A 72089-nucleotide genomic window follows, 5' to 3' on the forward strand; every position below is an offset into this window, starting at 1 on the left:
AATTTTGTTGTGGCATAAGCTTTTGTGAGTTGCAATTCATGAAAGCTTATGGCATAATAAAATTAAGTCTCTAAGGTGCCACAGGATTCTGTTGATTTTGCTGAAACAGACTAACCTGCCTCTGAAACCTGTCATCATGCATGGTAGAAAAATTAAACGTAGGGTGCTAAAAACCCCTATATTTGGCTTACATAAATTGGGTTATAATTGAAATGCATTTATAAGGACACTATATCTTAAAATCATATGGCTCTGCAAAGCTTTTCAATAAAACACATACCATTTCCATTATGTACCCCAACTAACAGTTATACCATCATGTTAAAAACTTGCATTCAATGTTTCTGTTCCTTCTACCTGTTTACAGGAAGGACTGTCCAGGACAGAATAGAAGAACTTTAATTCTAGCTGCTGAGAATCTGATTGAAATGCTCCCACTTCTCCAAAGACACTCCACAAACGTGTAGGAAGATAAATCCCAGTCCTACCATTCAAAAAGAGACACAGGGGGAAGCTTGGTCAAAGAGATAACAATAGGCAAGCAAACTTCAGAGAGATCACTAGCAAATGTTTTCTAAATTCCACATTGTTGGTTTTCTTGTAGAGGTGAGAAGGGGGAAGTAGGAGGAAGTTATTTTTTCATTATATAAATTCTCACCTACTCTTCTGTCTAGCCATAACTTGTCCCCATTCTCGCACCCTAATTCTTGGAGTAGTACGTTTCTTCACAAGTATCCCATTCATTCCAATTGAGCTACTTGTGCAGTAATGTAACTGCTTTTGGTGAGCAATGTTGCCAGATTAATACCTAGCCCTCATGTAATGAATTTCATCAGTAGGTCTCAAAGCACTTTACAAAGGAGGTCAGTATCATTATCCCCAGTTTTATAGCTGGAGAAATTGAGCCACTGGGAGGTGACATGATTTATCTGAGGTTACTCAGCAGCCCAATGGTTGAGCAGGGAACAGGATCCAGGTCTCCTGAGTCCTAGTTTTAGTTCTCTAGTCACTAGGCATAATTGTTACTGTTTAATATTTATGGGCAGATCCTCAAATGACAAATCAAGGTAATACACTGGAGTGAACAGAGCTACTCCAATTTTACATCACCAGGTGACAGGGGTGACAACTCGTTCACTGAGAGATTCTTTCTCTGGTAACTTACTTTTATTCCAAGTCCATCAAGTATGCTTTCAATATAAGTAGCTTATTCCTTACATAATACCTGTTCATGTATCATGCCACAGTTATGAATCGTGACAAGCAATGAGCTTTCTGTGTGCTACTCTTTGTACTTGCTTTAGAGACAAACATCCTGCAAGACAATGATTCAGTGTGTACCAGATTTGCCAGATCTGAGGTGACAGATGTTTGCAAAGGACTGTGAAGGTGTCTCAGCCATTCTAACATAAGCCCCACCCTTCCATCTGCTAAAGTATCTTTGTACTCTGTGGGTTCAAGGTTGTCCTAGCCATAAGTGGAATAAGCAGCTGCACAGGGCACCATGTTTACTTGAGGCACCACATGCCGCCTCTGTCTGGGACAGGAGGGGCAGCAACATAAGAGCTGGGTGGGTGCTATGTGTGTGCTTGCTTGCTGGGATCTCTGGGAAGGTGCGGGGTGAGAGGGGACTCCCTGTATGCAATGAGTTGCTCCCAGTCCCATCAGCCACCTCGTGAGGTGTGTTTGAGGTGAGGGCGATAGACCAAGGCCAAGGCCAAGCCCACTTCTTAGGCAGCCACACAGCCAGTTACCTTAATTGCCTTTGTATTCTTTTCAGCAGCCCCCAGCCCCATTTCCTAGCCATCTCTCTGCTGCAGGCTATGCCCAGGCCCCGCTCACCAGGCGGCATGGGAGGCAGCCGTGCAGCTGGTGGCTTGGGAGAAGCAGTGCTTTCGCCTTCAAAGTGCAGTTTCTCTCCAGCTGGAAGCATAGCCACCTCCTGCTCCTCCAGCCCATGCGTGTGTTGCCAGCCCCTCCTGTCTGCTGCCCTGAAGTTGCAGCTGAGGCTCCCTCCCTGTCCTGCTCCAGGGTTGCCAACTGTCCTGGACCTGATGGACCAGACGTCATGGCAGGACTCTGCTTGGGAGAGCTGACAACCCCTGCAAAGCTTGTTCCCCCACAGACGCCATCTCCCCTGTCCCCCATGTATCAGACACTTCCCTGGCTGTGGGTGAGTGCCGGCGCTGGGCTACATAGGGGAACCAGCACTGGCAGGGATGGCTCTGTGTGGTTTGTCATGTAATGTGATGATTTACTCAGAAAAATGTACACTTCTTCCCACAAATGGCTCATCCTCATTAAAGTGACTTAAACAAGCTGTAAAATATCAATGCTCAAGGTGAGGTTACTAATAAGTTAATAAGTCTCTACTAGTAGATTAATCAGGCTTTACCCTTGCCCTGGGCTTCTGTGTTTAGTCATGTGATATAAGATCAAGAGTGACCTGCCCTTCGCACCATGGACTTGCTTTTTGTGCTACTGCTGCTCACTTTGCTTCTACAGTTTTTGATGTATTACCCAGGAGCGGGTTGGAAACCCTTGTCTGCACTGACTAGTACTTTACTCCACAAGTAGTCCCTGGACTTCAGTGCGATCACTTAAGATGTAATTATGTGGGGCAGTGTGAGTAAAGAGGTCACAGCCATTTGAAATTTTTTAAAAAACAAAAAGTTATAATTATAAATTTGTCAGAGCCAGAATCTTAGATCTTAATTTTCCCAAATCTCAGGATGCCCAGGACTTTCCCCTACATCCTGTGATCCAAACCGTACAGTTGATTCTAGAGGGGAAGCAAAACTGAAAGGGCTTCATTTACTGATTTTAGTGTTAAAATCTATGGGAACAACTCACAAAGTTCCAGCATAGTAAAATCCAAACTCTGAAACCCATGCCAAATTAGCCTTCTACCATATCACAAACCTTAGACTAAAACTAGTCTGAGCCAAACAAACCTGAATCCAAAAGACGTGACATTTACAAATTACAAATCAATGGTTTTGCCCGTTATTGTTTCTCTATTTTCTCAGTTATAAATATGAACTGAAAGATGCTTTACTTGCAAAAGCCATATTGAAATGGAGATCAGAACTTGTAACAAAACAAAACTGAAGAAAACGATTTCATGAGATCTTGGGCAATTTCAGTGTGTAATTTTCAAGGTCCCATCATTTTTATAGACAGGCTTGTGGAATCCAGTTGTGCCTCAATATTTGGAGATTTAGCAGTTAATTGAGAAAGAAAGGCCAAAGATTTCTAATTCTGGTTTGAATTAGACAGGTTCTCTACCAGCTCTTCTGATCTCCAAATCCCCCACCTCATGAGGCTATCCTAACCAGAGCAGATGACCAAGCCAAGGTAATAGCAGCAGCTGCAGTAGGGAGAGCTTCTGTTAAATCTTTCCTCTGTGCAGGAGTAAGTGGCAGCCTAGATGACAGTAGTATTCCAGTATTGCCATGCTGTTCTCACTTACTGAGTGCACTAGTGAACTAATCTGAAATAACTAAAATCTATTTAATAACTCCCAAAATAATAAAATCAAAACAGTGTGTCCACAGTACAGGAAAGCCTCAAAATTAGTCTGAAGTAGGCTCTGTTATTTCAGAATCGCTACCTCAACTTAGAGCCCCAGGACACACTGGGGAGTAATTACTTCGAATTACTCTGGGGAGTAATTATTTCAAAATAGCAGCAGCAGTGTGTCCACACTAACACTATTTCAAAATAACTATTTAACCTAAGGAAATTGGAGTACAGAAATAATGAGTCCATTTTGAAATAATGGGTGTGGTAGTATGGACACTCCGCTTATTATTTCAAAATAACTCCCTAGTGTAGACCAGGGCTGAGTGACCATGGATGTACCTAGGGTATTGGCCTGGTATACAGTGACTCCTTTTTTTGGTGCAGATGTTTTTTTTGCTCAACAACTTTGGTGGTGTCCCCCCATCCTTCCCCCTCCCCCCCCCCCCACCATGTTCGGTATTTTTTGTGAAACTATCTGGCAACCCTAGATGTGCCCTGAATTATGTGAAGTTTTAGCTTCTTTGTAGCGGACATATACCTATTGTTTCTTTGCTCCTCTGATCCTGAATATCTGATTTCAAGGCACTGAAGCATGGCCTGTTGCTTTTCTGGTCTGTTATGGAGCCAACAAATAGCATATTCCTTTTCTTTTTAAAATGACGGAAAATAAGTGCTCAACCTGTGGAAAATGCACTCATTCTGGTGATAAATACTCTTTGACACTCTAATACTTTGGCTATTTCTTCTCTTCTGTCAAATCTAAGAAATACTATTAGTGATTCACGTCATTCACTCATAACTACTGAAATGCAGGTGCAGGATAAATGGTATAAGTGTTTAAGTGTACTGTACAGATCATATGCTCTTACTGTCTTTTATTTTCACTGCTTGAAAGATTTCTCCCCTCAACCCCAGATGGCTTTTTCATTACTCTTTTTTAATCTTTGTTCAGCTGATACAATGGCATTCAGGGCTGCTATATACAGTTTTCAAAGACTGTGCCTAATGTTTATGAACCTACAAATAAACTTTTGTTTGTGGCATTTAGACTCTTAGCAATTCCTATTTCAGACCTGTATAAAACATACTTGTTTTGATTTGAATATATTTCAGGTTAATTCAAAATGACAAACCCCTTCAAATGTGCTTGGATCCCCATTTCACAGGGGTACAAAATCTTTAACTATCACTATTTATTTTATTATTTGCATTACCATATCACTTGGGAGCCCTGGTCATGGACCAAAACACAATTGTGCTAGGAGTTCTTCAAACAGAACTAAAAAACAGCATCTGGTCCAAAGAGCTTACAATCTGACAATCTGAGACAAGAGTCAACAGATAGATACAGGGTGAGTACAAGGAAACATTGACAATATTTTGTCGAACTAGACCAGCCAGACAGAGAGATTGAAGTAGTAAAACACACAAGCAGACTGAACAACATGAAGTGAACAAACATGTTAATACCTCAGTTATTTATTTAATGGTGGATTTATTTAGGAGGAGTCCTTAGCTATGGAAAAAAAAGGGAAAGGAAGGAGGGGCAGGTGAAGTAAAGCTGAGGTGAAGAGACTGAAGAAAGGGATGGATTGGTGCAAATAGTTACTCATTTTCCAGTTTTGACAGAAATGTCTTGAGGTTTTTACTTTAGCTGCTCCTGACACCACCTCCTGGAGTTTTTGGCTTGCTGCCCTCTGCAGTTTTTCCTCCAGGCTATATGGCAAGGGAAGCACCACTGTGGTCCAAATGGTTCAGGAGGGTGTGGGAATCTCTTTTCTGCATATTTCTGGGTACAGGAATGCTAGTGGGGGAAAGGGAAGAATGACCCTAGCTAGGCCCCATTTTACTTCTTCCTCCCAGTACTGCAGCTATCTTCTAGCAGAGGGGTACAGATACTATCCCCCTCTATCTCCTGGAAGCAGCCAGCATTCTGCCCCTTCTAGTTTATTTGGAGACCACAGAGCCATCCTCCCCTATGTCTATTACAAGGTTCTTCTAGGATGCCGGAGGCTTGTGGGTGAGAAGATGGGGAACGGTAGAGTGTCCTGACTGCTTCCTTGACACCTTCTATTTTTTTCCTTCAGTGGTTCCTTGCCCCATCCTGCCTTAGTAGATGCAGTAAAAGTCCTGCTCTTAATACCACCTCTTCTCCACCAAGGGGTTCCAGAAGGCTCAATGCATCCCTTAGCCCCAAAATAAGGAAAGGATGAAAGTAACAGACCCTTCCATGCCCACAGAACCTTGATGACAAACCAGATGGCATTTCTGTTCACCACTCAGAGTTACACAGTTTTACCTAAATAGCTCTCCATACCTATTTAGGTCTTCATAGCAATGGCCCTCACGTTCTTAATAGACTCTCCTCTCCCCTGGGCAAGAAGAGCCTCAGGCAAAGCACCCCCTTTCTGCCATGTCAGGGCAGTCAGCCTTCTCCTCAGAAGCAGGTCAGCCTGGTAGTCTGCCCCTGTGGGGAGGGGTGGCAGCCCAGCTTCTCCTCATAAAGCACCTTACTCTTCACCTATTTTCTTGCTCTAACTTGGGTGTAGCTGCACTGTGTGCTCTAGCTCTCACCCCCTACACCTAACAGGGAGGCTTTGAGAAGGTCTCCAGCAGGCCTAAAGTGGAGTCACATGACCCTAATTGATCCAAGGTAGCCCTGTCTCAGCTGATCAACAGCTACTTATCAATTGCTCCTAATTGGGCCACTCCTCCTTGATAAGGGAATTGGCTCCCCCCCCCCCCCCCCCTACATTTCTCCTACTCTGTTGTAGCTCTCTGACCTGACTTTGTCACACTATTCAAAGAACTTATATGGGCCCTATTACATAGTATCTGAACACCTCAGAATCTCCAATATATCATCCTCATATGAGGCAAGTAAGTGCTATATCCTCTTTTTATAATTTGGGAACTGAAGTACACACTATCTGACTTGTTCAAGGTCACACTGGAAGTCTGTGGCAAAGAAATAACTTGACCCTTGGTCTCAGAAGGTGCCTTAATTAACCACTGGACCATATTTCCCTTAGAGGATTGAGCATGAAAATAGGAGTAACCTCAAAATTCTCAACTCGCCTCTGCCACTTATTTTCTGTATGGCCTCAGATGAGAAAATACTTTGTGGTTAAATTTCCCCATGTGTAAAACCACCATCACATCTGGATAAGGGGTATTTGAGAAGAATATATTCTTAATTTGCTAACAGACGTTTACATTGACCATCTTGACTGAACACTTCGTAAAAAGTCCCTAGAATAGCAAATGAAAAATCATAGTATATAAGGACAAAGCAATATACTAAATGGGAGTCAGAGTATAGAGGTTGACAAGATGGCCAGTGCCAATTGGTTTGTAGAAGGTGTTCTGACACCATGAAAATTGGATAGTGGTTCAGCCTAAAATATATTCCCTTCTGTGACTAGGACCAAAGCCTGTTCATATTATTTAGGCAAGTAGTGATATAGTGCAGATGAATCAAAAGGAGTAACTTCCTAAATATGGTGTTACTATTGTATATAACTAGAAAATGTCAGCTTTCCAATCTGTCAGTCTCTCAGTATCCAGGCACCAGTGTACACTCAGGGTATGTCTACAATACAAAGTTAATTCGAACTAACAGCCGTTAGTTGGAATTAACTTTTATAGGCGCTACACATACAAACCGCTACACAGCCCTTAATTCGAACTACTTAATTCGAACTAGCAGAGTGCTTAATTTGAACTGGGTAAACCTCATTCTACGAGGGCTAAGGCCTAGTTCAAATTAAGGGCTGTGTAGCCACTTAATTTGAACTAGTTGGAGGCTAGTCCTTCCCAGCTTGCCCTGGTGGCCACTCTGGGCACCACCAGGGAAACTCTTTTGCCCCCCTCCCGGCCCCAGAGCCCTTAAAGGGGCACGGGCTGGCTACGGTGCCCGTGCCAGGTGCAAGCCTGCCAGCACCCAGCCAGCAGACCCTGCACCTGGCACGGCGTGAGCCAGCCACCTGCTGCCACCCAGCCCTCCGCCTCTTCCCAGGACCAGGCTGACGGCTCCCAGGAGCTTGCCCGGGGCTGCAAGAGGTGGGCGCCCGCCTGGTCTAGTGCGGAAATCGTGGACTTCATCCTGGTTTGGGGAGGAGGCCTCCAACGGCCACAATCTCCGCACTAGACACAGGAAAGTGGCCGTCTAGGGCAGAATAGCTGCCAGTCTGGCCACCAAAGGCCAGATGCGAACCCAGGAGCAGGTTTGCATGAAAATCAAGTTGGTCCAGTGAGACCCCCAACCCTGAGCCCTGAGCTTAGAACATAAGAACATAAGAACGGCCGTACTGGGTCAGACCAAAGGTCCATCCAGCCCAGTAGCCTGTTTGCATACAGCGGCCAACACCAGCTACCCCAGAGGGGATGGACCGAAGACAATGACCAAGCCATTTGTCTCATGCCATCAATCTCCAGCCTTCCACAAACAGAGGCCAGGGACACCATTCTACCCCCTGGCTAATAGCACTCCATGGACCCAACCTCCATGAGTTTATCTAACTTCTCTTTAAACTCTGTTCTAGTTCTAGCCTTCACAGCCTCCTGTAGCAAGGAGTTCCACAGGTTGACTATTTGCTTTGTGAAGAAGAACTTTCTGTTATTAGTTTGAAGCCAGCTACCCACTCATTTCATTTGGTGTCCTCTAGTCCTTCTATTATGGGAACTAATGAAGAACTTTTCTTTATGCACTCTCTCCACACCACTCATGATTTTATAGACCTCTATCATATCCCCCCTCGGTCTCCTCTTTTCTAACCTGAAAAGTCCCAGTCTCTTTAGCCTCTCTTCATATGGGACCTGTTCTAAACCCCTCATCATTTTAGTTGCCCTTTTCTGAACCCTTTCCAAGGCCAAAATATCTTTTTTGAGGTGAGGAGACCATGTCTGTACACTGTACTGAAGATATGGCGTACCATAGTTTTATACTTCCCCTCCTCCTTCTTCCCCTGGCTTCCCCCTTCTTGCTCCCTCCTCCCAGGTTTCCCACTCCCCTCTCCCACCTCCTTTTCCCAGTCTCCCCAGAGGTTCATCCTTCCCCTCCCCCAGTTTTGTTAAATAAAGAGAGTTTCTATTTTTGAACATACGTGTCCTTTATTTTGTACATCAGGAAGGGGGGCTAGGGAAGGGTAAGTGGAAGGAGGTGAGCGAGGAATGGGGCACGAGCCCCCAATGGGAGGACTGGAGTGGCTCTGTGGGCTCCTCGGGGTGGAAGCTCTCCTGCAGGGCCTCCTGGATCCTGACAGCCCCCCGACTACCTCCCCCGGATGGCAACCTGTGGCAAGTGCAGCCGGGCTGATGGCCGAGTGCTGTGATGTGCCGAGTGTGGGCACTCAGGGCACTCCAAGACAGGACTTCTTTGCTGTCCCTCATCGAGGTAGACAAGAAAGCAAGGAACCCTGAGGACTCTCTGTCCGGGTTGGGGGTCGGGTCCCTTTAAGCACAGCTCTCAGCTATCCTGAGGCAGCAGCTCCACTCTCTTAAGTCCTAACCTGATGCCCTGGCGGCACTGCTTCCAGCCAGCCTTAACTTCGTTTCAGGGCCCACTCAATATGGACATGCTAGTTTGAATTAGCAAAATGCTAATTCAAATTAGTTTTTAGGTCTAGATGCACTAGTTCAAATTAGCTTAGTTCGAATGAACTAATTCGAATTAAGTTAGTTCGAATTAGTGCTGTAGTGTAGACATACCCTCAGTGTTTACAAGGTCTGTTTTACAAATAACAGTCCAGGGTCTTTGTTTTAGGCAATGCACCTTGCTGAAACAATAAACTCATTTGGAGATTTAATAAAACATTATTTTATATATTATAAGAGTCATTTTTAATACTCTGCTCTTCTTTGGGAGTAAGCAGGGCAGCAGACAGCATATTGTAATATGGAGCAGTCACATACATTGAAGATCTACAAATGCAAAATAGTCAGACATTTCATTATGCTATTAACAGAAGCACAGATTAGTATACGTGTTTAAAAGAACCTTTTACATTAGGTTTATGAAGCCTAATCTGGCTCTCAGTATTGAGGCATAGAGTTCACTGAACCAACTAAAGGGCTGCAGAACTGGATCAGTTGCCCTTGGAAATAGAAAATATCTAATCATTTGGGACTGGGTGCACAAAAGGAATTAGGTATCTAAGTCCTTGTTTTAGGCACCTAAGTCCCAGTTTTGACTCTGCTGCAATGTACCAGACTCCTATAGAACTCTGTAGATTCCTAAACTCATTGGCTACGTCTAGACTGGCATGATTTTCCACAAATGCTTTTAACGGAAAAGTTTGCGTTAAAAGCATTTGCGGAAAAGAGCGTCTAGATTGGCACGAATGCTTTTCTGCAAAAGCACTTTTTGCGGAAAAGCATCCGTGCCAATCTAGACGCGCTTTTGCACAAAAAAACACCGATCGCCATTTTCATGATTGGGGCTTTTTTGCGCAAATCAAATCTGAGCTGTCTGCACTGGACCTTTTGCGCAAAAGCTTTTGCACAAAAGGACTTTTGCCCAAACGGGAGCAGCATAGTATTTCCGCAAGAAGCACTGATTTCTTACATGAGATCGTCAGTGTTCTTGCGGAAATTCAAGCGTCCAGTATAGACAGCTGGCAAGTTTTTCCACAAAAGCAGCTGCTTTTGTGGAAAAACTTGCCAGTTTAAACACAGCCACTCAGTATCCATGGCTTTGCTGTAAAAATTCCAGACACAGCAGACGTGTAGGGTGCATCTATACTGCACCCTTAGCTCAAAATAAGCTACGTAATCTGAGCTACACAACTTGCGTAGCTTATTTTGAGTTAATTTCAAAATAGCTTATTTCAAAATTTGGCACTTTCTACACAGCACTTATTTTGAAATAAATAGCTATTCCTAAATGTCCCTTATTCCTCATGGAATGAGGTTTACTGGGATGTCAGAATAGCGAGCCCATTATATTTTGAAATAATGGGCATGCTCAAAACACATGAATACATAGATGTACCGTAATTTAGCGAATATACCCCACGTTTTTTTCTATTTGAGGGAAAAAAATCTTGTATACCTCACACATGAATATAACCTGCGGGGTATACAAGACATTTCTGTGCTAGGATATATTTACTGGGAGTATATTTATGGTGCGTGGGGGGGGGGGGAGAGATAAGCCACTCACCGCCCCAGGTTCCAGTGCAGCCTCCAGCCTCCGGGCGGGGGAGCAGGAACCACCAGCCTCTGGATGAGGGAGTGCTCACCGCCCAGTTGCTGCACAGCTGTAGGAAGGGGCAGAGGGATAAGTGCTCCCCCGTCCCTTCCTGAGGCTGCGCAGGAACCAGGGGGTGAGCGCTCCCCCGCCTGGAGGTTGGAGGCTGGTGGCTGCGCAGCCACAGGAAGAGGCGATGGAGAGCTCACCACCTGGTGAGTAAAAAAAATTCTGTATACCCCACGGGGGTGTGTGCGAGGTTTGTAAAAATGAATATAACCCGCGGGTTATATTCGCTACATTACGGTAGTCTGAGGGTATGTCTACACTACCCCCCTAGTTCGAACTGGGGGGGTAATGTAGTCATACGGAGTTGCAAATGAAGCCCGGGATTTGAATTTCCCGGGCTTCATTTGCATAAAGCCGGCCGGCGCCATTTTTAAATGCCGGCTAGTTCGGACTGTGTGCCGCACGGCTACACGCGGCACGAACTAGCTAGTTCAGATTAGGCTTCCTAATCCGAACTAGCTGTACACCTCGTTCCAAAAGCCTGTAGTCTAGACACACTCTGGCTGTGTCTACACTGGCACCTTTTTCTGGAACTGCTTAAAACGGAATACTATTCTGTTTTCAGTTTTTCCAGAAAAGGAGCATCTACATTGGCAGGCTGCTTTTCCGGAAAAGCCCTTTTTCCGGAAAAGCGTCTGTGGCCAATGTAGACGCGCTTTTCTGGAAAAGAGCCCCGAGCGTCATTTTCGCGATCGGGGCTTTTTTCCGGAAAAGACTACTGGGCTGTCTACACTGGTCCTTTTCCGGAACAGTGTTCTGGAATAAGGACTTATGCCTGAGCGGGAGCAGAATAGTTTTTCCGGAATAGCGGCTGATTTTGTACAGTAGATCGTCGTTGCTTTTCCGGAAAAGCAAGCAGCCAGTGTAGACAGCTCGCAGCTTATTCCGGAAAAGCGGCTGCTTTTCTGGAATAAGTGGCCTAGTGTAGACACAGCCCCTGAGAGTGTGCTCAGAGATCAACTGTGTCTAAGCAGACACAATAAATTTGGGACACCACATCTAATAGATCTTTTGAGCTTTTCATAGCTCAAAATTAAAAGAGAAAGAGAAGCCTCGGAAAAACATTGCAACTGAAATTAGACCAGAAAATCACATTCCAGCCTGAGTGGGACTGAGTTGAAGCATGGCTGTGATAGGGGAATGCTGAGGGTAGAAAACATCCATTTAAATTGTAAGTTCTTTGGGATAAGGACCATCTTTTTGTTCTGTGTTTGTGCTTAGTACAATGGGATTCATGAACAGAGTTCATAGGCACAACGATAACAATTTCTAAGACATTCATTAGTTTATATAATGAATGCAACTGTCACCATTTATGTTAGGATTTTGTACTGGTGTGAATTACTATACACAATGGTGTGTGCATGGAGGTCACATGGCTAATTACTATCAGTAAAAAGAAGTGATGTGCCATGTTCCATCTTTGTGTTCATTTCATTTGAACCCTCTAAACACTGACAATTATAAAAATGTCTTTAGATAACATCAAATTCTCGCTCTCCTTCATACAACTCTCCTTCCTGGATCCCACTCCCAATAATATTGAGGTCCTGAGACAAGTAGAAGCTAGTATAAATAAAAATGAAGCCAATTTCTCTTGCAACTTCTTCAACTGTTTTCATTAGTGAACTAATTCCCATTACAGCATATTACAGTTCAGAAACTCAATTTTCTCTGACAAATCAGTATCCAGCCCTCACAATACCGGTACTTCATTATGTGTATAAGATGCAAGTACAAAAGAAAGACATTGCCTGCAGTGGAAGTTATGGCGAACATATACATTAGCTAAAGAGACTGCAACCTGAAAATGTATACCACCCATTTTGTCTTTGCCATTATTTATTAATAATTAATAATAATAATACTTAATAAAAGGATAACATTTAATGGAAAACACATTTCTTTCTGTGCCTTTTTATTATTAGAGAGAAGGAAATACCTATGTATTGATTTACAGTTTATCCAGAAAAAAATGGATAAATACTTCTGTAAAGACTTTTTTTTTTTTTACATCAGGCTAGCTCCTTAGCCAGTGTCAATGAGTCTAGCTCCTTAAAGATAAGGGATCAACAACAATTTGCACCAGCTATGGGTATGGGGCCAGATTTCACAAAGATTTTTAAGGCACCAAGATGAAGGACATCTAACACAATTTTCAAAAGTTCATATCTGAGTTAGTTAGGCACCTAACCTTTTTAGGCACTTTTATAATATCACTAGACAAATATCTTCATCTGTCTAGCTTATTTTGTAAATCGGGCCTGAATATTCAGTATTTAATAAATCAAGTGACTGAGGGGTAGGTTGGCTCATCTGAAGTTACCCACTGTCCCACTGCTATCCTGCCATATTCTTCCAAGAGTGTAACGGGACTGCAAAAGGAGGCATGGTCTGACTAACGACGAGTGTATTTTGCAAGAAAGAAACATCATACAAATTCTTTGTCCAGGTTTTGGCAGAGCCTAGCACTGATATGCTGCATGCCCGGCATATACGTATTGCCATTTTATGTCAATGGTAATACTTTGCATTTTGACAGTGCAGAATATCAGGCATGAAATCTATCCTATGGCTCTGCAAGAACCTTTCAACTTGCATTCTTATTATTCCAGTTTTGAGGAAGAGTGACATGTTGAGCCAATATAAAAAATACAATCCTGCCAGATACAGAGTACTTTGTTAATCTGTGAACAAGCTCAACTGCCAGAGAAGTCCAAGGGAACTGATGGTGCTCAGGGGAATCAGACAAGTAAAATACTTTTTACATAAATATTTAAACTAATTCACCATTTTACATGTGCCGTATGATTTGGATTGATGAAGAAATTTTGGCCAAGTCATCAATGAGGATCAGATTCTGCCACTGTGACATTAGGCTTGATTCAATGCCTATTGAAGTCAGTGAAAAGACATAAAATGGGATTTGAATCAAGCTTCTCAGTAGCGATTAACTCATCAACTACGTTACAATCCTGAGCAAGGAGCAGCACAAACATCACTCCCCCAGAGCAGAATGAGGCAAATAATGTTTTTATTCTAATTCGCTGGCAATTTAAAAAATCATTTCAGGTCAAATTGAAAATGATTTTTTTCACTTTTTGGCAAATTGAAAAATGGCAATCAAAAAATCATTTTGAGTTAAAATAATTCATTCATTCAACTTGAAATTAAAATGTCCCATTTATATATTGAGCAATTTTCAATGTTGTGGATTTTTAAAAAATAAAATTAAAGGACTATTTGAATAAAAAGTCATTACAAACTAAAACATTCAAAACATTTTGTTTAGAAAATATCAAATGAAGAATTTTGACATTTTCAGATTTCTAGCGGAGGCACCAAGGATTATTTTTTGTTCGTCTGGCTGAAACTATTTGGCTAAACCTACAGTAATTTGCAAAATATTTTAGTGTCACTAAATCTATATTTTTACTGAAGAAAATTTTGCACAAAATTTTCCCCAGCTTTACTCTGGGAGGCACTGTGCCTAAGGGGGGCATCTGAGTCTCAGATTCTCCCCTCCTGTTCTCTTCATGGTAGATGGGGGGAGGGTTAGGTGATCAGGGGAGAATGAAACCATTTATTGCAGTCTTTGAAGGACACACAACCTATTTCCTCCTTCATGACAGAAAAGGTACTCTGGCCAGTGAGTGTCCAGATGTATATGTGTGTGTGTAAGGGGGTGGGGAAATAAGTAAGATTCTGCTCATTTCCAGACCCTCTCCATCTTTTCCCCATCCACTTGCTTGATCCTGTGGGACAGGAAGGTCCCAGAGGTTGGATTCTAGCCCAAATCTGGAAGTCTATTCAGCAATAAAACATCCCCTTAGCCCAAATCAGCTGTACGGGCTAGCCGGGAATGTTACTTCTCTGATGTACAGGTATACCTCTAGTGACCAGTATGGTAACTTGAAAGGCAGAATTAGCTATCAGTTGTGTTTTGGGCGAATTGTAAAAATCCATTTGGTTATTATTTTTCTTCTTTTGTAAAGTTTTAAGATCCAGCTTCCTTTCTTCTCTTTTAGATCAATAAATAACCTGAAATAAACTTGTTCTCAGTGTCTTTTGGGGACAAGAGTTGTGAGTTGCATGTCAGAGAGGGAAAATAGATGGAGAATGAGCTGAGCCCCAAAGGGGTTGAAAACAGATTTTTTTAAGTCCTCTCCTCACCCACATGTGTTAGAGGGAAATCAAGAGAAGGAAACATTAAACACCATTTCAGAATGCACTCAAGGGCCTGCCTGGCTTTCATTCTCACGGATGTAAACCAGGAGTAATCCCATTGCAGTAAGAGAATTACACTGATGTAAGAGGTCAAACTCATGGGAGGTTTTGCCCCACAAGGTGAGACTGATAGTCAATGGGGGCGAGCTTCAGCTAAGTTAATTACATATAGAATTGATTTATTTATATGTCAAGATAATAGTGTTTCTTCACTTCCCTAAATATCATTAATAGGAAAATATCCCCTCGCCTTCTGTGACTGTCAGTCCTTGGAGGAAACATAACTGAAACCTAATCCTGTTCCCACTGAAGTCAGTTGGAATCTTTGTGTCTATCTCTAAAAGCAGTTTCATAGTGATGTTCTTCACATCCAGCCCACAAAGAGGTCCACACCCGTGTGTGCTACAAATTAATGCTCAACAGTTCTGGGGTGAGGGAATGGGTAGGGGTAGGGACAGGGTGGAGTCAGGAATGGAGGGTATAGAAGTAAACATGCCAATCAATCTCTCCATTTTCCAGATTTGTGGAAAGGTCCTGCCCCTCTCACCTTCAAAGAGCAGAGCTGGATTATTTAAGATGTGTACCGAGAAAAGGATTTGGCTCCCACATACTCTTTTTTCCCCCTTAATGACTTTTAACAAACACTTCCTCGGCCTTCTTTTTTCACATTTCTTTTTAATTTATTTTTAATTTACCCATCCTCCGCCAAACCTGGATTCTTAGAAGACTTTTTCACCATTTTGTGCATCTCTTTTGAAAAGAGGTCATTTGTCTAGATGAATCAGGCTTTAGTTTACCAACAGTATCCAGTGTGCATTATGTGTCTTCTTAATGAGCTCTCAACAAAATAACTGAACAATTCCTTTAAAAAAGACATCCTTCTGCAGCTCTTCTGATGAACGTGAGAACAGACAAAGATTTTAAAGTGACTTCTTTTAATCAGACTGCACATCATTAATTAAGGTTACACTGCTGTTTGCAATAGCTTTTTTTAGCATGATCATTTTTAAATACATCTTAATGAGCTTCAGCTCATTTCTGTTTACTCATCCCCCCCATCTGCTCTTTATTTGATTTGGAACAAAGAATGTGTATCATCATATCAGATTGAAACTCACTAATAGGAGGAATTGTTTCACTGAAGCATTCTTTAAAAAGTGAAATTCTGCTAAAAAGCATGTATTTTTAGACATCCGTATTTTTAAATATATGTCTCACTGGTGGCAGATGCATAGCCAATATTTCCTACCTGAAATCACGTCTCACATTTCATTGTTCAAATATGTTTCTTGGAGTCATGAAGCAAGAAGGACATATAGAAAACCTCCAAGACTTCCTGGGTAGAAAACAAGAGTTAGTTTGGCTCTGCAGATGAAGTACCCAGGTAAACACCTGAAGCACACTACACAGCATTAACACAGAAACAGAGATGTTGGGTATTCCAATCTATCTTGCTACCCAGGTATGATTACCTTTGTGATATGTGGTCCCTTACGCTAAACATTACAGGAATACTCAGGCTACTTCCAATCCCAAAGGCTTTGTCACTTACCCAGGTCAATTGTACTTTAGATCTCATACTGAAGACAAAACTAGTAGCCAATCCTCTATAATCTATATATCTGTTTTAGAATGTGTCTGTCTGCGAGTTAATTTGTTTAAGAACTCTTCCTAAATGGCAAGAGCTAGGGACATGACATTTGGTATGCAGCTTCCTCTTCTTCTAACTTAAAGCAAAGTCAGGGTTTGGCTGTGCCAGGAAAACTAGAACCCCTGGAAAAAAGACTGTTTCCCACAACCTGTAAAAGGAGGGGCTGCTGTCACAATATGAGGGTATGTCTACACTACCACTCTAGTTCAAACTAGGTTGGTTAATGTAGGCAACCGAAGTTGCAAATGAAACTCCACGAGGAGTAACGGTGGTTCGAATTAGAAAGCCTAATTCGAACTACCTACTCCGTGCCGCGTGTAGCCGCGGGCACGGAGTCTGAACTACCGGGGCTTTAAAAATGGCAGCGCCCAGCAAGATGCAAATGAAGCCCAGGATATTTAAATCCCGGGCTTCATTTGCAACTTCGGCTGCCTACATTAACCACCCTAGTTCGAACTAGGGTAGTAGTGTAGACATACCTTGAGAGTGGCCACCGAAGGCCACAGTACTGGTGAGGGAGAAGGGGGACGAAAAAAGGGGTCCAGGAGGGAGCTGGGGGGGAGAGAAAACTTTCCTGGTGGCTAGAAGTGGGGTACTGAGGAAGATAAAATGTCCCTGGTGGCAAGGGGGAACTAGGGAGAAAGAAAATAATCCTGGCAGCTGGGGGGCAACTTGGGGGAGAGTAAATGCCCCTGGCAGCCAGGGAAGGGCAGGGGAGAGAAAACACTCCTGGAGGATAAGGGGAACCTGAGGGAAGAGAAAATGCCCTTGGCAGCCAGGGGGAGGAACTGGGGAGACAGAGAATGCCCATTCTAGATGGGACCACTGCCCCAAACCCCTCCTCATCCTGCAACCTTCACTCTCACATCCCCTACACCACCAGCCTCCTGTACACACACCCCACATCCCCAAGACCCTGCCCTGAATCCTGCACCCCCAACACTGCCAGCCCCCTGCTCTGAAGGATCCAGGCAATGAATGCCAGGTAAGTCTGCTAGTGAGCTATAAAGAGATTTAGAAGGTAAGAAAAGGAAATGAGAATTAGTTACAAGAATAAAGCAGGAAAAAATTTATACACACAAATGAGTTTCAATGTTCAGTCAAAAGGTAAATGATGTTTTTATGATAGGCAGGCTCTCTGGGTGTGTCTAAACTACATGGCTCCATCAATGGAGCCATGTAGATTAGGCTGATCGGCAAAGGGAAATGAAACCTCGATTTAAATAATCGCGGCTTCATTTAAATTTAAATGGCTGCAGCGCTGAGCCGACAAACAGCTGATCAGCTGTTTGTCGGCTCAGCGCGCTAGTCTGGACGCTCCCACGCCAACATGAAAGCCCTTTATCGACCTCCCCGTTATGCCTCGTAGGATGAGGTTTACCGGGGAGGTCGATAAAGGGCTTTCATGTCGGCAGGGGAGCGTCTGGACTGCCCCGATCTGCCGACAAACAGCTGATCGGCAGAGCGGGGCAGCCATTTAAATGTAAATGAAGCCGCGATTATTTAAATTGTGGCTTCATTTCCCTTTGCCGAACAAACAAATCTACATGGCTCCGTCGACGGAGCCATGTAGTTTAGACAAACCCTCTGTGTCCTTTAGGGCTAGTCTAGGCCAAAAACTGGGGATCTTTTGTTTATGGTTAGGAATCCTTTCCCCTCAATATCCAAGCAGCATAAAAGATACAGTTCCCTTTTAAAAAAAACACTTAAAATGAATGGTCCTGTAGCCCCTTAGCACTTATCTAGACTACACTAAAATGTCGAAAGAGGATATGCAAATTCTTCTTCCGATCTCACTTTCGAAAGCAGAACTTTCATTGCAGCTTTTTCGGCGAACCCCCCCATTTGTTGAAAAGCCGTTCTTCCTCAAAAAATGAGGTTTACATGGTTATTCAACAAAGGGGTGAGGGTTCGCCGAAAAAGCAGCGTCTAATCTACTTTCACTTTTGAAAGCTCCACTTTCAAAAGTGAGATCTGAAGACGATATGCAAATACCTCTTTAGACATTTTAGTGTAGTCTAGATAAGCCCTTAGGGTATGTCTACACTACAAAGTTAATTTGAACTAACTGCCGTTAGTTCGAATTAACTTTAATAGCGGCTATACAGGCAAACCGCTAGTTAGAATTTAAATCGAACTAGCGGAGCGCTTAATTCGAACTAGGGAAACCTCATTCTACGAGGACTAATGCCTAGTTCGAGTTAAGTAGTTTGAATTAAGGGCTGTGTAGCCACTTAATTCAAACTAGTTAGAGGCTAGTCCTTTCCAGGTTGCCCTGGTGGCCACTCCGGGCCAAACCAGGGAAACTTTTCTGCCCCCCTCCCGGCCCTGGAGCCCTTAAAGGGGCACAGTCTGGCTACAGTGCTCATGCCAGTTGCAAGCCTGCCAGCACCCAGCCAGCAGACCCTGCACCTGGCACAGCATGAGCCAGCCACTCGCTGCCACCCAGCCCTCTGCCTCTTCCCAGGACCAGGCTGGCTGCTCCCAGGAGCCTGCCTGGGGCCGCAAGAGGTGGGCGCCCGCCTGGTCTAGTGCAGAGATTGTGGACCTCATCGAGGTTTGGGGGGAGGTCTCCAATGTCTACGACGTCCGCACTAGGCACAGGAATGCAGCCGTCTAGCGCTGGATGGCTGCCAGCCTGGCCACCAAAAGCCACGTGTGAACCAAGGAGCAGGTCCGCATGAAAATCAAGTTAGTCCAGTGAGACCCCCTACCCTGAGCTTAGAACATAAGAATATAAGAATGGCCGTACTGGTCCATCCAGCCCAGTAGCCTGTATGCAGACAGCGGCCAACACCAGCTACCCCAGAAGAGATGGACCGAAGACAATGACCAAGCGATTTGTCTCGTGCCATCCATCTCTAGCCTTCCACAAACAGAGGCCAGGGACACCATTCTACCCCCTGGCTAATAGCACTCCATGGACCCAACCTCCATGAAATTATCTAACTTCTCTTTAAACTCTGTTATAGTTCTAGCCTTCACAGCCTCCTGTGGCAAGGAGTTCCAAAGGCTGACTATGTGCTATGTGAAGAACTTTCACTTATTAGTTTTAAACCTGCTGTCCATTCATTTCATTTGGTGTCCTCTAGTCCTTCTATTATGGGAACTAATGAAGAACTTTTCTTTATTCACCCTCTCCACACCACTTTTATAGACCTCTATCATATCCCTCCTCAGTCTCCTCTTTTCTAACCTGAAAAGTCCCAGTCTCTTTAGCCTCTCTTCATATGGGACCTGTTCCAAACCCCTCATCATTGTACTTGCCCTTTTCTGAACCCTTTCCAAGGCCAAAATATCTTTTTTGAGGTGAGGAGACCACATCTGTGCACAGTACTGAAGATATGGCGTACCATAGTTTTATACTTCCCCTCCTCCTTCTTCCCCTGGCTTCCCCCTTCCAGCTCCCTCGTCCCAGGTTTACCCCTCCCCTCTCCCATCCTCTCTCTTCCCCTCTCCCACCTCCTTTTCCCAGTCTCCACAGAGGTTAATCCCCCCCCACACACACACACACTTTTGTTTAAAAAAAAAGTTTCTATTTTTGAACACACATGTCCTTTATTTTTTACATCAGGAAGGAGGGCTAGGGAGGGGTAAGTGGAAGGAGGTGAGGCAGGAATGGGGAATGAGCCCCCGATGGGGAGGACTGGGGTGGCTCTGCGGACTCCTCGGGGTGGAAGCTCTCCTGCAGGGCCTCCTGGATCCTGACAGCCCTCCGATTGAAGCCCCCGGATGGCAGCCTGCGGCAAGTGCAGCCGGGCTGATGGCCGAGTGCTGTGATGTACCGACTGTGGGCAGTCAGGGCACTCCAAGACAGGACTGCTTTGCTGTCCCTCATCGAGGTAGACAAGCAAGCAGGAAACCCTGAGAACTATTGGTCTGGGGTGGGGGTCGGGTCCCTTTAAGCACAGCCCTCGGCTAGCCTGAGGCAGCAGCTCCACACTCTAAGTCCTAACTTGATGCCCTGTGGGCACTAGTTCCGGCCAGCCTTAACTTCGTTTCAGGGTCCACTCAATGTGAACATGCTATTTCAAATTAGCAAAATGCTAATTCTAATTAGTTTTTAGGTCTAGATGCACTAATTCAATTAGCTTTTTTCGAATTAACTAATTCTAATTAAGTTAGTTCGAATTAGTGCTGTAGTGTAGACATATCCTTAGAGACTAACAAAAGAAAGAAAGACCAGGGACAAAAGAAAGAAAGACCAGCAGATCAGGGACACGGGGAGCAGAGCTGCAGCGGCAAAGTCTCAGAGGCACGGGACCCCGCCGCGGCTGCGGCTTCAGTCCCAGTGCCTGTGGTCTGCTGGGGACCGTCCCCAGCAGACCACAGGCACCGGGACTGAAGCGGCAGCAGCAGCGGTTCCCCGCGCCCCCCCCCCCCCCCGCGGCTGCGGCTTCAGTCCGGGTGCCTGTGGTCCCCAAGTCAGCTTCTGCTGAAACTGACCAGCGCTGACTACAGGCAGCCCGAGGCAGAGTTGCTCTGCCCCGGGCTTCCTGGAATCAGCTGCTGATCAGTTTCAGCAGCAGCTGACTTGGGGACGCCTGGGGTTCTTAAGTTGATTCTGTATGTAAGTCAGAACTGGCGGTCAGTTTCAGCAGCGGCTGAATCTGGTGGCCAGTTCCGACTTACATACAGATTCAACTTAAGAACAAACCTACAGTCCCTATCTTGTACGTAACCCGGGGACTGCCTGTACTCCACCTGAGGCCTAACTAGTGCAGAGTAGAGCGGCAGAATGACTTCACGAGTTTTGCTTACAACACACCTGTTGATACAACCTAGAATCATATTTGCTTTTTTTGCAACAGCATCACACTGTTGACTCATATTCACCTTGTGGTCCACTATGACCCCTAGATCCCTTTCCGCCATGCTCCTTCCTAGACAGTCGCTTCCCATCTTGTATGTATGGAACTGATTGTTCCTTCCTAAGTGGCACACTTTGCATTTCTCTTTATTAAACTTCATCCTGTTTACCTCTGACCATTTCTCTAACTTGCTAAGGTCATTTTGAATTATGTCCCTATCCTCCGAAGAAGTTGCAACCCCACCCCGTTTGGTATCATCTGCAAACTTAATAAGCGTACTCTCTATCCCAATATCTACATCATTGATGAAGATATTGAACGGGTCCCAAAACAGACCCTTGCGGAACTCCACTTGTTATCCCTTTCCAGCAGGATTTAGCACAGTTAACTCTCTGACTACGGTTATCCAGCCAATTATGCACCCACCTTATCGTGGCCCTATCTAAGTTATATTTGCCTAGTTTATCAATAAGAATATCATGCAAGACCGTATCAAATGCCTTACTAAAGTCTAGGTATATGACATCCACCGCTTCTCCCTTATCCACAAGGCTCGTTATCCTATCAAAGAAAGCTATCAGATTAGTTTGGTATGACTTGTTCTTCACAAGCCCATGCTGGCTATTCCCTATCACTTTATTACCTTCCAAGTGTTTGCACATGATTTCCTTAATTACCTGCTCCATTATCTTCCCTGGGACAGACGTTAAACTGACCAGTCTGTAGTTTCCTTGGTTGTTCTTATTCCCCTTTTTATAGATGGGCACAATATTTGCCCTTTTCCAGTCTTCTGGAATCTCCCTTGTCTTCCATGATTTTTCAAAGATCATAGCTAAAGGCTCAGATACCTCCTCTATCAGCTCCTTGAGTATCCTGGGATGCATTTCATCAGGACCTGGTGACTTGCTGACATCTGCGCAACTGTGTATACATATCCTAAAAGTCATTCTGTGTTAATGTTGTTTGTGGGCACTTTATCCAACAAAATATTTCTAGCCCTTGTAAGCAGCCTTTGCTTTGTCAAAAGCAGTGTTAACATTTGCACTTGCTGCGGCAAAACTTTTGTCATTCGGGAAAGAGGGGAAGAGAAATTAAGCATCTATAAACAACAAAGGATTTGTCGATCAATTGCAAGTGTGGATAAGATTTTATTCCTTCCCCGTTTCTGCTGAGTTGCAAATTCAGCTGTTTAGAGGACTACTAGTATACTGATATACTATTTTATTCTTTATTCATTATTAGTATTCTAATTCTTTAAAAATTGGTATTCCATTAGTAAAATATAACTCCCAGTTAACCAGACTATTTGATATACCAACACTCCCAATCCCCCAACATGCCAGATAACAGAGCTTTTACTGTATACAGGTACTCACCAATCCAATAATAGTACTGTACTGCAGAGTGGTTCATTTCTTGAAGCACTGATGTATGTACAAGTGAAGTTTTTTATACAGTAGGTTATCTTATGAAGCTACATATCACTATGGGCAAGCACTAAACACTTAGCACTAAAACTATACTGAACATAATTTAAACATTCTCTGATGATTCAGAAGGCACTTCAGGCTTTCACAGTTCCTCAGGGTCAACATTATCAACATCAATTATCATTTGTAAATGTAGGAGGTGTAAGAGATTGGGCTGAATCTGTAATGACCCTATGACACACCCTGTGACCTGCTTTTTTGAATACATCTCTGATTTCAGATTGCTTACTTGTCTTCTGCCTCTTTTTCATAAAAGTAGACTACAGAATATGCAGTAGCATAATGTGTTGGGCAGTATACCAGTCCTGGTTACTAGACTGAAGATTTGTACAGGGAGATATCAAAAATTATTATTAATTGAGCTTTCTGGTTATTTGAGTGACAGATAATAGAGCTTTTACTGTATTATTACTGGCACTTTTATTATGGTAACCATCAATATTGCCTCTAATATTTTACCATTCATGTGCAGAAAAAAATTATGTGCACTTTGGCATGTGCAAATGTGCACCAACGGTAGAAACAAAAAAACAAATTGAGGGTGCTCTGCTAATGAGTTGGGCAGCATTTGATTATCTTTTGAGTGGCCACACAAGCACACAGCTTACAAGGAACATTAGCAACTACTCCACAGTAGTTTGCTTCACAAACCACAAAATCACAACCACAACCATGGGCATTTCAACCCCAAAATGATTTGCAAATGACTAATAGTTGTCTAACGTTGCCAGATTCCACAGGGTAAAAGCCACCTGTTTCTGCTCTGGTATGTCTTCCCTGAATCAAGTGTTCCAGAGGTTGGGTGTAAGTTCCTCATCCAGCTCCATGAAGGTCTGTTTCCTCAAAAGTTCTGAAGCCACTGTTGGTTGCCTCAGTTTTCCAGAACAAAATGGGCCCACCACATGATGTTGGTCCTCCTGCAGCACTAGTGATGGCCCATACATGGGGTGGCAATAGCAGCGTCCACCATATCTGTATCATGAAAGTTGAGTAGATTGTTAATGACCCTCCACATATCAGCCATATTTGCTGTGCCAGAAGGTTTGATCCAGATTCCATCCAGCATCTCACCAGTCACATATTCCACTGCATAAACATTTGTCCCATGATAAGGACAAGGAGCAGAAGCATCATCCCATTGCTCCATGTCTTCCACTCACTTTGGCAGTGGGAGATGTGATCAGGAATTACCACCGGCAAATGTGTGAAGAGAAGGGACAGTACCAACAACAAACAGCAAAGAAGCTCCTTAGAGTGCCTCTTTCAGGGCATATCTACATGAGGAGATTATTTAGAAATAACTTATTTTGAAATAATTCCTGAAATAACTATTTAGAGATAGCATGTCCACAGTGCAAGGTAGGCTCCTTTAATGTGGCTGCAGTACCTCAACTTAGAGCCCCAAGAAGCACTGGGGAGTAAATTCTATGAATGAATTTGGAGAGTAGTTATTTCAAAATAGCAGCAGTGGAGAGTCCACCGATTTCAAAATCAGAGTTATTCCTCGTGGAAATCAGGATTTATTATTTTAAAATAACCAGCCCCTTAATTCGAAATAACAGGTTTGGTAGTATGGACGCTCCACTTGTTATTTTGAAATAACTACCTAGTACAGACCAGGGCTCAGATTCCATACCTGCCCATTAACATTACATAACAGAGACCGTGTGGATGCAGGTATATGAGTGTACATAGCATCACACAGCACATGGATACTGGATGCAAGTATGAGGAAGATGTGCAAGCACGTACTTGGCCAAGTCACCAAGTATGTGTCCCAATGTAGACACAGCCATAAAGGATGTTGTGATGGACCCAGCGAGGTCCCCACTAGCCTCAGGGGGGGGATTACCCCCCCCCCCGGGCCAGGAAATGGATGCCACGGCCAGCAGCGATGGGGCCAACTCCCCGGGGGAGGCGGGGACTGACCCGAGCCGCAGGGAAGCATCCCGCCAGGGCGCAACAACCTGCCCAGGAGGGCGGGGCCCCAGATCTGTGCCGGGGAGAGCTCAGAGGGAAAGACGCAGGGGGGGGCGGGGCTAACCTCCCTGATGTCACTCCCCGGGCACTTTAAAAGTGGCGGCCGGACACCGAGGCAGGGGGGAACGAGGAAGCGGCCACCCTGGCTTCCAGGGGTACCAAGCCTTCTGCTCTCCGGGCGAAGAAGAAGGACAGCCCCAGCAGCCTGCAGATCACGGTTGGACGGACACGGCAGTACTGGCGGGGTGAGTGATCCAGCGGGCGTCCTGCCGAGGGAGCTGGAAGTCGGGGAGTGGAAGGAGCCCGGGGCAGGGCCTTTCTGGTGCCTGTGGGCAGACGAGTTTAGGGCGGCGGTCCCGTCTGCCATGGAGAGCGGCTTGCAGGTGCCGAACTCCACTTAGAGCCCCGGGCTGGGACCTGGAGGAGAGGGCGGGCCTGGGTCCCTCACTCCCCACAACCTGAAAGCACTACCAAATAACTGAGACCCCATCGCGACGAGGGGCCGGGTGAGGACAGGGGTCGCACCCCACTCCCTCGGACACTGAAACACCCGTCCAAAGGATGGGAACGGGGCGCAAGGACGTCGCGGCTCATTGTTGAGCCCAAAAGGCCCCCCCAGTCCTGCGGAAGGGAGGGGGCGATGCGGTGGAGGGTCTGCTGAGCCCCCTCTGACGGCTAGAGCAGGGGGGTGATCGCACCCATCGATCCCACCGACCATAGACCCTGAACAGGGATTTCCCCAATCAAACTCAAGGCGGTGGGTCTGCAGGACCCCCCCCCCCCCCCCCCCGCTGGGGCGTGGGGGAGTGGCTCGCACCCGTAAACCTGCTACAGATGTCAATATTTCAAAGGAAAAACTTAAAAACAACAAATAGTCTAGTTGCACTTTAAAGGCTAACAAAACATGTAGATGGTATCATGAGCTTTCGTGGGTCCAACTCACTTCTTAAAATGACAGGAGCGTTAGAAGCCTAGATCCAAGAATAAATAAGGGAAGGAGAGAAGGAAAAAAATGGAAGGGAGGAAGAAAAAAAGAGACAGTGAGTAGATAAGCTTCTGAAGGATAGCCAAGTTAGTCTGTAACAGGAAAAACTTAAAAAACAACAAATAGTTTAGTAGCACCTTAAAGACTAAATAGTCACCACAGGCTGATAAGAACCATTAGTTTTCACTTGGAAAGGAAGATGAATAACACCACATTCTACACAGACAGCAAGAATCAACCTGCATTGTTTGGTTGGTTGACAATGTGCGAGCCATCCGATATCCCGATTCATCCAATTTGCCTAAGAATTAAACTTGTGAATGAAGTTAAGTTCCAATCCTTCTCTATGTATTTGGCTTATGGAATTGGTCTGAAACAAAACTGGGACTTGGAGATCCATTGATGAGTGTGTAGGAAGATAAAAGTGTTCTCTGACAGGTTTTTGTGTGTTGCCTTTTTGGATACCTGATTTGTGTCCATTAACTTTTTCCCATGGAGTCTGTCCAGTTTGGCCAATATACATTGCAGTGGGGCATTTCAAAGGTCCATAATTATCTTGAAAGGGAATGGAACTATGGTGACAGAGCTGTCTTAATGGATGGCTATCCTGAAGTCATGGACCTTGGAAGACTTCAAATCATCTGATGCATGAACCTTGAAAGCTGAACCAGGCAGGCAAAGAGGTGGGGAATCAGGTATGTTTTTGATAAAAATTGGTTAGTTTCAGATCCTGGGTTCCATTGGAACTTTGACAAAATGTCTCTGTGAAACGTTCCAATTTTGCTAAACTGGATTATCAGTTAATCAGAATTTTTCCAGTCAGCTCTATCTAGTACCCTCTGAATACATCTCCTTTATCCCCCCTGTAGAGCTAGTCAAAATCTACTTCTCAAACTTTAAGCAGCCTGATCTTTTTCATCTTCACACAAGTCAACCAGCTTGCAGAGGAAAGGTAAATAGTTTCATTACTTTGGTATTTTCTAGTAAATAGATAAAATATTTGCTTTTCATTCATTGTAATAAGTGAAATAAGGAAATAAACACTCTGTTCCTGTAACTAAGGAAATATGAAACAAGTCCAAATGGCTTCTCTCTGTTGAATTTATACAACAGCAACTCTGAGCTCATAAAAGTGTATCACTGTGGAACTTACAAATATGGCTTCATATTTATTACTCTTGCAAAGATAATTTGCAGTTATAAATAATTCATACTCAGCTTTTTTTGTGTATCCAAAACATGGGCCATATAATCCCTTCAGATTTTCCTATGTATACAAAACTTGTTTTTTAAACTCCCTTTGCTCTGTATGGGAAATCCCAGTTATGTCAAAGAGATCTAACATCCATGCAACAAGGAGAGTACACACTCCATGCATATTGCTTTCATTAGTTATGTTTAATTGCATCCCAGATATAGCACTGTTTATGTTAAGTAGTACCTTACTGCATGAGTAATTCAATTTATTTCAATAGTATTACTCTTGAAATGAAGTACTAGTCAACATAAATAGCAATATCTGGTCATTAAAGATTAGAGGTTGCTACAACAAAAATATTTTTAGAAAACAACAGTGCACTTCAAGAAGTGAAGCTATACTGGCTACCTATACTTCTTGGTTATGTGAAAACATATGGCCTCAAATATCATGAGTCTAAATGTATACAAAGTATGGGTCCAGAAAGAAGTGGCTTGGATGCGGTGTGGAACTACATTGTCCCACGAGAAACACTCTCACAGTGTTTTTCAGAATTGTTCAGTGCATGGGAGAACACCCATACTGATGCACCTCGTCGACTGATTCAACAAACTTACTCCCACATCTGCGGGTTGGGACAGAGACTCTCCCTACTCTGTCCCATTTGAGGTATCTGTGATGATCAGATTCCAGACATGCAAGGGAAGAACAAAATTTAAACCTGCAAAATGAGTTAAACCAGTTGATTGCACATGGTATTACTGTGCTATAAATGTGTATTCAATAAGGTCTTTTATGGAAGCTTGTCATGTTCTTAATTTGATATTTATGAGCTATTTATACAGACTGGTTGTGAATCTATGAATTTGTGTACATAGAAAACTGTACTCATCATCTGTTCTACAATTTCAACTGCACCTCACAGCAGGGCAGTAAGCAGTCCAGTAGCAAGAGGTACCTCTCAGAGCAGGCGTTCACACAACATTGGCTTCAAATAACTATCTATTGTTCAGTTCAAAAAAAGACGGTGGACCACTGGAATTAATGGGAACACATCAAGACATTTCCAGTTTTCAAGTCATGCTCAAAGAAAAAGCTTTTTAAATGTAGATTTGGGAGTGAGGCTTTTTACACAGGATTTGAAGGATGCTCTGATGTCAGGAGGCTTTCCATGACACCTGGTCCTTCCCCCAGATAGGGCGTATGCTGAAAAATTGTCTTAAAGCATTAGGTGACCTTGCATTAGTGAAGTGATTTTATCTAATATGAAAAGGGTAAAGCCTGAGTTTGCACTTAATTTTATGTTTCTTTTCTGTGTAACTTGTATGTGTTTGCTTTCCCTTACTATTTCATCTTTGAATCTGTGGTTTACCTCTTAAACTTTTTTTTTTTTTTAATTTTGAACTTAAGCAAGTCTCTGGTGCGCGAACTGTGCAAGTATGTGCATTAAAGTTAGTTGGCACTTGAGCTGATGTCGCACCTGTAGTGGTGGTGTGCCAGACGGAAACAGTCCAAGTGTCTGGAACTTAAGAGCTTGAGGAACATGGATTTGGGGACACTCAGGACTGGAAGGGCTTTTGGTGTGACCCTGCAAGAAGAAACTAGTTTAGAGCAAGCCAAGGTGAAACCTTGTGCTTGTGGACAGGCTACTGGTGTCAGGGAACTGAACCATTGTTGCACAGCACTAAGTTACAGGTCAGGTGATGACAGAAGCCTTTAATAGTCTACTGACCCTCTGAATGTCACAATACCAGTCACACCATGGCAACTAATTAGGGAACAGTCCGTTCACCTCTAACTGCAGTATTGCCTAGTCAATTCATGAGCTGTACTTTGAGGCTTCTTACTCTTTGTCCTCTCACTCTCTCACAAACTGCCTGCCAATGTAAGGGCTAGGCAGAATGTACCTGGTACCAATTTACTGAGGTGCTGAAAGAATCATGAGCATGTTTGTTGCTATGGTTGTGTGGCAAACCTATAATCTACAATTACATGGTACAAATCCAACTTAAAATGTGTGCATCACCTAAATAAGAGAGCCAATAATTTGACAATTTCAATTAGAATATGTAAATTGTTTCTCACCTGCCATTACTAAGTTATTCACAGATCATTCATGATGAGGGAATGTGATGCTATTAAAAGAAATGAGGATAAAAGAGAAGTGGATTAATAAGTAAATACTAATAACTTCACACACGTTTTCTACCAAGGGGGGAAAGAATAAATACAAAACATGACCCTTACCCCCAAATAATGCATAATACAAATTTCAGCATTTAAGATATTTAAATACAAGGAAATCCTTTCTTCTATAATGGTTTGCGGCAGGATATTTCCAACTTTAGGTGTTGGATTGCTGAGCCAAGTATTAACTGATTCTGCTATGAAATTCTACTAGATTGGTATGATCAGTGGGTATTGGGGAAAAACACAGTAGATGTTTATTTATTAAGTAGAGGATCCCAGCTGATAAGGATACTATCTAAATAAAGTATTGACTTTGGCAGATTTATGGAATAACAGTTTAGAAACATTTATTTGTTAAAATTGGAAGGAGACCCCTAATAAATGATGATCTGTCTCCTTTCATCATCAGGATTTTTTTTTTTTTTTTGCAGGATTCTAAACTCGCATAATTCTAATCTGTCTGCAGTAGGGCTCAACACTGGGACCCAACATCACCTGCCTAGAGCAGCCGAGGTGGGCAGTAGGCAGATACACATATATAAGGAGGAACATGCACCCAAATTGTGGAGCAATGTAAGAGTCACCAAAGGAGACTGCTATAGCCAATGGATGAAGTAGCCTCTGCACCTCTTTACAGGCTTTCCCAATTTGTTGGGGTTAGGACAGAAAGATCTGCAAAGCAAATCTTTGGGATCTAACCCCCTGCATGGCCCTCACCTGAACTCTCCCTTCCCCGAGTAGCAGCAAACTAGGGAAGATAACTAGCAAGGAATTTACTAGTTGAGTAGTTGATGGAATTTCCAAGTTGACAAATACTTTCACATTCTGTCTTTGAAATGTAAATGAAATCAGCTGGGGACTCCCCAGCAGACCCCAGGCTCCCTGTGGCGTGCCAGCTTTGAAAGGCACAAGAGTCACCAGCAGGGGGTTTTATGCATTTCAAAGCAGAAGTGCCCACATGGAGCCTGGAGCCAGTGGGGTCTCAGAGTCCCACACTGGCCCCAGGCTCCATGCTGTGCTTCCTCTTTAAAATGCATAAGAGCCCCTGCTGCGGACTCTTGTGCCTTTCAAAGCTGGCAGGCCACATGGAGCCCGGGGCCAGTTGGGGAGTCCCCAGCTGATCCCAGGCTCCACCTGGCATTTCAAAGCTGCAGCACCGCTTGGATCCCGGGATCAGCTCTCCCCAGCTGACCCCAGGCTCCATGTGGCACTGATGCTTTTAAGTACCTCCCCATCTTCTCCCCCTCCCTTGCTGCTTCTATCTGATAGAGGCAGCAAGGGGGAGGGAGTGACTAGTTGACTATTCTGTTGACGATCTGATAAGCATTTGCTTATTCAATAGTCAACTAGTTGACTGATCCTTTACATCCCTACTGCAAATGGTGAACCATGGCCATGACGGTAGAGTCATTAAATAAAGAAAGTGGGGCCATGGCCCACTTTGAGAAGCATTGAATTAAATATAAAAAGTATGACTTAAGTGGTTGAAAGTGATAACAAACAGATCAAAGTAAATTAATAAGCTAAACAAAACAAAGCATACCAACTAAACATACTACTCTAAAAAACGTATTATGTGCCATTTCTTATCCAACAGAAGTTTCAATTATCTTTACTCACAAACTAGGCAGCCTCTTATCTTGGGCCAGATCCTTCCTCTTCTTCAGTCTTAGATGTTTCCAGCAATCATCTGGATGTTAAGAAGGAAGTGTCCTCATATCTGGCAACTATTTCTATTGATTGGTTTCCTGCCTACAAATAGATTTTGCACAAGGCAGGAATCATTTGTATTCAGTTTCAATGATTTACACAGATAAGTATTACATCAAAAATGGATTCCAGCATCAGATGACCTGGGCCACATATCTCAGCAGGACTAACCATAGTTTAGGCTTACAGGAAAAGCAATATTATTCACAGATCATTGACATGGGTACCAGGCAATTTAGTTCCTTGGGTACCACTAATGCCCTTCATTAGCTAGTCTAGATATATAAACTGGGTTCTACTTCATATTTCTAACATCAAATATAGGAATTATACATGCACACAAATGGAATGTACATTCAATGAATTACAAACTCTCCAATGACAGATTACATGCCACATTTTGTATAAAGCATATGTGAGTTAGGCAAATTCATATTCAAAAATATATTTCCCTACAAAATATAGGGGCACAACATTGCAACAATGTCACCTGAAAGTGAAAAAGGGTGCACCCATGGCTTTTGTAGTTGGAATTGCATGGTATTTACATGTCAGATACTCTAAATATTTAGGGTACGTCCAGACTACACACTTCTTTCTAAAGAAGCTTTTTCAAAAGAAGCTTTCAAAAAAGCTTCTCTTGGAAGAGATTGTCTAGACAGCCACAACTTTTTTCAAAAAAGCAATCCGCTTTTTTGAAAGAGATCACCCAGGCAATCAGGACACTCACTTTCAAAAAAGCCCTGTTTAAGGTCAAGAATGCCTTTTTTCAAAAGAACTCTTTAAAAAAAAATGCATTCTTCCTCATAAAATGAAATTTACTGCTGTCGAAAAAACCGCCATGTTCTTTTGATTTAATTTCGAAAGAATGTGGTGACAGTCTAGACACAGGTGAGGTTTTTTCGAAAAAAGGCTCCTTTTTAAAAAAAAAAAAAAACCTGTAGTCTAGACATAGCCCTACATACTCCTTCATACTTGGCCACCATTCCAGAGGACGTGTTTCCATGCTGATGACACTTGTTTAAAAAGGAATGTGTTAATTAAATTTGTGACTGAACTCCTTGGGGGAGAATTGTAGGCCTCTTGCTCTGTTTTACACACATTCTGCTATATTTCATATTATAGCAATCTCAGATGATGACCTAACACAAGTTGTTCATTTTAAGACAAAATGTGAAGAAGGTAGTATTGTAAGATTTCTAAAAATAACTCTAGCACTTGACCCAAGATTTAAGAAATTGAAGTGTCTTCCAAAATCTAAGACGGATGGGGTGTGCAACATGCTTTCAGAAGTCTTAAAAAGGAACACTTTGATGTAGACACTATAAAATCGAAAACACCAAAAAAGAAATCAAAGAAATCAACCATCTGCTAGCAATAAGTGTTGATGTATACTGCTTTAGATCATTATAGAGCAGAACTCATCATCAGCATTGACATATGTCCTCTGGAATGGGGGATGAAGCATAAAGGGATATATTAAACTTTAGCACATCCGGAACATAAATATCTTGCAAGGCCAACTACAACAGTGTCATGTCAACACCTGTTCTCACTTTTTATTATCATTTTAAACAAAATGCAGGCAGTTTTATACCTTACAAATGTGAACACAGTCGTTTGTCTACATAATTGGCTGAACAAGAAGTAGAACTGAGTTGTCTTGTAGGCCTCACAGTTTTCAGTTGATTTTTTGAATGCAGTTTTTTTGCACATAATTCTACATTTGTAAATTCAACTTTCATGATAAAGAGATCACACTACAGTATTTGTAATGGGGGAAATGAACTTTTTTTGTTTTTTACAGTGCAAATATTTATAATCAAACGTATAAGGTGAGCACTGTACACTTTGTTTTCGGCGTTGTAATTGAAATCAATATATTTGAAAATGTAGAAGACATCTAAACTATTTCATTAAATGGTATTCTATTCTTATTTAATAGAGCCATTATTTTTTAAATTGCTTGAGAGCCCTAACTAAAATATTTGCACTTCATTCTCCTTTAACTTATACCATTGCAAATTTATTTCAGCAGAATTACTGCTGGAGTTGCATAAGTGAAAAACTAGTGCAAGCCAGGAGAGAATTCTTCTGTGAGAAAATGCTTGCAGGTGACCTGCATTTACTGAACATTTTCCAAAGAGATTGCTTTAATCAATATAAAGAAATTGTGCTAGGAGCTGGGGCTAAGCAGAATCTCAAAACTAAGCTTTTCTGATGTATAAGCTCAAGTACTCTTACTTAATTTCCCATCCTCTTTCTGCACTTTCATTGTGAGGGCTTGTTGTATTTCTCTCTCCCCTTTCTCTCTTCCCCCCAGGCCTTCATAATGTCACCTTACAGGCAATTCCGCAGTTATTATTTTCTGTGGCTAAATCCAACAAACATCTTTTCTGAATAAGTTTTAATTAAATTGGGCTTTTTAGATTTTCATCAAACCTCATTCCTTATATTCCTATATTAAACTACTTTACCTAAGATGGTCGCTTTTCATCTGCTACATTTTGTTTGCTTCATCTCTAGTTCATTATGTAATTTAATTTCTCCATCTTATAGTTCAGTTAGTTGTTTACACTATTTTTATACATATATATAATTTCAAAGAAAATACAGACACTCAAGTTTGAAAATGTCAGAGCACATGACTTGTCACAGGTCAGAGATAGAGTCTGTTAAGAGTAGGCCTCACACTGACTAGAGCTGGGTGAAATGTTTTGGTCCAAACTTTTGTTTCAAAGAAAAATTCAGATTTGATTACGTCAAAAAGGTTCCTGAATTCACATTCACTTCATTGAATTATCCATTAGAAAAAGAGAGAAAAGACCAAAAGAACCAAAATGCTTCATTTAAACATTTCAGAAGTAAAATCATTGTGATTTTTAAAATTTGAAATAGATGTCTATACCGGCAGGTGTAAAGTGTTGGCAGTTACAGCGCTTCTCACAGAGCGCTACAGGGAAACCACTGTTGTGTGTCCATACTGTGCTCCTTGCAATGATGGAGCATGTCCACATTAGCAGGTCTTACAATGCCTCAGAGAGCAGTGCATTGTGGTAGTATCCCACTGCGCAATTGACCACTGTGTTCTTTGGGAAGTGTTTGCAATGCCTGTCTAGGGCAGTTAGCATCATATGATGCAAGTTTCCCAGTCTCATTGCTTCATGGTCATCCTGCTACATTAGCTGCTGCTTTTCAACAGAAGATCAGAGGAAAGAGGGAGAGTGTGACAGGGAGGGTATGTGTATGGGGGAGGGACAGAAGCAGTGTGTTTAGAGAGATGTCAGCATTCTGACTTGTAAGTTCAGACATCAGCAGGAAACAACCCATCCTGAGGCAGGGAGAGAGGGAAACCCTGACATCTAAGCCTCCTTCCATCTCTTCCACGGCTCTTTGCACAGCAATCTCTCTCTCTCTCTCCCTCCCCTGCCTCTGTGTTCAACAGCAGGGAAATTTCACCTGAATGGCTTGCTCTGTGTCCCAGAGCAAATCAGCACAGAATGCAGGCTATCCAAAATGGAGATCTAAAAGAGGACATGCACATGCCTGTAGGGACAGCCAAGTTCAAAACAAGTAGCAGAGGGGAATTGAGGAATTATGGGCCATTTGCAGAGGCCAGTCAGAACACAGAAAACAATTCAAGTGTCCACACTGGCCCACCAGTGCTGTATCCAAAGCAAAGCAATCTCTACATTTCTTGCTGAGGTGGCTTACCTAGAGCACATTAACTGTGGAATTAGTGTGAACTAAATGCTTTGCCAGTGTGGACACCTTGGGAGCTGCATTGCTGGGAGCTGATTTATTATACTGTAACTTGCCAGTGTAGGCTTGGCTTAGGTTTATCCCTTCAAATAAGCCTAGAAACCTCCTAAGTAAGTTCTATGGAGCATTGCTCCAGGCCTTCCAGCCTCTGTTCTAGCAAGTCATGAGAGGTGCCCAGACACTGACAGGTTTAGCCTGTCTTACAGTCAATGCTGTGACTAAGTGTTCAAGTTTATGACTCCTGGCTGGTGTTTGTTACTGACTGGGCTATCTGAGCTCCTGATAAGCGAGGGAGCCAATTCTGGGATTAAACTTTTATTTTAAAAAGTCAAGAGTGCTACAAGAACAAGAAGACACACCTCAGGTTTTCCTAGTTTGAGCACTTGAGACAAAATATTGTTTGCCTCACAAGAAGCTGACTTTTGACCTAAGATACAACTCTGTCCTTGTACAAAAGCTGTTCCTCCTTTCAGTCCTGAACAGCCCATGGGATAACAGAATTCAGACTGTGATGCAACCTTATTTAAAATATAATCAGTTTGCAGTTGAGATCTTGTTTGAAAAGTTGCATACTACTACTAGTGATGAGGTAGAAAAACTGCAGAAGCGGGGTCATGGAATACTTGTTCTAGCAGTAGCTTGTAATTCTGTGCAAGTCACCCTACTGAGCAAAGGCGAGAGAGGGAAACAGCACACACCTCCTCCCACCCTGCACAAAGACATCTCCAAAGGTTACTCACTGATGAATGAGATACGAGAACTAGAGGCCAGTAATGGTGAACGCAAAAACAGGAAAAACAAAATTAAAACTTTAAAGAAAATATGTGGACAAATTGGAAATAATCCAGAGAAGTGCAAAAAAAATTAAAGGTCTAGAAAACATGATCTCTGAGGGATGATTGAAGGAATTGGGTTTGTTTAGCCTGGAAAATAGAAGACTGAGAGGGGATATGATAACACTTTTCAAGTACTAAAAAGTTATTACAAGAAACAGGAAGAAAATTGTTTCTGTTAGCCTCTGATGATAGGATAAGAAACAATGGGCTTAAAATGCAGCAAGGGAGGTTTAGATTGGACATTAGGAAAAACTTCTGTCAGGATGGTTAGCCACTGGGATAAATTGCCTAGGGATGTTGGGGAATCTTCATCAAAGAGCATGTTCAAAAAATACCTGTCAGGAATGATCTTGAGCACTGTTTCATAAAGTGGTCCATGGATCTACTTTGAGAAACATGCCAACTGGATGCTCCAGTGTGTTTATTTACTGGCTCTGCAGCCACGGAGCCTTGTGGTTCCCATTGGCTCTGGTTCACCTTTTGCAGCCAAGGGGAGCCATGGGAAGCAGTGACCTGGCCCACACCGCTTCCCAAAGTTCCCCTTGGCTACAAACAGCAACCAGAACCAATGGGAGCTGCAAAGCTCTGTGACTGAAGAGCGGGTAAATAAATACACCAGAGCAGCCAGTTATAAGGTTTCTCAGAATGGATCTGCTGACCTCTTTGAAAAACACTGATTTAGAGGGTGCTTTGTAATTCTATGAGTACAGGAGACTGGACCTGATGACTTCTTGAGGTCCCTTCCAGTCCTATGATTGTGTGAGTCTATAAATGGTATGTGTTGCATTTGGCTAGAGATAAAATATTTGCATCAGATAACCAAGGTATGTCTACACTACCCCGCTAGTTCGAACTAGCGGGGTAATGTAGGCATACCACACTTGCAAATGAAGCCCGGGATTTGAATTTCCCGGACTTCATTTGCATGAGCCGGCCGGCGCCATTTTTAAATGCCGGCTTGTTCGAACCCCGTGCCACGCAGCTACACGCGGCACGGGCTAGATAGTTCGAACTAGCAAGTCATTCCGCACTATCTATACACCTCGTTCCACGAGGCATACAGATAGTGCGGAATGGCTTGCTAATTTGAACTATCTAGCCCGTGCCGCGTGTAGCCGCGCGGCACGGGGTTCGAACAAGCCGGCATTTAAAAATGGCGCCGGCTGGCTTATGCAAATGAAGCCCAGGAATTCAAATTCCAGGCTTCATTTGCAAGTGCGGTATGCCTACATTACCACCCTAGTTCGAACTAGGGTGGTAGTGTAGACATACCCAGAGTTACAAAATTAACTGATATTACTTGAAAAAGACCAAAAGACAGATATATAAACAAATACATGAAAAGATGGGACAGTCAGGGGCAGAGAAAGTAACCAGTCTTTCAAAACATTGAACATTATGTCACTATATTCTGTACATGCATCAAGCAAAAGAAATCACATCTCTCATTTGTACTGCATCCCAGATTTGAGTTAATATCATTGTTGTTCTCTAAATTCAGAATAATGCTGTAATATATGAGTTTACAATCTTACAGCTCTCAAACTAAGGAATTCTCTAGGATGACTTGTTCACAAAACACAGTTGCTGCCGACAAGGCACTCCCTCTCCCCATCTTTAACATTCCCACAGTCATAAAACAAGAAGATAGTGATCTTGGATTGTCCTGAATTGCTTAACGGTTTACTATATTACTGCTACCTGACAAAGCCCAACTTTGTTATGTAACAGAGCTTCAATACAGCCCACACAAAGAAACCTTTTTAATGTTTTTACAATGATGTTACTTTCAGTTTGTGGGCTTTCAGCTATCTTCCACCTCTGCATTTCAGAAGCAGATCAATCATAAGAAAAGGAGTAGTGGGACAGAAGCAGAGGGAAATTTTTAAATAACTTATTGTAAAATGAGTTCCACACTGCTACTACACAATGAATCCAATACCCTACATGTAGTATACTCAATGGAATAGTGTGACATTAAAGAGTCATGCACTCCTTTCGAGCCTTTTTTCAAGCAGGATCCTATTTCACTTACCATACAGAGTGCATTCACAGAACAAAGCTTCTCCCTTTAGAATACCTGTAATACTGTAATCATCCAGGATGTACTGGAACAGTGACAACATCAAGAAATGTATTTCCTCCTTTTTGAATCCACTAAGGAAGTATGACTGAATACCTACAGTATAGCGTAGGTGCTTTTGACATCCTTTCCCATTCTGGTTTTGAAAATTCTCATTTCCTTTTCGCAATTTATTATTACTTAATTGACAAAACTTAATTTAGTAAATGGACAATGACTGCAGCACTCTTCTCTCTCAAATTTTCCCACGTTGAAATAAATTTTATCGCGGTCTTGTCAAACAAACCTGATTTCATTTTTGATGATCCCTTTCAATAAAATGTGTTTTAATATAGCCAAATACAAAGTTATACATCTAGGAAGAATGACTGCTTTCCAAACAAATATTTAAAACTCCTACATGTACATCATACCTACAGAATGTGAGACTATATCCTGGAAAATAGATATTCTGGAAAAAAATAGGGCACATAGTAGACAAGCAACTCAACGTAACCACTGAAGAGGATAGTGTGGCTAAAAGGGCTAAGGGGATCCTTAGATGCAAAAATAAAGGAGTAGGAGTTTGGAGGTGATTTTACCTGCATATGGCATTGGCGTGAGCACTAAAATACTGCATCTACTTCTGATTTCCATAAATTGAAAGAATGTTGAAAATGGAAGCAGGTGAATAAAAGAGCTACAAAAGTTATTGAGGGAAAGAAAAAATGTCTGTGAGTGAGAAATTTAAAGAGCTCAATCTACTTAGCCTATCAGAAAGACGATTGAGAGGTGACTTGATTATAGTGTGCAAGTACATTTGTGAGAGAAAATATCGGATACTAAAGTACTCTTTAATCTCACAGAGAAAAGCATAACAAGGGCCAATGACTGGAAGATGAAGCCAGACAAATTTAAGTTAGAAAATACACATTAAAAAAAGTGAACATGACCAGTCATTGGAGGAAGCTATCAAGGGAAATGATGAAGTCTCCAGATGGCTTCACAAGGGCTAAGTACCCCTACGAAAGTCATACTTTAGTTAAACACAAATTATTACACCCAATACAGAGGTAACTGGGTGAAAATTAATGGTTTGTGATATTCAGGAGGTCAGACTAGATAACCAATTATATCTTCTGGATTTGAACTCTATGAATCTAAGGTTTGTATAACCAACATCATCTGAGCTACCTTTTTCTTATATATTTGCTGCAGCAAAATAAACAATGTCAATAGGAAAAGAAAATAACTCAGTGTCAGCCTTCCAAATTTACTATATTTACTGAGCTGAGATATAAACAAATCAATCAAGTAAAAAGACACTATCACTGTAATATTATTTCCTTTGTTTTACTAAACATATTATTGGAATGTTCTGCTCATTTTTGGCTGAAAAGACAGAAATACAATTGTAGTACCCATGCTATAGATAAAGGAATTACTATACTTAAATGCTTTTATACTTACAAAGACAGATACTGGATGTTAAGTACTATAGACTAACAATATATAAAAGCAAAGGAATCCATAGTTAAGCTATTCTGTCTTTTCTTAAAGAGTTGCATTTGCATCGTAGCAAACTTTGAAAAATGTTCTGTTCAGCAATAGTGCTCTTTATAGACTAATATGATACAATTTTCTCTCAGCTTACTTACTACATATTTTTTTTAAATTGGTGTAGATGTATCTAGTCCTTACTCTATGCACATTGAGTTGCAAACAAAAATGTGCAAATAATTACAGACAATGCCCCCCCAAAAATTATTTCTAACCTATCCAGCCTATCAGTTAATAACTCCCTCCATTCCCTTTAATCTATTTGAAATGATTGGAAACATTTAAATAAACACAGGCTTCTTTGTTTTTCATCCCTCAACTGAAGTCATAATTAGCTGCTTGTGATATTATAATTAGTTGCTATGACTATGATTTTGATGTCAGTAAAGGACATAGACTCTCCTCTTGCAGAAAAAAAGAGAAGAAGGAAATATACAATATATTTGTCAGGATTTTAACAAAGGCAGTCAGGAACAAATATCAGAGTATGGGAAAATCTGAGGCTGGGAAGAGTGGAGGAGCTAGGTTTGCCAACTTTTGGATTGCAGAAAAACCAACACCTTTGCCCTGCCCCTGCCCCAAGGCCCCAATCCTGCCCCCACCTGCTCCATCCCCACTCAATCATTTTCACCAAGGTGGGGCAGAGGTTTCAGGGGTGGGAGAAGGTAAGGGTTCCAGCTGAGAATGCAAACTCTGGAGTAGGGCTGAGGAGGAGGAGTTTAGGGTGCAAAATGGGTCTTCAGGCTGGGAAATGGGTCTGAGAAGTTCAAAGTGTGAGAGAGGGCCCTGGGGCAGGAGGGTTGGGGAACTCTGAAATGGGGGCATGATGGAGCCAAAAGTGAGGGGTTCAGAGTGTAGGAGGAGGTTATGGGTTGGGCAGAAGTTTGGTGTGCAGGTAGGGTCAGGATTCCGGATCTGTGTGTGGACTCTGGGTCAGGGCTGCGGATGAGGGACTTGGGGTGCAAGAGGCCCTGGGCTGGAGCCGAAGAGTATGGGGGGAAAGGTGTGGGCTCTGAGAGCGAGTTTGCATTCAGGTTGGGGTACTATAAGACGGGATTCCAGCTCCAGGCAGTGCTTACCTGAGGCGGCTCCTAGAAATGGCCAACATGTCCTTCACACTCATACCCTCAGGGGCACTCAAGGGGTCCTGTGCACTGCCCCCATGTACAGATGCTGCTCCCTCAGCTCCCATTGGCTTTGGTTCTAGGCCAATGGGAGTGGTAGAGCCAGAGCTCAGGCTAGCACATGGGCATGGACAGGAGCAGCACACAGAGCCCCAGGCTGCACCTGCACCTATGAGCTGGAGGGACTTGTCGGCCACTTTTGGGACCTAAGCAGAGCACTGTGGCCAGCAGGACTTTTAGCAGCCCAGTCAGATGTGGTGACACCTAGCAATCCTAGAAGGACTTCTTACTTAGGATCCAGACCAGCATCAGTACCTAAGGTCAAACTCTAAGACAGTTTTCAGGATCTGAGTCAGGAGGTAAGACATAAATCAAGCTGAGTTTAAAGCCAAGAGCTGGAATGGTCATAGCATCTACAGGAAATTCACATTGTTGCCTGAACATTTCCTGGGATGCCCATTGGGTTTATAGAGGGCAGAGACCCAATAAGGGGCCACGAGGCTGCTCCCTGACACTAGGGGAGGTTGGAACAATTTTTATAGTGGGAATGCTGACAACTATTGAACTAAACTATACAACGGGAACCATTTCAAACCAGAGGATGTGGCAGCATCACCTTTACCCCTAGTTCCAGCACCTGCACACATCAGGCCCCTTGGGTGGGATGTCCCATATGTTGTGTCTATGGGAGGTCACTGGAAGAGGAATGCAAACTAGCTACAGCAGCTGCTGGATAACAGCATTAAGATGCCAGATATCGTGCAGCATCAGATATTCTAGATCTCTTTTTCAATGCACCTAGCTGTTCATTGGAGCAGGTAGTGAGTATGACCTGAAGTTCACACTCAGACCAAAGTTCCAAGAACAAAGGCCTCATAAACCTGTGTAATGCTCACAACACCCTGCCCTCCCGACCCCCCCCCCCCCACACCACACCCCATTGGCAGTACAGTTTACCTAATTAAAATTAAATTATTTCTTGTTACTTCCAAACCATCTCTAGTTAGAGATGAAGGGAGTAAATTAGAGACTCCCAGAATCTTTTTTTTTTCTTTAGAAGGACCACTCTTGGATACTCAGCCCAATGGCCTCATCTCCCAACCATGGAAAACATTAGCAGCAGTAGGTGGAGCTCACATGGAAGAAGTGGAGGTAGGTGCTAAAATATTTATGTAAACAGTCCTATAAACATGGATGAGACTGCACACTTGTGTAAGAGGTGGTGAAATCAGGTCCCAAATCGGTATAACAAAATACCTTATTCAGGTTTGTTTCCAGAACAAGTTACTGCCAAAGTAAAGCAGCTAGTTTGCAAAACTAAACGCTGTACGGAATGTTTTGATTTTTATTCTCATCTATAAAAGTAAAATATGACTGAAAAGCTTGGTCCATAAAAATATAGGTTCACATTGGAATTTCTTGAAACCTTTCACTACAGAGCTGTCATTTGATCCCCCAGTAGCATAGTCATAGGGAGATTCCTCCTGATTAATCTATTGTTGTAACTATTAGGAACTTATCTTTTCAAGGAAAATATATTAGTAGAAATAGTGCAAATACAGACTCCCCAAATCTTGCTCTTCACAGACTCCTGCTTTCATATAAAGGACCAATTTGGTCATTGGTGTAAATTAGCATAGCTCCATAGAATGCAGCATTGGTATGCTCATTTACCCCATTTGACTGACCCCAAATTACTTTTGTGTTGCATGGGTCTGGTTTTCTCCTACTGAAATCAGCTACATTCTTATAATTATTTCAGTGGGAAAAGGAAGATGCTCTATTTTTGTGCTATTTCTAGCAATTTTGCCTTGAAGAACCATATATCACTTTTGACAAATACAGATCAATATTGACAGAACTACTTTAAATGAATCCCAGTACACTCTCTTTCCCTGATCTCTTTTTAGTACATCATGCTCTAACCTCTCTTGACAAAACAAAAACAACTTCAGCAATAAAATTAAAAATCCTTGTAAATTTGAACAAACAAACATGAAATAAAAAGTAGTGCTGACAGTGTTGTTAAATTGTAACACTAGAAGCTGATTTGCCAAGTCTCACTCATTTAAAATTATTTTAGACACGGGATGAAGAGTCTGTGTTATTTTCAATTGTTTTGCCCTTCAGCATATATCTGTATTATTTTTCCTTGTAGTATTTTACTCATATTTATACGCACCTCAGCAAGCTATTTTTTATTTTTTTTGCATTATAAGTGAAAAACTGATTTTATTATATTAATTATTATCTTCATGACAACATTGCCTATTATTATTGTAGATCTCAATCACAACAGAAACCCCCATTGTGTTAGTCACTGTACAAACCCTTAGCAGTAGATAGTCTTTGCTGCCTGCAGTTTTACAATCCATGCACCCCAACCCCGCAGACACTCTGGCAAGTAATTTTACAGGTAGTAGTTGCAGTGCCCAGGTATTGCCAGAATATGGGCTTATGGCAATTGCAGGACTCCACTACGGAAAGGTGTTGTGGGGGATTTCGGGGAAGGGGGGAGGGAGGACAACTGGATCTGGACTCCAATTTCAAGGCTGGGCTCTCTATATAAAATAAAGGGAAGGTGGTGGAGGGAGGGGACAGATGAGCTGGAGTTGCAGATTGACTTTCTACTGCTAGAGCCCCGGCCATTTCCCGGAGAGTTTTCACCTCACTCCTTCCAGGGCCGATCCAGCTCTCTGTGGAAGCAGGGCCAGTGTTCCCATTGGCTTTCCCCGCGGTTGGATAAGGCTCCGGAGAGCGCCTCGCAGCCTCTCGGCGCTGAACAGGCGTGAGGGGAAAGCGGGTTAGTCTCAGCTCCTGGGGTCAGTGCCCCGCGGAGGGAGGGGACCCCCACTGTCCAGGAGTCGAGCCCCAGGGGTGAGCTCGGCCCATTCCGCCTGTGCTGTACTCCCCTGGGCTCGCCGCCCTCCCGGGATCTGCCCTCTGGCCCGGCCAGGGCAGCCAGCAGGGGCTCCGCTCTTGCCCCGCTGCGCCCAGCCGCAGGGGCCTGCACCGCTTCCCTTCCCGCCGGGTTGGCGCCCGGAGGCGGCAGGGCGGAGGGGCTGGCCCCGGACGCTGGGGAGGCGGAGGAGGAAGCGGCTCCTGGGTTTGCACCTGAGCGAGGCGGGCAGCAGCGGGCGCTCGCTCGCTCCCTGGCTCCGGTGCCGGGCTTCGCTCCTGCGCCGCGGGGATCAGCGCCTGTCACCGGGGCTGCAGCGCGCCCAGCTCCTCGCCGCGCTTAGGCCAGCCAGGCGCCTCCTGCCAGCGCAGCTGCTCCCTGACCCGCTGTCTCTGTCCATGGCCCAACGGGGCGGCCCCAGCTGCAGGAGCCCGGCGGACGGCTCGGCGCCAGGCGGGTGAGTCGGAACAGGTGCGGTCCGGGCGCGGGAGGGGGGCCAGGGCTTTCCGGGTGATGAGGAGGGATCCTGGGGGCACTTCGGAGCTCACGAGGGTTGATATTTGGGGCGGTGCGCGGGGAAAGAGGCGAATTGGGGTCTAGGGAGGCTGGGGGACCGGCGGGGTGAACTGAGGCGGTGCACGGGGAGTGAGGTTGGCGGGCAGGTGGATGAAGTGCGGTCTGGGGGGCACGCAGGGTGAACTGAGGTGGTGCGCGAGGGGCAAGGTTGGGGGACACGCGGCATGAACGGGGGTGCACCAGCACGGGGAGTGAGGTGGGGGGGCGGGTGAAGTGGGCTTGTTTGGGGCGGTGCACGGGGAGTGAGGCTGGGGGCTCCCTGGACGGAGGAGGTTTAGTGGTGGCCATCAAGGGTGGTAGCTGGGGGTCGCTGAAAGAGGCTTGAGGCACCTGAGGTTGAAGTCCGGGAGGTGAGCTGAAGTTGGGGGGCGGGGCATGCAGGGTCACTGGAGGTTCATGGGCGAATTGGGGATCGGGGAGAGGAGAGAGGCGCGTGGATTGCGGGTGCGCGCAAAGTGCCTTAGCGGCGGGGGTCCAGTGGCTGCCCTAACCCGGGCAGACTTTGCCCAGGCGAGCGAGCGCGCTCAGGCTCTGCGCAGCTCTGGGGCCGCTGCGACTGGTACGCGGCGCTGCAGCAGGGGACTCGCCCTTTGGGAAGAGTCTGAGCGGCGGGGAGTTCAGCCCTGCACCTGGCCACAGCTCCTCAGGACGCCCTGGACGCGAGCACGGCCCTGCACGGAGGCTAAACCCTAGTGTGTCCTGCGCTGGGCAAGGGAGGGAGCGATCACGGAAGTGGCTGCTGGGTTTTGCCGGGATCTGCTCCGGCCGTGCGGCTCCCTCAGCTACCTGTCAGGCTGCCCTGTCTCCTTTCCGAGCCGCTCGCATCTCAGCGGGGAACAGGGAGAGAGGAGGCGGCCCCTGGCCCACTGGGGCTTGCAAGTCACGCTAGGGTTTGGCAGATGACTGTGGGAAGGCAGCAGGTGTTTGCCTGATACACCCTGGTGGCGAGTCACAGCGGGATGCAGAAAGCCGGGCTCGGGCGCCGAGGAGCTACACGGGTGGGGAAAGCAGAGAGTCACCAGGTGCAGTGAGCAACCGAATAACTTTCCTGTGCCCTGGCATCGGCTCGCCTGCTGAGCAGCATAGGGCCGAAATGGACCCACTGGATGAGCGTTTGGGGAGAATGAAACGGGAGCTCATTATTATTCAACCTCACTTTGGCTTTTTGCGACCGGGGTGAGCTGTTGCTTTCTTGCATATACGGGGCAGAATTAATAAGGTGCATGGGTGCGGCTTCATAATTGAGGGGCTAAAAAGATCTTAGAGACATACAGCAATCATTCAGATAGATGCTATTCTAAGCCTTCTGTAAAGGTACTCATGCACTGTGCAGACACCCCTTACCACTCACCTAGACAAGAAATCTGCCCTCACCCCCGCAACAGATTCAACTTAGCAGATCCATTTCTACCATCCATTGGAAACAATGGGAGGCACTTAGCTGAGAATGATAACCAAGTGATCTCTGCTTTTTTTGGCCGGGAGGGGAGGGCGTATAAAACTCATTTTCTTCTTGCGCTCCTTGCAGAGGAGTAGTTTGAGGTTATCTTTATCCAAACCTTGTGCCTCTTCCTTTTTAAGAGATACAGAGAGAGGGAGAACTATGAAAGCCTATGAATTTAATCCTCTCAGACTTTGTATATACCAAGCTTTGAAGCGTTGAGATAGCTGCAGTGGCCAGCAGGAATCCAGCTGTGCTCCTCATTATTGCTACATAGGACAGCAGAAATTGCTCAGTTCATCGCACAAATCCAGTGAGATCGCTTGCAGTGTACGCTCCCCAGTTATTTCACAGCATAGCTTAAAGGAAAGGAAATGTGCCATTTGGGGGTAATGTTTAATGCAGTGCATATCCCTAACGAGTGCTGGTGCTTTTACCAATGTTAGGTGGTCCTAAGCTTAGTGAAACGAGATCTACTTTTTGTGCCTGCTTTTCTTGCACTTTTAAAACAAGTGTGTGTTCTATTTCTCTTGAAATTACTCCTTTAGTTAAATGCAGTTAGTACTTCTGACTTCAGATTCAGTTTCCCAACCCTTATATGTAGAACACTGTTGTATCTGTTCTTTTGACATTAACCCTTTTTAATATGCCTGTATTTGTGGAATTATTTTTTTCTTTCGGTGTAGGTCAGTAGCAAACTGTGCTGTTACACACATGTAAATTAGGAGTAATTTCCTTTTAGTTAACCCAGTTATCTGGGGGGGAGGACCTCATTGTGCTCTTACCCATCTTCCAGAGACTGAGATGGGAGATACCCACTGGTTCATTTTGTCCTCTTTCAAGAGCCAATGCAGGATTTTTCCTTTTAGCAGCTAGTGTTTAGTGTACTGATTGGTTTAACCAAGTATAGCAGATTGATGACCTCACCAGTGAGCATTCTCCTCTGGTCTTGAAGTGAAGCAGTTTGTTACCACAAGGCCAGGCATGAAGGAGTAGAAGTCAGCGTGGGAGATGAATGGAAAAAGGTTGGATTTTTCTATATAATAGACTAGTAGTTAGAATTATAAATTATAATTATAAATCAGGGTAAAAATCTACAAGATGGGAGGGAATTCAGAGAAGGATAGTTTTATTTAAAGTTTACTCCAAACTTCAAAATGAGGGTGGAAGTTTGGTACAGAGGTGTCTTTCAGACTTATAACTGTCTTGGAGTAGTTTTTGATGCCATAGCAAGTAGACAGTAGAAGCTCTCACATTTGTGAAACCTTTGTGTTTTTTCTCACTTTTTTTGTTTCTGCATTAGCAAACCAACTATTTTACTTATGGGGAAAATAATGTTGTCTTACATGCTCTGAATTAGACTTTTGTGTGTTTTTGAAGGCTAGATGATGCAGAAAAATAATTCTTCTTTAAAAAAAAATCTTGAGTTAAAATGCATGATAGATTACTTTGAAGAGGGTACACTTAATCTTAGCATTTAATGCCAAAAAGCCACAAAATATTATTTTCCATGTTCTTATTTTACTCCATCACCAATGTCCTATTTTCCTTCTAGCTGTATGAAGTATTTCCTATCTCTTTATCTCTGTAAAAGTTTGACATTCATTTGCATGAAAGATCAGACTGATCTCTTCTGGCCTTAATGCGAAGAAATCTACAAAAGGATGTTATATATAACTAATCTGTTTTAACTTCTCTTACTATATTGCTCACACTGAAGCTAAGCCTTCTTTACAAAAGTATGGACTGATGTTCACAGTGAACAAATTAATTTATACAAATTGTATTTAGCAGTATGAGTGCAGAGATATAGTAAAATTTCAGCCATATATATCAAGCAAGCCAGGTTTCCTTACCATGCAAATGTACATACATTAACATCTGAAATTGTGAAATCAAATTATATAGATATAGATAAGAGATACAAATATAATAAATCTTATAAATCTTAACACTTTGACAAAAGTCATTTTCTTGATAAACCATGTTCCATTGTAATCATATTGAAAACTAGACTAGTCTTCCCGTTGCATCACATTAGCTATAGAACTTAGAGACTCTTTTGTTCTAAGACAAAAGAAGTACCATTAGATATGCTGTCATTTTCAAAAAATCATAGATTTTGGCAAGTACCCAATGTGGTGGAGGATTAACAGATAATTTATTTTGCTCCAAGATTTTTCCTCTTCTATTGAGAGACAGATGGGCATTTTTCTTGTATTATGAGAGGTAATCAATAGTTTATGCCCCTGTGATTGCTTAGAAGCTCAAGCAATGTACAATACTGTTTCAATATACTCACAATTCATGGCAAACACAGACACTTCCAGGTAGTTAAGGCAGAAAACTAGAGTTTGAATGTTTTATTAATATGTTACTTAAAAGCTATATTACATTGAATTTTTTACTTGAAAAATTGAGTAAATAGTCTTATGGATTTAGAATCAGCAAACAGAGAAGGCATGGGATGAATTTTTTTCTTGTGGAGAGCACAGGAAAAGTTTTGCTGTAGAGGGAACTATTACAGGAAAGAAGTGTTTCCTCTGAAGAAACAAAATAGTTTGAGACAATTATTAGATAACTTAATACTTGCTCCTTTCGACTTCAAGAGCTCCCATTTCATTACTTTAAACAAGACAGTTTCTGCTAGAATCATGCAGATATATTGGGGAGATTTTTTTTATAACTAGTCCCAAAATGCTAGTTGTAGTGTTTTGAACCAAGCATATAGCAAACCAAAAATGGAGAATATAGAAAGTCAGACATTCATTCTCTTTATAGAAGAGATGCGTTCATTCTGCAGATAACTAATCTTAAAATTCTCAAAAATGCTAAAACAAGTCTAGCACATTTTAAACCAGTGCTATCTTGCACAATTTATTTGTAAAGGCTACTTTGAATTGGCTTTTAAAAACTGCTCATGTACCAGAGAACTAGTACCGTGAAGTTCACATTAGTTCCACTGGACATATTCGCAGTATAAATAAGCCAGTCTAGTACATTTAAGGATTGTACAGCATGGATAGTTTTAAACCTTTTTAAATGGCAATGCAATATTGTATGTCATGTGATATGCTCCACAGTAGAGTCCAAGAGCACAGTTCATTACAAGAAGTCTGGCATCCAAGGTATGCTAAAGTCTAAGTTATGATCAGCTTATTTTATGTGAAAATATCCAGATGCTGGGGAGAACCTGGGGCTCTCCTGGAGGGTTCAAGCGCTAGTCTCCTTCTAGAGGTAGGGAATTTGGATTGGAGTTTCTCCTAAGCTACTGAGCACTCAGCACTCAAACCTGGCATTTACATTCATTCACTCTTGTGCTAGGGCGCCCACTTAGCTGGGTGCCCTGAGAGGTTTCCCAGGTGCAACTCTCCCTACAAGGAAGAATGCATGGGAGAATAAGTTACTCAAATGCCTTTGCAGCATCATACATTCATCACTGGGGCTTTGTTTATTTGAGGGTTGAGGCTGGGAGAGGCAGGTGAGTCAGGGTGGGAATTTATCTTTCTGACCACATGAAAGATATGTGAAGGAGTTAATACTGCTGTTCCCCCTTCCCATCAGAATCCTTGCAACAGACATACTTGGTTGTGTGGCTCCAATAGAGCTCTTCATGGAGATATCCTTGCAAATATCTATTTTTCCCTTCTTTGGGTTTTCGCACAAGAGAAGGCTAGCTGGGATCTAGCTAGCACAAGTGCGAGAGAGAGCAGAATGAGAGTCTGATCTCAAATGGTGTTGCGAACATCTCAGGCTGAGGAATTGAAGCTACTGAGCACCTTGAGGGATAGGGCCCAGATACCTTGTCTGAACTTGTCCTTTTTCATTTAAGTTTCCTAAAAAACACTTGCCACAGGCAATGTTCTGGCAGTTACTGGTCTTTTAGCCACAGCATCATCTAAATCTGTTCGGAGCATTGCTGGGATAAACTTGTTTAAATGTCAGAGGCAGAACTACAGAAAGGCTGTTGATGGCTTAGATACAGAAGGCAGGATATGTTATGGGAAAAAGCCTAGTGTAGACAGAACCACAGTGAATTCATAATTTTTGCACTGCTACAAATTGTCACTTTATTAGACTACTATCATGAGTCTCTCCCTTGTAGGTTCTATTGGTGGGGTCTGAGAAGAAGCATTTTTTGATTCATTTAATTATTTAAAGCTTATAATTTTGTTTAGAATTGTGTATGTGCGTTGGTTAAGATGGTCTTCGATGTTCGTGTTTAAGGGGCCATGGTTCTGAGTGCAGATATTAAATTGTTTGGTTTGGGTTTTTTAAATTAAAGGAATTAAATAGAACTTGGAGTCGGGATAACTGGCTTCTGTTTCAAGTTCCACTATAGATTTACAGTTCACTGCAATAGGCTTTTAAATTGAATTTCAGTATTGCTGGACACCAAACTCTTTTAGGGCTTGTCTCCACTATGTCATTTGGATGCGATAAATCGATCTCTGAGCACTCACACGTCAATGCCAGTTCTGCAGCCCCTGCCATGTAGGTGAGATTGACAGCAGGTGTTAATGTAGACAAGGCCTTATGATTCTTTGAAAGTCCCAGCCTATATAGTTTCAATTTCACATTTTCCCACATGAGAAGTAAAGTGGCTGATACTGATAAAAAAAATTGTCTTAAACAGTATTTAATGTCAACATTAAAATGAAGTTAGTTCAGATCAGGTCTAGTTAAAATGCCCCTTGAGTGAAGATAAAATATATTAAAAATTGTGAGGTACTCAGATACTCTGGTAATGAGACCTTATAAGTACCATAGATAGAGACAGATGTGCTCTAAAAAAAATCCCTCAATGCAATTCAGCAATTATGACAGCTCTCACTTCTTTCCTAGTTAAATTTACAGTGAAAAAGAGTTGTCCATTTATTTCTGAGCTAAAATCTCTTTCAAAGTTAATGATAATTGTGAAGACTGATTTGATTGTTCCACAGTGAATCTTACTGAATAAATAATGTGACCACTATTTTGCTAATTAATCTGAGAAAATTGCAGAAGAGATTAAGAAAAAACTATTCAAATTTTAAAATGTCTAGGTATAATCCTCAAAGCACCATTTAACATTAACTGTGTTTCTCAACCAACTCACTCATTTACTTGTAGCAGATACAAAAAATTAACGCACAGTGTCATAAGTATTGTATTCATCTGGAATGCATAGTCATTCTGTGAAGTCATGTGTGCAAATGACTTGTGGAGATGGTGAAAAACTCTTTAAGCAGGAAAGTAATTTGGCAGAGTGGTTATTAAGCTTACCTTCAGGAGCTTATTCTTGCCAAACCATTTCTGAAATTTGCAAATTTCAAAGATATATTGTGTACATTAGCATCATTTTTGTATAAATTGCTGCACACCTAATATGCAAATCAGCTTTCTTCTCTTACACCTTCCTTAGGTGGGTATTGGCCAAATTATTGAAGTACTAACACATTCATGTATATGCAGTTTTTTAATGGATATCACTTTGCCCATACAACACGTTTTGTTAAATTTATATGGAATATTATGTATAAATGCTACTGTCCATCATAGATATATTAAGATTCCAAGATTGACACTGAAGCATAGAATATCTGTAGAGCCAGAGTGAAATGATGGAAACAATGACAAGCTAAGAGCTTTTTTTTTTTTTTTTTTTTTAAGAATTTCACCAGGTTCAATCTTCACTGGGATTCACAGTCTGTTTCTGTCCAAGTCTAAAGTTCTCAGCCATTTTCAGCTTTTTTTTTTAATTTACAACCATATGACAGCATGAGCTGCCACCTATTGTGTTGTTACCTCAGCACAGCAAAAATAAGTGACCCAGATAACTGTCAAATCATAACAACGTCTTAACATACTGTATGCATTTTTAAAACAGAAACACAAATTATTCAGTAATTAAAAAGGAATCTATTTTGAACTGCACAGCTGAGGACACTATTAGTTGAGCATGTGCAAAGAGGATAAATGCTAAAAATAGTGACAAATCTACTTTTTTTTCTTTTTTAGACAAATGCAATGCAGGACTCAGATGTATTGACATTATAGGAAAACTCCTCTGAGGCTTCATGATGTGCCAGTGTTTGCATCTTTTATTTATAAAATATATCTTAAACAAGGTGTTTCACATCTAAAACAAGTGTTTCATGTAAAGAAAAAAGAGACAAGACAAGCAATTGGAGAGCCATAGAAGTCACTTGTTCAGCTTGCCAGAACGGCATCGCACATCATTTCTGCACTGACCTAATACTAGATTACATTAGTCGAATAATGTAACTATGTAGGGTCTCTTCACTGTATGCTCCATTCTGCCAAAACCATTCCTATGACTTAATGTTGCTATGTAAAAGCACTTGGGTTATAAAAAAAATGGTATGCTGGGCATGAAACAATTCTTTCAGCCAATTGATGGTTCTGGATTTTTAATAACTGTTTATATGAGACTGGTAGGCATAATTCATAAAACAATAGACAATATGTTTAATTGAATTTTTAAGGTAGCTAAATAATAGATAGCTTAAATAATTAGTGCACACCAGGGCTATGTCTGTACTGCTTCCTTCTTGCACAAAAGCCTATGCAAATGAAGTGTGGATTAGCATATTGCCATGCTTCATTTGCATAATTAATTAGGGGGCATTTTTTGTGCAAGAGGCTTTTGTGCAAAAAGGAGCTGTGTAGACATCTCCTTTTTGCGTAAAAAACCCCTCTTGTGCAAGAGCCGTTCTTCCTCTTTTTTTCAGTCTACACCACTCCTTTTTGTGCAAAAGCCTCTTGCGCAAAAACAGCCCCTTATTAATTACGCAAATGAAGCACGGCAATATGCTAATCTGTGCTTCATTTGCATAGGCTTTTGTGCAAGAGAGATGTTGTGTAAACGTAGCTTGGCATTTACAGAACCCTTGGTTGTAACCTAATTTACTTCAGTGCACCTATACCCGAGTAAGGGATTGCTTCATCGGATGCTTTAATGTTAACATAAGTTACTATAAAAATAGGATTTTAGCAGGAAAAAAAAGCCTGAACTGCTGTTGGAAGGGATCTCCTAGAAAACACAGACATACTATTCATGGAGATTGCCTGCTTAAAAATACTGTGGAATAAGTGGCTCTTCCCTTAATTGTCTCAAACTCAATTAAGATTTGATATTCTGTTATTTTAATATTCTGACCAGCAATCATCCACCTAAGCAGGTTGTTACTGCAACATTTGTTCACTTTGCAACTAAATGTGGAGTTAGCATAATTCATTCAGGATATCTAGCATGATTTTATCTGTGGTGGAATCCCAATGTGTACCCCCATTAGTGGGTGCCATATTGTTGGTATTATTTCTTAGTTCTCTTATATTGATACAGTTTTGTGAGTTGCAAGAAGGTTGGAGTTAAGGAAAGAACTGTGTGGGTGGGTGGATGGAGAATAAAAGAAAGACATTAATGACACAAAGACACATTGCAGCAGGATAAAACCTATGATGAGGCAAAGAGGGAAAGAAAGCTCACAGAGTGTTCCTATATCATATTTTTGAGTAATACATCACAAGAGTCTGTGGGTGCCTTCTCCTCCATATGTAATGTCATAGCTCTGCTTTCAATCCCATGGACTCCAAGGGATCTGCAGAAAGGCCAGTTTCCATATTTCTAGGCCAGTTTCCATATTTTTATACCAGTTCTGGGGTCCTCTTCCCCAACATGTTAGGAGTATAGCTTAATTGTAATCATTGTTGAAGCCCCCAAGAAGAAATGTAAAGCTCATCTAACCATTAGCAACAACAGAAGAAAGCAAACCACTATAGTAGAAGGTACTATAAGAGGTTGTTCAATAAGCAGTATAGTTCCTAGTGGAAGAGCTGCCATTAGCTGCCAAAGGGGTATAGTCAAGCCCTTTGAAATACAAAGAAAACATCTTGAATGGCCCTTTATTAACCAGAAACTATCTTTAGTTCTTATTTCAGAGAACTGTCTTATTGTGAAGTTGTCACTGGAATCTCTTTTCAGACTCTGAAGCATTTCTAGTATCTAACTCCAATCTTTCTGGCAGGTGATATGTAGCTCAGGGCTCCTGCTTTTTGAGCTGTTCAATCCAGATTGTCCCATGCTTAACGTTAGCATTTCATGCTATCCTAACAAGTCACAGGAATCAAGTGCTTTCTCCTTGTGGTCTCAGACTCTGGTCAGGGTAGATGCCTGGAGCCTTGGTTATATTTGCCTACACAGATGCATGGTAAGGATGTTAAATATCAGTTAATTAAATAGTCAAGTAACCTCATGAAATTTTATCGGTTAGTCAACTATTCTGTAGTCGGCAGGGGCAGCAGCCACCATATCAGAGGCAGCAGTGTGGGATGCCAGGTGGGAGCTGGTCTGTGAGGGAAGCCAGTTTAAAAAGAAGCTCTTCTTGTAGACCAGCTGCCTGTTGCCCTGTGCTGCTGCTTCTGAGAAAGAGGCAGCAGTGTGGGGTGGCAGCAGTTCCTGTTTAGAGGCGGGGTCTGAGCTCCTGGACATAACTCAAGCCAGAACTGGGCTATCTGCCCACCCGGCTCTTAATACACTTTAAATGCAGAGACGCAGCAGGTGTAGGTCCTGGACCCATTGCAAGCCAGAACTAAGCCAGGTTGCTGGCCAGCCTGCTAAAAAATTTACTGGCAGGGAGAGGGGGGTGAGGGAAATGTATGTAATCTTAAGCAAAAGCTTATAGGTTAATTCTAATCAACTCTACTATTACATCCCTAATGCATGGTGGAAATTTCAGCAGACTATCCTTGTAGAGACACCACTTATGGCCAGCTCAAAAGATGGTTAACTTAAATAGCTGGCATTTTACACACCAAATCTGACATGACAAAACAAGTAATTTAAAGGGCTCTTGGCTCCAGCCTCTGCTGCTGCTGCGGTAATGGCAACCCAGATCTCTGGGCCCTTTTAAATTGCTGGTCATGGGGCAACTATCCACTTTCCCCCACCCCCCGTCGGCGTACCTGATAATATCTGAGAGGTGTGCTCCTATGCCAGCATTTGAGCAATACTTGCTCCACATTCTGAAGAGACATTCAGCATGAATGTAACAAGTTCAATCACAAGATAAGTGACAAGACTCATAAGGGTAGTGCACTATGATCAATAGTACATTGGTGATAATCCTCTTACCTCATTGCAGGGTCAGATTGCAGCCCTGATTCTGTTTCCCAGGTGTTCCTCAGTTTCTTCTCTGCCTGGTCAGATGAGTTAGAGTATTCATGATCTGGCTATCAGGGAAAATCAAATCCCTCACATTCTAGGGCCTAGAAAAACTTCAAACAACAATCCAGACATAAGTCCTAGTCTTTAAACTCAGGGCACATCTTCCTCTTTCCCATCACTGCAGTGGTTTGCCACCTTCTGTGGACAGCACCATAAGGGAGCCTGTTCTATTCCAGCCTCCAGCCCAGGGAGCTTATGTGCATTGGATGTCAACATATCTTCACTTTTCCCCAAGTCATTTCCCATCCAGGTCTTATCCCTAACCCTTTCTCCAGGCTTTGCCATAAGAAGACACTATAGTCCTCCCCACCCACATGCTCCTTCTATTACAGGCAGCTTTTTTTTAATAGCCTGACTTCTCCCAATAGGCTTAGCTGCCAGGTTGTTGTCACCTGACCACTCAATAGACTATAATTCCCAGAATTCCCATCTTTGGAGCAGGGGTGTGCTGACCCAGACGTACCTTTTTACTTTCTAGGGTTGGGTACCAAGACAACTATGACACTCATTGTTATAGTTAAGAATATCAAATTTCCATGTTATCCATTGCAATCCCATTGAACTCATGTACATAAATGAGAAATTATCATACTTTAAGGGCATCTTAAATATCAGAGTCAAGAGAAAACTTTAATATTGCTCTCTCCAAGTGTCAGGAAGATGCTTTCTCATGCAGTTATTATATTTACTTGTGTTTGAAAGCTAATAATATCCTATGATGTTGGAGTATACCCTTGGGAAAACTAGAAAGTTTGATCCGTTGCAGAAACCAAGATGATTTTTAACATAACAATGTAGCTTTAAGCAGTGATATATTTGAGTATATAGTAACACGTTTTTCTCTTCTTTTCCCCCTCTAGTGGTTGCTCTGCCTGAGAAATACGTGCTTAGTTAGCAAAAGGAACACAACTTTTCAAGACTGTTCTATGTGGAAATCACTCCTTGCTCCATTACCTGGTTAAGTGAAACCAGATTAAGAACTTCTGCCATGGCAGCTTTTCTACTAGGAACTGTGCTGCTTATTGTTCAACCTCATCTAGTGCCTTCCCGACCAGCTGTAATTTCTAAGGCTGAAGCTACTACTCAAACTGTTCAGAAAGAGCTTTTAAAGAAAATATCTCTAAAAAATTACTTCAAAGGAAACATTCATTCCAATGGATCTTGTCAGCAGCTACCACAAACTATCATTATTGGAGTAAGAAAGGGTGGAACAAGAGCCTTATTAGAGATGTTGAGTCTCCATCCAGATATTGCAGCAGCAGAAAGTGAAGTTCATTTCTTTGATTGGGAGGATCATTATGGAAACGGATTGCAATGGTATATTAATCAAATGCCATTCTCTTATTCCTATCAGATCACAGTGGAAAAAACCCCAGCCTATTTCACATCACCCAAAGTGCCTGAAAGAGTTTATAACATGAACCAGTCAATGAAACTACTCCTTATTTTAAGAGACCCAAGTGAGAGAGTACTATCTGATTACACCCAAGTGTTCTATAATCATGTGCAAAAGCACAAGCCGTATCCATCCATTGAAGAATTACTGATTAAAGATGATGAGCTCAATGTGGACTACAAGGCAATAAACAGAAGCTTATATTACTTTCACATGCAAAACTGGTTGAAGTATTTTCCTCTTGGTCGCATTCACATTGTAGATGGGGATAAATTAATCAAAGATCCTTTCCCAGAAATAGAGAAGGTAGAGAGGTTTCTGAGGTTGTCACCTCAAATAAATGCTTCAAACTTTTACTTCAATAAAACGAAAGGCTTCTATTGCCTACGGGATAGTGGTAGGGAACGTTGTTTACATGAGTCAAAAGGAAGAGCACACCCTCATGTAGATTCTCGTTTACTTGATAAACTGCATGACTATTTTCATGAACCTAATAGGAAATTCTTTGAGCTTGTTGGCAGAACATTTGACTGGCACTAATTTGTGGTAAGTTATAGATAAGCTTCAGAGCCTAAGTTTCAGTGTACGCTTAGAAATTATATAAAGAAGGGCATTTAAGCTATAATTTATTTGTAAAATCCATAAATATTTCTGTACAGTATTAGATTCACAATTGCCATATAAACTACTTATATTTTTCTACTTGTTAACTTTGAAGACATTTTGTATTGTTTTTCATGGTTGTTACATTGTGTATTATGTCTCTATACAAAAAACTAAAATATTTCATTGCAGAAGATGTTTTCTTGAGATTATCTGTTTAATATATAAGAAATTAATTTCAAAAAAATCCCTCAGAATTATATGAATATATGAAGTATAGTATCTGGACTTTCTCTCTTTATTGTGAACCACATGAACTTCACCTTCTCTTTTTGTTGTTTTTTTACTAGCAGTTTTAATTTTAAAATGTCACTGTAGTCAGAAAAGTTTTCTGACCTCCTTTATACAATTAATGCTTATTAAAGTGGAATCTCATGTACTTATTAGGACAGGACATGTCAGAAACAATGGAATACTCTGTAAAAATACACACTGACTACCGTACTTACCTTCACATTTAATTTCATAACCGGAACCCATGAAAGTCTTTGGCAGTAAAATGCCAATTTCATGATAGATTTTATAAGATTCTGTGGAGACATGCTCATAAAAAACACTGTTGGATACAGAAGTACAGTCAACCTAAAAACTAACTATATTATCTGCACTTATGTGTGCTTTATACTGAAAAACAGAAGTGAAGAATATAAGCAATATTGGTATATTTTTAGAAGTTGCTCATGATGGTACCTACATTTTATAGCATTTATTTATGCTTCAGAATAACTGAAAACCAACACCCACTCCCAAGCCATTAGTTGGATTAACCTCTAGAAATGAATGACCTTATTTATGTTAAGACCTCCTAAACACTGCTCCAACTGTATACAAGTTTCATAAGTGAACGTCAGTTACATTCACACCTATATTAAAGCGCCTTTATGCTGCCAGAGAGCTGTTTATACCACACTAAACTAGGAAATTAGGTCTACTCAAGGAAAAATCCATACCTCTGAGCAACACAGTTAAACCCATAAAACCTTCACTATAGATAATGCTAAGCTGACAGGAGAGATTCTCCAGTCAACATAGCCTGTCACAGTCACAGAGGTGGAGTACCTAACACCGACAGGAAAAGTCCTCCTGTCAGCAGAAGTATCTTCACTAAAGCACAGCTGCACCTGTGGCATTTTAAATATAGATCTGCTCTTACTACACATGTGAATCAGAGGATCAGATTTTTCCCTTTCTTCCTTTGTCCTCCCTTTAAGAACCATGAAGTAACATGTAGTTTTCATTAATGGTTTACAAGGCTACACTTCTAAGGCCTTTTGTATATTGGGAGTAAGGTTCCCCCTCGGATGGAAACAGAGAATCTAATGCAGGTAATTGCTTTTCTTGTCTGCAGTAGGAATGTCCATGGTTTATTTGCCAACAGTTGTTGAAATCAGAGCACATACTGCATATAGAAAAGGATCAAAATTGTACTTAAGATGTAAGCTCTTCAGTTGTAATGGAGGGATCTGGCCCATGGTCTACAATATGCAGATTAAATGTACGACACAGTAAAACTGAATTTTCATCAAATTCTGGACAGATAAGAGTTTATATGATTTACATTTGGGTACCTTTGCTGGTGAGATGGATGATAGTTCAGAACCAGGCTGTGTTAGACAGGCATGGTTGCTTGTGTACTATCTTCTGAATATAAACATCACATACTGCTGCTTGCATGAATATTTGCAACTGCTTTTCCCTCCCTCCATTCCTTATGTACTTTCCCAAGCTGAATTCAACATTAGAGAGGCTTATTTATTTATTTATTGGTTTCAGTAAAAATTTGAAAAAAAAACCCCACCCTAAAATGAAACAATATTGTACTGAATAAAAGATATTTTCTTTATGTCAGCTGTCTTTTATTTGACAAGGTCAGCATTAGAAAATCAGAATTTAGAATTTGACACCTGGTTAAATAACACTTAAGAATTCGCAGTAGAACAGTGCACTGAAACTGATTTGTTGTTGTTGTTATCATTGTGATTAAACAGTCAGTCAGTGACTGGTGGGCTGTGGAGTATTGGGGTTGTTCTAACTGGAGAACGCTTATTCAGGGTGGGGTTTTGTGTGTGTGTGTGTGTGCAATAGGCACCCTTACTTCTGTGCTACCTTCTGAGCTGGTGCCTGGCCAGCCATTACTGTTCTCCAATCATCCAGCTCTAAAAGCAGTACTGCTGCCAACATGCCATACCATGTGAAGCTGGGGGAGGGTAATGGCAGGAACCCACGTTTACTCCCCTAGGATCTCCTTTTAGAGGGATGGGGTTAGTGAGCAGGGTTTCCCCTCCCTGTTGCTGTACCTTGGAGAGCCCCCTGAATGGGGAATATCAAGCTGACCCTGGGGATGGTGCAGGATTCTTCATGGGGCAGACATCCTCTTCCTTAAGGCCTCCTCTGCCCACTGCTGTCAGGCTGGCTTCCCCTGCTGGGCTCCTAAGCATGGAGGTCTTTTTGTATTTTGGGGGAGGAGAAGGGCCATGCAAGAGCAGGGTTGGTGTTGGGAGTGCATAATAGGCCCTGTGACCTGTGGCAGATCAGTGGTTCTAGCCAAGAAAATGGGACTGGGAGCTGGCCTATCCCTGCCCCCCTTCGAGTGCTGCAAGAGGTGTAGAGTGGCCAGCACAGAGCATCCCAGGGTCCAGCCAGCCACCTGTGGATCCACGAGCCTACTGTCCTTTGGAGCCGTGGCCACCACCTGTAACACATGCCACTGCTCCAGCCTCTTCCTGTCCGTGAGGAAAATCTCTCACTGTTCCTGCCCCACGTGGGGTGTGCAGCACTTAATTTGTGCCAGGACACCACCTTCATTACAAATTAAGCACGCAAATGGGTTGGGCTTGTTTTGAACGACAGAGGCACTTTTTTTTTCTTGGGAGATTTGGCAATGATTCTCTCTGTCTTTAAGGGACCTCTGTGGAAAACAGGATTCACATGTGGGGAAATAGAAAAGCTATTTTCTTTTCAATCAGCTTCACCCATTACCCAAGAAAGGTAATACAGCTGGTGTTAGCTTTCCACAATGCCCATCAGTTTTTAGGGGGTTCTTGAGGCAGGCGTAGCCATAGAAAGTCCTGGTTCCATGGCTTAATTGGAGAAATGCTTCCAAGGAGTGGGGATAGCAGGATGTTGAGGGGCCTCACATCCAAATGGAGGTGCCTCGCTCCTCCTGTGCAAGGGCATTCACCTGCCATCACTGCTGCAGCTGTGAAAAACAATTGCCATGTCGGAGAGAGAGAGAATTGTACCTGGACTAGGAATGTAAGAGGTTAACTGATAAATCACCTGCTTACTTGGTTATCTGCCTGCTTACAAAGCAACTGATTGACCCACCCGGCCAGCTGGACCCTGCCCACAACCTCAGCGGGCCTGATCCAAGAAGCCCCATGGCCATGGCAGACTGGCTGTACCCCACCTGCACCTCAGCAGGCTGGAGCATGCACCTGCTAATGGTCACGGTAGGCCCAGCTGACTGGATCACAGTCACAGCATGTTGGAGCAGCCCCCTGGTCATGGCTAACCCATTATACAACATGCTTAAGGGGGTAACTATTTTAGGGCATTTTTACATCCCTAATCTGGACCAGTGTGACTATTTCACATTGAGGTATAACAGTTTTGAGAGAACCAGCTGTTAAATTCTGGCAGAATGTCACCCTCTGTATTAGCAGCGATTGGCCATTTGCAGCACATCAAATATTCACCAGTTTTGAAGCAGAACATTTAGAATAGGGATTCTGATGTGAGTATTCACATTTACAAAATCAACATTCACTTTCTAAATATATGTTGCCACAAAAATGTCTATTGGTTAGATTATTTGCAAAAAATGAACAAAAGAGATCTACATGCAAACTTGGTAAAGTAAATTGAAACATATTTAAGTGACTAGCCATTGCAAGATTTTGAGCTATTTGGCCTGCTCTGTTAAGAAGTGGAAGCATTCTCTATGAATGTTCAAATGTTGATTGGTATAAAGTATAGTCTTTCTGGTATTCTTCCAGAGGACTGATTTCTTCTGGGTTTCAGAAGCTTCAGGGCGTAGCCGAGTTAGTCTGTACAGAATCAACTTAAAAAACAACAAAAAGTCTGGTAGCACTTTATAGACTAACAAAACATGTAGATGGTTTCATGAGCTTTCTTGGGCACAGCCCACTTCTTCAGATGACTAGAGTTATGGTCATCCTTAATCTTAACTTCTGGTCATCTGAAGAAGTGGGCTGTGCCCACAAAAGTGCATGATGCCATCTACATGTTTTGTCTATAAAGTGCTACCAGACCTTTTGTTGTTTTTTAAGTTTCTTCTGGGTTCTCAGCCAAGTATGTGCTCATTCCTTGTGTAAGGGGCTACTAACTGTTAGCCCCTTACTAAAACTCGGTGGGGTTTTTGGTTAGCTAGCTCTCAGTACCAAAAGGGGAAGGGTGCCTGAGACTGACAGTCCCCAGGGACAAAGGGAAAAGGCCAATAGTTAAGGTCAGCCTGATTGACAGGCCAGACAGGCCAATGAGGGAATTAGGAGACCAGGCCCCATCCTCCATGTGAGCTGGGATTCTCTGGGTCTCTGAGACAAAGGGGAGAGAGCTAAGAAGAGCAGCAAGGGGTCCAAGCTGTATTGAGAAGCAGACCTGCAGTGACCAAACCCAAAGGGGTCAGAGAAGCAACGCAAGGAGCTGGAGGCTGGCAAAGCAGCGTAGTCTGGAGCTGGGTGTTGTGAGCAGCTGGGACCAGCAATGGAAGGAAGGGGGGAGAAAGGCCCTGGGCAGGGAGATGCCACCAGCCAAGAGGCCTTGCAAGCCAGACTTGGACAGGAATTGTAACACCAACTGGGAGAAGGGTCCCGCCATCTAGAGCCTGGAGTCATGTGGTTGCTGACAGAGCAAGCGTGTCCAACCTGCAGCCCCCCACAGCACAGTCAGGGCCTGAGAAAGAGCCCTGGGACCTACGAGGAACATATTGTGAACGTCCTTACACTCCACAGATTGCTGTTTGTAATGTCCCTGTGCCACAGAGTGGAACTATATGTTCTCATTTAACCTTTTTCTTTTAAATCTGTTGCTATTTAATACATTTTATTCACTTTGAACTGTATGTAATAATCAGTGGGTCAGGAAAGTATCCAGTACGAAGAGAGCACCCTGGAGTGGGAACACCCTAGTCCTGTGTGACATGGCACCAATGCCCTGCATTCCGAGTTGTCAGAAGGCAGCCATGTACGTGGCGCAGGGAGCTAGGTACGCAGCGTGTGCGGGGTGCTTCCGTGCCACAAACCAACCGTGAGCCACAGCCCCGTCACAGCTGTGGTAGTAGTGATGAAGGGGAGGGGGGCGGGGCCAAAGGGGCAGTGAGGGGATGACATCAAGGGCAGGGATGGAAGGCGGAGCGACCAGCAGGAAGGGGAGGAAGAACACAAGAAGGGAGTGCACGGGGCGTGAGGTAGGGGTGGCAGGTATAGGGAAGCTGGGGAGTGAGACTCATGAGTGGTGGAACGTCGTGGGAAGGGAGACGCCTCCCGAAAGGCAGTACACCGTCAGGAACCAAAGGGGAGAGGAAGCAGCCCAGGGCAGGGCATGTAATTGAAGCCCGCAAGCTGGTGTGTTTCGGCAGGGAGCCCCGCCAGCCGCACAGGACCCTAGCTAGTCCCTGTCCTTAGGGCTCTGGGCTGGGGTCTATGAGAGAGGGTGGGTCCAGATCCCTCTCTCCCCACCTCCAAAGGCAAGGACTCGCTATCAGATATCTCGAGCATAAGCATATGTAGAGTGACAAGAGATGGTACGGTGGGTCAAGCAAGACGTGAGTCGGGCTCGTAGACTCACAAATCGAGACTAAAAGAAAGAGGGGATGTGAGAGACGTTAAACACACCTGGTAACACCCTGCCCTAAGTGACTATAAGGTCAGGGATTAAGCCCCAGAAAACCTCGGCCCTGCCTTGCTGGGATTTCGAGAATTCTGCTACTCAGGAAAGTGGATGGGGAGCCATCAGGGTCAGGGAGGCCTTTGGGTAAAGGAAGTGGGAGCAGGGACTCAGATCCTCTTGCAATGTAGAAGCCAGGAAAGTTCCTCACAATAGCTGGACCATTGCCCTGCTTATACTTGGAAAGTATAAAATAAAATATAGCACCTTAAAGGAATCTCATATATCCTTGTGACTGAAAGCAGAAATGATGATTATCCAATTAGTCATGGTGGCATTGAAGGTTAAGCTCTGGCCCTTGATTCACAGAGCCCTGTTGGTATATGCCTTAGAAAATCAGCTACTGTAATTCAATGTACAGCACATACCGAATAAGAGAAGATGATTGAATTAAAAAGATAATGACCCCTTCAAGTCAGGATGATGGAACAAGATGATTAGGGTACATAAAACTCTGAGTGGAGTAGGAGGGGAAATTCTCTTAGCAACAGCTCAGGATTTTGTGATTACTTTCACTATATCATTGTCCCAAGTACAGTTGGTATGGCACAATTGTTCTAAATGTCTCTTCACATTTATATAGTTGGTCTCAATCCAGAAACAACATTGATTTGGAAAGCTTCATAGAAATCAGCGCAGGCATTTTCTGACTTAAGTGAATTTGAGATTGGCGGACAGGCAAGGCAGTATTATACCTGCTAAGCTTAAACTATTAATGAGGCACTTCAGATCAGACACTTAAGTATAACTGTAGATGGAAACTTCACAGGAGGCTCAATTTTGACCAAGCTTGCACAGTGCAGCTGGACAATAGAGGGTACTGGAAGCATTTCCGTGTCTCTGTGCCATGACTTTGAGAGAAGCCCAGGTATTGCTCCCTGCTAGCACCCAAAATGACTCCAGCTACCCAAAAAGAGGCACAATGAGATTAGGACCACTGACCTATGCAATCCTTCCACTTCAGCCAGCTGACTGGAAAGGCTGCATAGAGGGGGCAGCAGCCGTGCACTCCGGGACGCAGCTTGCTTTTCATCCCGTTCCCCTGATGCTCCCTTCACTAGCCAGGTGTGAGAAGAATGCACAAAATACAAGCACTTTCCCTTCACTCTCTTAGCAGCCGGGGAACGGAATGAAAAGCAAGCCGCATTCCGGAGTACACAGATGCTGCCCTGAGTATGTGCTCAAAATGGCACCCTTGCTGGCTGGGTATTTAAAGGAGTACATACTGCATCCACTAAAAGGGAACTGCAGCTGATGCTTGTAATACTTTGGTGGAGTTCTGTCAGAGATCACTTCTTGCTGTCTCTCAGGGTTTGAGAGAAACAATCAGGTCCTGGTTTGACCATTAGCATCTACAGCACACTTGGAGAAAACATACAATTGTGAAATAAGTTTAAATGATTACATACATGCCAGCTGACAAGTTTATGTGAGGTTACCCCTACTTTTATAAGTCAAATATTTATCATTGTAAATACACTCCTGGCCACCTGACTATATCTCACTGTATGGTCCCAGTTAAACAGGAAGGTATTTACTGATATATTAAGCATTAACACGTGTATATTGTAAAGACCTGTCACATAGGAAGCATCTGAAACCATTCTAGTCATGTAACTTTAGGAGTTATGTTAATATCTTGCTTCCCAAAAGGAAGTGGAGACAATCTCTGCAGTGTGTGGTTCATTAGCTGAGGAAAAGCAATACTCTTTTCCTTCAACAATAACCCACCCACCTTAACATTTTCAACTGCCAACCCAAGCAATAGATATAGCCTTAAAAAGTTAGTGCAATAAACTCAGAGAGTATGTCTATACTACCAAATTTTGTGGCCAAAAACTACCTTTTGGTGGCAAAAAATGAGTGCAAGCACTTCAATGCAACTTTTATTGGGAAAAATACATGATTTTGATGACAAAAAATTCTACCCCATGAGAGACTTTTTCTATTCCCCTCCATTTATTGTCGACAATCAGCCAGTGTAGATTCCACTGATTGTTTTGTCGACAGAACTGGCTTCCTCCAGTATTCCATAATGCCTGCCCTGATGGCTCTGCTCAGCGTTTTGATTTCTGCTGCCTTGCAGGCATGCATTTCTCCCCTTTCAAAGCTCTGGGAAGCATCTGACAGCTGAGCGAGCTGCTCCCTTTGGGGAATAAAGAGCAAATAATTAAATGTCCCTGTTCTGCCCTGCACTAGGAACACAGCAGCCAGCAGATTGCTGCAGCAGGGCGAGGAGGGATAGACTGCTGGGCTGCTTTGACATTCTTCAGCAGGGAGAGTTCAAAGAGCTAATCATGATACTGCTCCTGGTAGTTGAGGTGGCCATGGAAAAACTCAGTGGGAATCCCAAGATGTGCCGAGATTAGCTCCATCTTCCCGCAACACTGCACTGTGAGATACACACTCATAACGCATTATGCATGCTGTTGATCATGGTGCCCCCACTGTAGATATAATCTGTTGACAGAACACCCTCTGGCAATTTGTATTTTGTTTTTTGTTGACTTTTAGGTGATGACATAAATTTCATTGACATAGCTTTGTAGTCTTGTGGTACCTTAGGGTATGTCTACACTACCCCGCTAGTTCGAACTAGCGGGGTAATGTATGCATACCGCACTTGCTAATGAAGCCCGGGATTTGAATTTCCCGGGCTTCATTAGCATAAGCGGGGAGCCGCCATTTTTAAATCCCCGCTGCTTCGAACCCCGTGTAGCGCGGCTACACGGGGCTCGAACTAGGTAGTTCGGACTAGGGTCCTATTCCGAACTACCGGTACTCCTCGTGAAACGAGGTGTACCGGTAGTTCGGAATAGGACCCTAGTCCGAACTACCTAGTTCGAGCCCCGTGTAGCCGCGCTACACGGGGTTCGAAGCAGCGGGGATTTAAAAATGGCGGCTCCCCGCTTATGCTAATGAAGCCCGGGAAATTCAAATCCCGGGCTTCATTAGCAAGTGCGGTATGCATACATTACCCTCCTAGTTCGAACTAGGAGGGTAGTGTAGACATACCCTTAGAGACTAATACAAATATATATAGTATCATGAGCTTTTGTGGGCAAAATCCACTTCTTCAGATGAGCTTGAGTCTCATCTGAAGAAGTGAAGTTTGCCCACAAAAGCTCATGATACTATATATATTTGTATTAGTCTGTAAGGTACCACAAAACTATTCATTGTTTTCAAAGTTACAGACTAACACAGCTACCCCTCTGAGACATTATAACTTTGTAGTGTAAACATTCTCAGAGAGTGAGGATGCAAACTTCAAATAGACTCTGGCACAAATTAAATATGCATGTCAGGGTAGGAAGAAACAGCTGGATACATGAAAGAAGCTGGCCTTGGCCTGAAAAGATCTAATCTCATTTAATTATGAAGGCTAACGAATTTTTGTCTTGGTTAGTACTTTGATACTACCTAGTGTTATCTATAGTAACAATGGCTGCTATGAACTATGTTATTTTTAACCGCAGTTGTGTATATCTGATATTTTCAGTCATTGATTCTGGACAATGTGCTCTGCCTACACACAATTTAAGGCCCTGATCCTGTAAGTTCTATAAGGGCAGACTCATACATCTGGGAGGAACTCTTTGCATGATCAGAACTAACTTAGCAAGTAATACAATTTAGCACATATGCCATGTGATGAAGAGGCAATGGGAGCAATCCTTGCCCCATCGAAATCAAAGGCAACATTGTTATTGACTTCTTTGGTGCCAGGATTTCACCCAATGAATTTTCAATGAAAGCAATGGAGTAGCCTATCACAGGGTTATGATAACCAAGTTGGTGTCTTGCCTCCCTTTTCTAAAGTTTTAATAATCAACTATAACATCATTAATTAGTACCCAGGCACTCTTGAGCAGGACTGGTCAGCCCCCAAAACCTCACCAAGGTTTAGACTCAGCTACACTTCTAAGAAGGACTTCTAAGAGTCCTTTCCCCAAATGTATTTTCTTACATCCACTGTTATCATTCCATTGACTAAGGAAACCTGCTCTTGCTAGTTGTGCTTCTTTCCCCTCCCCACTTCTAGTCTTTAAATTATAGAAAAAATATCAAAGAACAAAGTAAAGGCATTTTATGCAAAAGCTTGCAGGACAAATTCCTCTTACATCTACGTAATATCAATGGGGATGCATACTTGTTATTAAGAGCAGAATGTGGAATTGCATTGTTATGAGATTTTAATTGGACAAAATTCAAGTTTCGGCATCTGCCATCTTGTATTACAGTATGGATTATCATCATGTTGCTCACACAGCAATGGGTAATATGAATATAAGAACGGACATGCTGGATCAGACAAACAGTCCATCTAGCCCTACAGCAGCTAGTGCCAGATGCTTCAGAAGGAACGACCAGAAGAGAATTATTTCAAGTGCTCCAGCTCCTGTTGTCCAGTTCCAGCAACACGGAAATGTGGGGTTGCATCCCTGATCCTCTTGGCTAACAGCCATTGACGCACCTATCCTCCATTGACGTACCTTCCTTTTCGAATGCTTGCCCTCCAAAACATCCCCTGGCAATAATTTTCAGAGGTTGATTGTGTGTGAGAGAATTATTTTCTTTTGCTTGTTTTAAACCTGCTGCCTATTAATTTCATCAGCTGACTCCTGCTATTGTATTATGAGAAGTAAATAAACACTTTCTTATTCACTTTCTCCATACCAGGCATTATTTTATAGCCCTTTATCATAGTTCTCTTTCATAGGTGGTGAGTTAGATGAGCCTGTGGTGCCCTGGCACCAAGAATATTCCTGGTCCAGGACTGGGTTCCATCAAAACTCACAACTCCTGCCTTCGCTCCCTGTCCTCTGACTCTCCAGCCACTTTGCATGTCCCCCTCTCTCCCTGCATGTCCTCCAGCCCTGCCTGCTACCCTCGGGTGATTTAAAATGCACCAGAGGGCTTGCCAGCAGCACAGAGAAGCTAGAGCAGCTTCTGGCCACTCACTCATCCCAAAAGCGGCGAGGAGTTCTGTGGCACCTTATAGACTAACTGAAGTGTTGGAGCATAAGCTTTCGTGGGCAAAGACCCGTCTTATGCTCCAACACTTCAGTTAGTCTATAAGGTGCCACAGGACTCCTCGCCTCCTTTGCAGATTCAGACTAACACGGCTACCCCTCTGATACTTGTCACTTACGCCAAAATCCATCACATGCTTCTCTGTAGCCAGGGGAGGGAAGAAGCCGTTTCTGTGCCATGCGCTGCTCTGGGGGGAGCACACAGTGGCGACAGCAATCAGAGACCTTCTCCTCCCAAGAAGCCATTGCTAGAGTGGGGTGTCCCCAAGTGTGGCATCCCTATACCTTCTTGTGCACTCCACTCTCTTCCCACACTCCCCATCCTGCCCACAAACTCCCTCTCTCCCTCTAGCTTCCAAATGCCCTCCCAAATCCAACGCATTATCAATAAACTACAATCTATACTGGAACAGGATACTACCCTCCGAGAGGCTCTGGGAGACAAACCCATAGTCTCCTATAGACAACCACCTAACCTCAGGGTGATTCTTACCAACAACCACAGGACATACCACACTAATACCAACCCTGGAACTTTCCTTTGCAACAAACCCCGGTGCAGGCTTTGTCCACAAATTTACTCTGCTGACACCATTATTGGACCTAACCATGCCAGTTACAAGATCAAGAACACATATTCCTGTTCATCCAGAAATATAATTTATGCCATCATGTGCCTAAAGTGTCGGTCTGCTATGTATATTGAACAAACTTCTCAGACACTTCGCCAAAGAATCAATGCACATAAAACAGACATCGGACTCTCTCCCAGAGAAAAAAACTGTTGCTTGCCATTTTAACCAGACTGACCATTCTCTCAATGACCTTAAAACATGCATATTGCTTCAAAGAGATTTTAACTCCAGACTTCAAAGAGAAGCCTCAGAACTGTCATTCATGCTTAAATTTGACACTTTACGTATGGGTCTTAACAAAGATGCCAATTATCACCCCAAATGTCATTACCTCACAGACACTAACCTTCCCCCCTCACTCCTCCTCTGTTCTTAAATTTGATTCATCAATTTTATGTGTTCACTTTTTTTTTTTAATTGTATCATTTTGGTATATATGGTTGTGCCAATTTTCTTCCACAAATTGATCTGAGGAAGTAGGTCTGGCCCATGAAAGCTCATCACCTAATAAACCATCTTGTTAGTCTTTAAAGTGCTGCATAGTCCTGTCTTTTGTTTCTCCCAAATTCTGATTAATAATCACTAATTATTAAATTAGCAAATAAACCTCATTCCAGGAGGAACAACAGCTAATTCAATTTAGGCTTTAATTCAGAATCCCGTTTCACTGCTGTGTTTAGACGCGGGTAGTTACTTCGGGCTAGTCAATTTCTAAAATGGCAACCAGCCGGGAACATGCTAATGAAGCGTGGGATATTTAAATCCTGTTCTTCATTTGCAATTTCGGTAGCCCTCATTAGCCTCCCTAGATATAACTAGAGGGCTAGTGTAGACATACCCTTAGTGAATATTGTGAAATATGAATATCTGTGTAAAACAGATCAAATCTGGGGGTTAGAGTCTCATCTACCAGAGCCTCACACAGTCAAATGCAAAATACTCACTCAATCTCCTTCAGAAGATACAAGTGCTGAGTTAAAAAACTGTGGTTCAAAAACAATCTGAGTGTTTCAAATACATGACCTTCAATATTGTAGGGAACTCAACATACAAACTTCAGATTTGTTTATGTGTGCAGCTAGTGAGTGAGGGCCAAATGGGATTCAGGTACCTGGGTGCTTTCCCACTTTGAATTTTCACCTGCCTTTGAAAATTTTGCCCTCTAGATTGTGAATGGTTTTTAGGAGTTATGGGACATACCAACTGAAAAAAAATATTTTAAAGACCCAAAATATACAATTTCCTTCAATTGAAAGACATTTTAAGTTTTCTATGCCTAAAAATTTAAGAACGATGAAAATAAAATATAATCCTTGAAGTGGGCTAACCAAGCAAGTTCATTTAAGTTTACACAGAGCTACTTTTTTCAACAGCCTCACAAGTGATAACATTTAAGCAGTTTCTGAAAACTGTTGTTGTATCATTTTTTCCTGAGGCAAAAGTTAAAACAAACTAGCAAAACAAACACTATTTGAATTGTGTTTTCTTTTTCTCTTCAGGATCCATGTCAAATTCCTTCTATAGGAATTTAGTGGCAAGTTAAGTGAAGATGGCAGTGAACAAAGTATTTAAACAAAATTGTCTTTTCAAAATAATGGGCCAGATTCTCAGCTAATTTAAATCAGCATATCTCCATTTTAGCCAATGGCTTTGTTTTGCATTTACAGTGATGCCCCTTTTTCACCTTTGTCATTTTAAAAAGGCCTTGTAAATTATATTTCAAGCTGTTTTAGTGTCTCTTTGAATTGCTGGAGTGGTGTGAAGGAGCCTTAGTGTAATTGAGAATCAGATCTTAATATACTTAGGGATGCTGACATGATTTATTTACTTTAGCTGACTTACCTCTAAATTGTATCAACAAATTATGATGTATAGAGCAGAGCGAAATTATTTAGTCAAATGACAAATTTGCTAAAAAATGCAGTTGCAGCCATGCAAGCAAGCAAGCAAGCAAACAAGAGACAAAGAAGGAAAAAATGGGAAAATTCAAATCCAGGCCACTTCAAATTGACATTGTTTCAGTTTTTCATTTCATCGAGAAAATAAAATGAAGAAACACAGCTTTGGTGAAAAACTAACTACTTTTTTTACATATTTCCTTTTGGCAACTTAACTGAAAAATCTTTATTCACTCTGTTCTAATGATATGCCAAAATCAAGGCTAGAGAGGGCAAAGTGTTTTTCCACGGACGAGGAAATGGCTTTCATTTACAAGTTAACCTTACTCCAAGTGTCCATAAAAATTGCTTCCTATCTCATGAAATCCCACAAAAAATACATCTTTTTCTTTTAAATCATTGCCTGTTAGTTACATGCTTGTTATTTAACCCTGACTTGCAAAATTTTACTTGGTCACTGTTTTTGGAAGGCTAATTTAAATCTACGCCTTCTGTATGAATATTGCAGCACTGGCATCAATATGAAAACTTGACTTGTTCCTTGGCTTAACACAAAGGAATACAGTGAAGTTAAATGCATCATTAAAATGCAGACAATACCCTGCAGTTATAGTTCACTGAGCATGTGTGCTGTACATCATGCTGAAGATTCATAATAGACCTGGTTATTTTTTCCTTTTTCAGCTCCAGTGAAAATGTACTGGATTACCTATATTTGTATACCCGTAGCTTAAACTTGGATAGAATCTTCTTATCTGTCTCTAAGAACACGGGAGTGGGGAGAAGACTAAGCTCAAAATATATGCTTTCATATTTTCTTTAAGTCTAGATCCTACCTTGTGACAGAGTCTTGATCTCCATCTATAATTCAGAGTTCATAACATCAACTGAGACTTGAATGAGGACTGGTTTTGAGGCAAGTTTGCCTCTTTCAAAGGACAAAATAGAAACAGCCTGATGCAGAGACGTGTACTCTGTTCTAAGAAATGTGGAGTCTGGATAATTTCATGCTGATATCCTCGGAAGAAAAAAAAAAACCACACAATATCTAAGGAGAGTATAAAGTGTAAAGAGTTTGTGGAACCTGAACCCCATTACCTGCCTGCTCCATCTTGGCCAAAGCAGACTGATCCACTCCCAAAAAGTTGTGGTGCCACCAGGTAAACACAAAGACCACTGAAAGACAAGGCAAGGCAGCAGCTGCGAGTTGGAAATGGCATTGATCACACCTTACCATTAGAATTGTTTGTACTATTGATATTATAATTAAATTGCTCTGGCTACATGGCTTAAATCTGGTACATTAATGAAACACAAGCTTTTATACCAAATTCAGCATCAGTGCTGTGTTGCCTATACACCAATACCATTGTTGCTAGTTGTTAAGAGGCCTTATATGGTCCACTGTATGTAATACCAGTAGAAATCAAGGCGGACTGAACAGTGTGTAGTTTTAGATGAGGGGGTGTCGCACACTGTCCTGCTAGAGCGGCTTCTGCTAGTAGCTCACCAGGCTGCTGTGCTTCAATTTCATACTCCGGGCATTGAAACAAAAAACAGGACTGTATAGCACTTTAAAGACTAACAAGATGGTTTAATAGGTGATGAGCTTTTGTGGGCCAGACCCACTTCCTCAGATCAAATAGTGGAAGAAAATTGTCACCACCATATATACCAAAGGATACAATTAAAAAAATGAACACATATGAAAAGGACAAATCAAATTTCAGAACAGAAGGGGAATGGAGCGGGGGGGATGGAGGGGGAGGTAAATGTCTGTGAGCTAATGATATTAGAGGTGATAATTGGGGAAGCTATCTTTGTAATGAGTAAGATAATTAGCATCTTTATTCAAATTTGAATGTAAAGTGTCAAATTTAAGCATGAATGACAGTTCAGAGGATTCTCTTTGAAGTGAAGTCTTAAAAGGTCTTTGAAGCAGGATGCAGGTAATCAAGTCATTGAGACAATATCCTTTCTGGTTGAAATGGCAAGAAACTGTTTTTTTCTTTGTGATCCTGTCTGATATCTGTTTTGTGG

At 42.6% G+C, this 72089-nt stretch overlaps 1 protein-coding gene and 1 long non-coding RNA gene across 6 annotated transcripts; one reads left to right on the forward strand and one right to left on the reverse strand.

Annotated features, from left to right (window-relative positions):
* Window positions 1–22680: 22680 nt before the first annotated feature.
* Window positions 22681–43174, reverse strand: LOC102452495 (uncharacterized). The gene is made up of 4 exons (XR_332417.4): window positions 43037–43174; window positions 30936–31067; window positions 29211–29260; window positions 22681–23934 (listed from the first exon to the last, which is right to left on the reverse strand). It is a non-coding gene; the product is annotated as an uncharacterized LOC102452495 (long non-coding RNA).
* Window positions 43175–43585: 411 nt separating this feature from the next.
* Window positions 43586–56707, forward strand: HS3ST1 (heparan sulfate-glucosamine 3-sulfotransferase 1). Of its 5 annotated transcripts, none has more exons than XM_006128175.4 (2): window positions 43586–43725; window positions 55375–56707. In XM_006128175.4, the coding sequence occupies exon 2, from the start codon at window positions 55503–55505 to the stop codon at window positions 56448–56450; it is 948 nt and encodes a 315-aa protein (XP_006128237.1). In that variant the 5' UTR covers window positions 43586–43725; window positions 55375–55502; the 3' UTR covers window positions 56451–56707. The 5 variants fall into 5 exon arrangements, with proteins under 5 accessions (XP_006128237.1, XP_014431600.1, XP_025043079.1 ...); XM_014576114.3 differs by having other exon boundaries at window positions 43612–43739; XM_025187294.2 differs by lacking the exon at window positions 43586–43725 and adding an exon at window positions 44291–45020.
* The last annotated feature ends 15382 nt before the right edge of the window (window positions 56708–72089 follow it).

The sequence above is a fragment of the Pelodiscus sinensis genome, chromosome 5 (genome assembly GCF_049634645.1).
Source record: "Pelodiscus sinensis isolate JC-2024 chromosome 5, ASM4963464v1, whole genome shotgun sequence".
Taxonomy (NCBI): domain Eukaryota; kingdom Metazoa; phylum Chordata; order Testudines; family Trionychidae; genus Pelodiscus; species Pelodiscus sinensis.

What these genes read in the sequence shown, in the direction of transcription:
- HS3ST1 (XM_006128175.4), top strand. Translation starts at nt 55,503, where the DNA reads ATGGCAGCTTTTCTACTAGGAACTGTGCTGCTTATTGTTCAACCTCAT.